Source organism: Pecten maximus, chromosome 8, assembly GCF_902652985.1.
Source record: "Pecten maximus chromosome 8, xPecMax1.1, whole genome shotgun sequence".
Taxonomy (NCBI): domain Eukaryota; kingdom Metazoa; phylum Mollusca; class Bivalvia; order Pectinida; family Pectinidae; genus Pecten; species Pecten maximus.
This window is the reverse complement of record NC_047022.1, coordinates 35,497,392-35,558,507: the sequence shown is the minus strand read 5'-3', so window position 1 is coordinate 35,558,507 and position 61,116 is coordinate 35,497,392. Positions and strand designations below refer to the sequence as shown.

Sequence of the window (61,116 nt, the reverse complement as noted above, 5' to 3'; positions counted from 1 at the left end):
ACTCGCACTGCGAATCGACAAGGATTATTTCAATATTTTCTTGTGATAGATTGGATGTTCAAAACCTCTGGCTATATTAATGACCCAGATATTCCGTAGAGTGCTGTGGTACAAGCTATCTGGATGTCATTAAGGGTTCTGCTAGAAGAATGTCAATCCCTTTAGGCTCCACTGTAACTCCAACTTAGATCTTGGGAAAACTAGATATGTTGTTTGGTGACATATCAACGTCCATACGTTGATATGTCACCAAACAACATATGATCATGCTGGATTTTTTTCAATTGTTTCAAACGACCTGAAGGGTCTGCTGCCAACTTTAGTTGTCGATTGGAAAGTTAACTACAAATTGCAATCGGAAATGGTTCTTTACAACCTTCATCCAAAAATGGTCTTCTCCGGAAAAAAATTGAGCATCTATTCTGTTGCATGAGATTAGAATTGGTGAAAAGGAGTTAAATATTTCTACTTTAAGTTCCAGCAATTCTGAGTCTGCAAAAGGAAAAGACGCTGTATATCTGGGACCAAATATCACAAGTCTAGTAAATGTCAAGCTCATAGTCAAGGTTAAGGTCAAAGTTATCACCAAGGTCATGGTCAAGGTCAAAATCGGGGTCACGGAGGAGGTCGAGGCAGAGACAAGGGTTCTGACAGAAGCAAAAGCCTAGTGGCCTCTGCGGATGGTCAACCAGGGGTCGGAAATGACAAAGGCCAGCCTGATATATTGACAAGACTTGTTGGGGAATCACCATTTTCTCCCACAGATGACCGGTTACTCCAGTTTTAGACATAAGACATTTCTCTGTTAACCCGTAGTGTATGACTGATTGCACGCGCTTACCTTTTGAATCGGAAGTACCTATGAGAGTACTTTTTGAGTGACGTCACTAATAGTTCCAGCGTTGTTATTCAATGTTAGATATGCGTATGAGAGTTTTATGCAACGACAAGATGTACTGTTGTTAACTTCAGAATAGTATCACAGTTACCCTATTTCAGTGTCTTTTTTAATAAATATTATGAATTAATTTTAGACCTATATTTTCTTGTGTAGTGACATTGGGATTCATTTTAAGGGTAGTGATGGGTATATCTTCAAATGAGAATATTTCTGTGCCGACCATATGCATTTGTTTACAAACATATCTTGACCACTGATTTGATATGCAATTATTAAGTGGTGGGAGAAAAATAATCATTCCATACCTTGGCAGAGTGACTAAGAAATTTCTACCCCCGGGGAAATTCATGAATGTCCAACCCTCGAGTGATACAAATATACGACTGATGTCGGGTATTTACAATCTAAAGGGATGGTTGAACAGTTTGACGATTTTTTTATTCATCATTTCAAAATAAATAAACCTATTCAAATGATATCAGCTATTATCCTAAACAACACGAGATAATATACGTGTAGAGGAACATCACCTTGACAGGATCTGGGTATCCCTCAAAGCGAAGAAGGAATACGGGAACGTATTAACAATGTCATTAATTCAAACACAAAAACGAACACTGTGCGCTTTTTGAATTTTTTAAATGCAGAGGAAATAAAGAGAGAATGTTACAGATATAATGGAAATGACGACTGAAAACCTAAATTTCTATTTCGGGCGATTTGTAATGGAAATCGAAAAAGAGATGGCACAGAATACCCATCACGATCCCTGTACCTGATCTCATGTGACCTGTTACATTACCTTCGAGATAACGATGTACAGGATACAAATATTTTTGATACAAATGACCACAGGTTTGCAGAATTTAGGAACATTCTCGACTCCCGAATGAAGGAAAAGGTGTGTTTGGTGACAAAACAGCAGAGAATCTCCAATCTAAATGTTTCTCTATAACTGTAAACTATAAGGCATGATGGGCCATGACGAACACAACGCACTTGAGCGTGATCATTTCATCATTGAAGAAGACTCTAAAGGGACGTTTGTCGAGTCTGTGGGAAGAGCGTCGAAGACATTCAAAGGAGGACTTGTGCAACACGAGATTGACTTAAAGAATATCCGGCACTACAGTAGCTGAGGTGATTAACATTTTTATAATATAAAAATTAGAAATATTATACTATTTGTGAACTATCTAACTTTCTCTTTACTAATTTAATTCCCAGACTATCATAATCCTCCCTAAGTATGTCCAATCCGCGGTCCGCATTCATAGAATAAGGGAAGCAACTCAAGCTCACTTTTGATCCTGTAATTCTATGGTTATGCGAGTTGGTTCGTTTCGCTGTTTTACACATGCATTTCCTTATTACAATAGTTGCATCAATTATTATCATTTAAAAATGTTAAAATGGAGTATCCGAATGTTAAAATAATGATTGTCATTGAACGCTGCATGGCCGATTTCTACAAAAGTACTTTCAGGCCCTAGTCTCTTGAAAATTCTATAGGCGAGCACTACCTGGCACACCTCCGAGGTTTGGGAATCCACCGGTATGGGTTAATAAACAGAGACATATCATGGGAATTACATGTACACGCGCGGGATTAATACCAATCATTCAGGGACACACACACATGCGCAACTCAAATATACATCGCCAGGGCTGATAAATACGAGATCATGGACAGAACTGGACATAGATCATAAAAGGCAGTGAGAAAATACGAGTCAACTGACTCATCGGTATAACGCAAAGTATTTAAAGTGTTAGATCCTCCTCAGAAAATCATATTCTTTCCTAAACGCAAATTAAACAATAAATGTAGTGCTGTATTTTAAAATCGATTAAATTAATGTCTACCTTTTATAGAAGTTTTAATTAACACAAGCATATTTACCCTAAATTAATTTAAATATCAAATTTAATGGTATGTTGATTTAGTAAATTGTGAAAGCGATATGCATCTAACAACATTAACCTACCATATATATCTAATATTTTGTTATCACAAATAGATTAGCATGTTCTTCCATCATTGTCTCCCTTGCCCACAGTCTCTTTCGCCCAGTATTATGTTACGTTTGTTCTATTTAAAAACATTTTTTGTTGTTTTTTTAACCTCAAGCTTCAAAAATGGAAAAATTAATTCCCATAAACACAGCCTATAGACAGTCAGCTCTTATGTGTTAACTACTGACAAACTACTTATCAGTTAATGACATTCAATGAATACTGACTCTTAACATTGATGTATTTAATGTATATAAAATATAACATGATGTCAACAGATGCTCCGACAGACAATACGTCAAACTAAATCATCATAACTCTTATCTCATCGTAAGAACATTATTATTTCCCATGATCGCCATCCTCAATAATGACATTGCTGCACATAATACGTGATATCGACACAGCTGGTGATCAGTAGACAGAGAAAACAAACTTTACTTCACCCTATCAGTCATAAATGTGGGAAGTGTCCCCGACTCGTTTTGGTTCATTGTATCATATAATATCACCTACGTGAATGGTGCATGTTTTGATATATTTCAGTAAATGATAATCCCAACAATTCACTGAAGACAAAAAAAAAAGATATTCAACCCCCTCTGCGGTTGAAGTGTAATACAGTCAATATTTCTGTATGTAGTGATATGTGAGCTCTAGAGCTTTCTCTCTTACCAGAAACTCGTTTGATCACGAGTGCTGGCGGAAAAAAGAGTCAAATCATTAGTTTTATTTATTGCAGCATGCCACCCTACCGTTTGTATGTTTAAGTACCTGATTAGTTAAGGATGAGATGTTACATTTTCTGTTATTAAACATTTTCCATCATTACGTGTCCTTGTCGTCTAACAAAAATGTCAGGAGTACAATCCACGTGGAACGTCCGAGCTACCAAAGCCTTCAGTCTGTCATGATCCGCCTCATGCTCCCCGACATAGAATACGTCACTGGCTTGCTCAGCTACAGAATACACAGTGTCAAGTTCGGCCGATTGCCCGACTGGAACAAACGCTACAGTGACATTATCCATATTCAGAGTCTGTCTCTCGTGTAGTATATCATTCACGTCTGTCCAACCTTCATTAGAAAACACTACTACAAACTTCCGGCTGGAATCTCGAGCCCCTGTTAAAACGGATGTTCGGACAAATGATAGAGCATCACTGACAGAAGACTTCCGGTTGGACGTATTAATGCCTATCTGACTGTGGACTAGTACACTGTCTGTGTGCTGATCGTCAGTGAGACTAAACTGTACATGTTGAAGAACGTCAAACGTTACCATTGCTATCCGAGTGTTAGAGAAATAGGCCCGGACCTGCTGTATAAAGAATTTGACAATGTCAAGTGTCCTCTGTAGCTGACCAATCTGGTGCTGAGATACATCCACTAACAATACAATGTCGGAGACCTTGTTTATGACACAGTCTGGAAAGAGAGAATGCATATTTAAACATGTTCTCAGTTAATGTCTATTCTGTACAATTCGTTTAAATGACTTTATTACGTATACGTTATTTTGTAGAATTTCGTTTAAGTGTATATTTAAAACATTGTAAATGATAGAATGCTGTACCTGTACAGCTTGTGTCTACAGTCTCCATTAGAACTACATTGAGCATGTCGTTGTTTGTGGAGGAGAAGACATACGGAGTGTCTGTAGCTATCTGAAGCAGTTCTTCTTGAGCCACCTGTCTTCCTATCCCAACACACATAACCTTAACGCCATCAGCCCTGAGTACTCGGGATTGTGCAATGGCTTCTTGCCGAAGTGTTGAGAGTCCGTCAGATAATACGAGGGTATATTGTTTTACTCCAGCAACCGAATCGCTTCGTAGAATCTAGAAATAAAATATCTCGATCGAGTACATGAACATATTATGCAATACGTAGTTTCAAGATTTACTCACCATTGTTACAAATATTTTTGTACGATTAAGCGATGCTTCAAAGGAAAATAAATTTCCATTTTGTCCAATAAGATACGTAAGGTAATAATTTAGAATTTATATCACTTTGAAGTTAAAGGCAACATTTAACATATTGCATGATATTTTCAGTTTTTCGATGAAGGCTCATTTTCATCAAAGTCCTATCCTGTCTAACATGAAGACATATATATGATTAGTGTTTAGGTTTAAACAGTGGGTGTTTATATTAGGTGAAACAATATAATCATATTTGTGTAAAATATAACAATTTCGGATTAATGATAACCCTAGGCCTGGTAGGGTTTCAACCCCAGAATTCTCTACTGAAAACCGTATTTAATGTTTAGAGGAAATTATACACCTTCATTTTGGAAGGGGTTGGGGTGCTATGAATGTTATGCACATGCGTGAACCTTTATACACATAATTTACCTCCCTTGCCTTCTTCAGAGCTATATGCAGATGAGATGGACCAGAGCTATTTGAAACATTGTCTACTGCAGCCAGCAATGTTGACTTATTCAAATGTGCGCTAAATCCAAATTCCAGATGGGCATCGAGTGAATATGTGAGCAGTGCGATTCGGAATTCACCAGCATCTATCGACAAGCCTTTCACAAATGTCGCAATAAATGCTTTGGACGCGTTAAACACTGTGTTTGCGCTACTTGATGCATCCAGTATTATAACGATATCCGCTGGCCCGGGTCTACAATCTGTAAATGCATTAAAACCAATATCATATATATTTTGTTGGCTTTGATATATCTGATCCGTAACACAGGTGTTAAACAATTTTTTAATACTGAAATTCACGAAGCAGTTTTCCTTATATATTAATCAGTCTTTATGCACCTTTCACATTTTTTTCTAAAATAAGGTCAAATATATACGTGTGAATGATGATGATGATTACAAATTTAAATTTGACAAGAAGAGTACCAATTAGAACATCAGGGCATACCTTTTGTACAGCGTGACCCCGTGTATCGTTCTGTACAAGAACAGCTGTAATCTGATCCAATTCTGTTACAGGTAGCACCGTTAGTGCAGGGAGCGCTGAGGCAGGCATCATCTGTACCGAGTTAATGCATACATGCTGTACATAATAAATAATAAATTATATTAAACATGCTTGCTAGTTATTGCCAAAATATATCAACTGTGTGATGACAGCGATGCATTTGCATATAGTAGGTTTTAAATGATATTAACCTTTTTGGATTTAATTAGTAAACGTAATAGTTATTATCATAAAATAATATATGGATGATGCAATACCCAAATCATATACTAAATAACAATCGATATAAATTACAAATACTCGTGTCCACCTTTAGAGTTTTAAACCATATCGTACGAAGTGATCAAACACACAATTACAAAATAAAAAGGCGAAATCGCATATTATCTTAATCTCAATTTGTTTTGATCTAATATCATGCTGACTTTTGTACAATCATGTGACATAATTGGAATGACTGTTACACAGTTGCTACTTTCTTATATAAATTTCAATTAAATTATAAACTTTACTCACCAGCTTAGACAGACACGATACTACCAATCTGTTTCCTTATTTACGACTGAAGCGATTCTAAGTATCATCCTTAGTGAATAGTATGTAGGGTGTATAGTACTTACCATTTTCACAGTGACCACCGTAGAACCCATGTGAACATATGCACGTGAAGGTTGCTCCAGCATTTCTGCACGTGGCGCCATTCTTACAAGGCTGGCCGAAGCAAGGACTTTCTGTTGTACAAGACATGGGACATACTTCTAGGTGTGTATCGATCAATTGAACGTGTATTGTTATTAACGAACATCTACATTTTACAATTACCGATCAATGCCAGTTATTTGGACTTATATCAACAAAATGGGGGGGGGATAGAATCAGTAAATGAAATGCATAATAATCAAAGGATACACTTACTTTGATAACATAAGTAGCTTAAGAAACTTACGATTCTGACAGGTGGTTCCTTGGTACTCATTTGTACATCTACACCTGAAGTCAGACTTTATCCTGGTACATGTCCCTCCGTTAATACAGGGCCTGGATAGACATCTATCAACTGGTCATTGCAGGTACAGAACACAATATAAAAAGGAAGCTTTTTAACAAGACAGAAATTTAAAAACTGTACAGATATTCTTGTAAAACAAAATGATATGTTTAAATATCTAATTGTCGATGCAAATATGAAAAATAAAAAACTATAAACGTGGATAGACGTTACCACAACTGGTAAAGGATTTGTATGAGTGACGTGACGGTGATTGCAATCTGTCACCTTCCTTACACAAATTACCAATGAGGCATATCAAGGTCTGAAGTGTACGGCATTACAATCCAACCGACCGGTCTTTTTTTTTTTATAGAAAGCAGAGAACATCAACGGATTAATAAAATTATTTTTTAAACTTAAACGTCGATCTATTGTGAGACGATATGAATACAATTCAGACCTAGGTAACAGTATGTTAGATACTGCATATTACGATGGCCGATATCAGCCGTCACGTTACTCGCATTTATGTGATGCGAGTAACCTGACATAGTAAAAATCACATGACGGGTTACTAGCATGTGATGCGAGTAACCTGACATAGTAAAAATCACATGACGGGTTACTACATTTTAGCATAGTGATTTTTACTATGTCAGGTTACTCGCATCACATGCTAGTAACCCGTCATGTGATTTTTACTATGTCAGGTTACTCGCATCACATAAATGCGAGTAACGTGACGGCTGATATCGGCCATCGTAGCATATGGACACTAGTTGGTGACGAATAGAACCGTCATGCAAATTGTTACATATACCAGTGGTTAAAGGGAGAGAACTCTTACAGAAACATCAACATTTTGCAACCTTATACGTCAATGGATTTTTCTGGAATCTTCTTGATAAGAGATGTATCATAATATTTTGTTTACAAATGTCTATTGACAAGTGGTTGTTGACAAGATGTGTGTGAGAGGATTCTAGAAAAAAGATTGTTGGACAATGTACTTGAAAGATTTGGCAATATAGTATAAATGATAAGAGAGACAAATTGTTCTTCAGAACTGGTTTACAATTGTCAAGGAGAGCTCTATGAATTATATTGTATTATTAATTGCCTGATACCAAGAACTGATTTACACCTGTTAAGGAGAACTGTGTACATTCTGTTGGATTATTAATTGCCTGATACCAAGAACTGATTTACACCTGTTAAGGAGAACTGTGTACATTCTGTTGGATTATTAATTGCCTGGAACTTTGAGCTGTGTGATTTATTAACATTCCTAATTCTGGAGAAACGGATAGAAAGGACTACTCAAGGACAGGTGTTATAAGATAAGTCATTAACAGTGTGGATTTAATACAACACCTTGTACACCTCTTTAATTGTAATTATCAAACATAATCAGTATTCTCCAGTTAGATCAGCAGGTCGATAATTAGACATCTTGTTAATTCAACGACAACAAATAATCCATATATCTAAACGTGATATTAAAGGACTTTGGGAGATAGTTGTTACCTGTTATGAATATCTGTACAATTTAAACAGCCTATGATCATGTGTACATCAAGTCGGTGAATAGTGAACATGTTTATTTGGTCACGTTTTGCTTATTTAAGCAATATAACACAAGAACATGTGTTTAAACCCTCTGTAAGGGAGATGGCATGGACTTTATCTACTATAATCACCTTCAAATGTTGTTATTTTTGGGGTTCCATTGATTTTAAACATGTAAGCCAATAATCTGAACAATATAGAAATATAAAGGATGACCCTGTACTTTAAGAGGAGTGTCCCTAAATAGACGAGATGATTTCATTATACCCCTAAACTTTTATCAAAGGTTAAACAAAAAGGGAAAAAAATAGATGACGATGGTAATGAGATCTTCCATGCCCCTCAACCTCGTTGCAAGGTTTGGATGAGATTTCTCGGCCAACCTGACATTTGTTTGGATGGTACTTACCATTTTCACAGCGATCACCATAGAATCCGGATAAACACGTGCATGTTCTCGTTGCCCCAACATACTGACACGTGGCTCCATTCATACAAGGCTGGCCATAACATGGACTTTCTGTTGTATTAGATAAGTGATATATTTCTATTGATATTGGCCTACATTAGCATTTATGGAGTATTCCAATTGCATGTGTTCATCGAAAATATAATACTTTTTGAATATCTTTTTGTTTAAAAGTACACTATATCATAACATAAACGAAATCGTTAAAAATTACTTTAAAAAATTGTTTCCATAAGTACACATTGTTTTGAATGCAACTTTCGGAAAGAGAAATCAATAGATGGACAATAGATGTTCACATGCGATTCTCTCACACATTCACTGAAAGGACTAAAACAGCTGAGAACTTACGATACTGACAGGTGTGTCCATGGTATTCAATTGTACATCCACACTTGAAGTCCGAGCCTAACCTTGTACATGTTCCTCCGTTAATACAAGGCCTTGATAGACACTTGTCCACTGTCAGTCAGAACGTGAACGTGGGAAATATAGTTACTAGACATATATCATATCATAACTGGAGTACATGTATGACTCCATAACAGCAGTACGTGGCTGTTCAGAACACGCAATCATAAAGAACTGGAAGCTTTAACACCATATTTAAATGACAACATTCTTGTAGGAAAATTATATTTAGAGTAATTGTATGTTATTTGTGAAAAAAAAAATGTTAAATTTACGATGCGTTACCCTTATGTATATAGGCTAACCTTGTACTTTGATAGGATTTTCTCTAAATATAACCATTAAAAAAATACCAAATCAATTCAGTATACACCAAAACCGCTTTGCAAGGTTGTGAATAGCAAAACAAATGAGAATTCTCGGCCAACCTGACATTTCGTTGGATGGTACTCACCATTTTCACAGCGATTACCATAGAATCCGGATAAACACGTGCATGTTCTCGTTGCCCCAACATACTGACACGTGGCTCCATTCATACAAGGCTGGCCATAACATGGACTTTCTGTTGTATTAGATAAGTGAAATATTTCTATTGATATTGGCCTACATTAGCATTTATGGAGTATTCCAATTGCATGTGTTCATCGAAAATATAATACTTTTTGAATATCTTTTTGTTTAAAAGTACACTATATCATAACATAAACGAAATCGTTAAAAATTACTTTAAAAAAATTGTTTTCCATAAGTACACATTGTTTTGAATGCAACTTTCGGAAAGAGAAATCAATAGATGGACAATAGATGTTCACATGCGATTCTCTCACACATTCACTGAAAGGACTAAAACAGCTGAGAACTTACGATACTGACAGGTGTGTCCATGGTATTCAATTGTACATCCACACTTGAAGTCCGAGCCTAACCTTGTACATGTTCCTCCGTTAATACAAGGCCTTGATAGACACTTGTCCACTGTCAGTCAGAACGTGAACGTGGGAAATATAGTTACTAGACATATATCATATCATAACTGGAGTACATGTATGACTCCATAACAGCAGTACGTGGCTGTTCAGAACACGCAATCATAAAGAACTGGAAGCTTTAACACCATATTTAAATGACAACATTCTTGTAGGAAAATTATATTTAGAGTAATTGTATGTTATTTGTGAAAAAAAAAATGTTAAATTGACGATGCGTTACCCTTATGTATATAGGCTAACCTTGTACTTTGATAGGATTTTCTCTAAATATAACCATTAAAAAAAGACCAAATAAATTCAGTATACACCAAAACCGCTTTGCAAGGTTGTGAATAGCAAAACAAATGAGAATTCTCGGCCAACCTGACATTTCGTTGGATGGTACTTACCATTTTCACAGCGATTACCATAGAATCCGGATAAACACGTGCATGTTCTCGTTGTCCCAACATAATGACATGTGGCTCCATTCTTACAAGGCTGGCCGTAACATGGACTATCTGTTGTATCAGACATACGAGTAATATCATTTCTTTTTTAAACACACATTAGAAAATAAGAATTACAATATGTGCAATGAATGGACGTACATCATTGATTTATAGAATATTCTTCAATCTCAATTTGTATTTTACAAGTGCTGCTTTCATTTGGAATGCGTTGCTGTAGACATATTATATATAAATGTAATAAGGAAAGCCGTAATTTTGTGCAAAGCTTAATGCTCGAAAAACGCAAAAGTAATATATTATAGAACATCCCGAGATAGTGACTTAATTTACAGACTATACATCTTTAAAGGGGCATTCTTCGTTCGAACTCTAGATGTGTGATGTACATGAATTTATAAAAGTAGCTTACATTCACATTTATGATTAACTGTGATGGAATAAATATATTTGAACAGAAAATCTGCAAAACTCTGCCGCTCTGCATACGAACTGGAATATTCAGCCACGACTCCTACACTTCATTTAGATATCACCTGACATCATCTGTGCGCCTTAAATCACACCAGTTCGGTAAAAATCACATGGCATAGCGTAGCAAGTGATGTAGGTGTATCAGTTTTGTTGTGATTATAAACCCCAATTATAGCCCGTTTTACACCAATTACTTATGTTAAGGCAGCATGCAAAGCTAGTAAATGAATCAAAAACATTTAATATATTACACACAAACATTATCTGTGTGTACCAAGTCGCATAAATATAAGCACAAAAATAAGGGCGCAAACACGTGTGGGGCCGCGGTGGCCGAGTGGTTAAGGTGTCCCGACACTTTATCACTAGCCCTCCACCTCTGGGTTGCGAGTTCGAAACCTACGTGGGGCAGTTGCCAGGTACTGACTGTAGGCCGGTGGTTTTTCTCCGGGTACTCCGGCTTTCCTCCACCTCCAAAACCTGGCACGTCCTTAAATAACCCTGGCTGTTAATAGGACGTTAAACAAAAACAAACAAACAAACAAACAAAAGCAAACACGTGTGCCATGTTTACAAACTGATGAGTAAATACACACAATACTTGTATAATCATTTATGGTGGTTCGATGACGTATTATTTTGTTAAAGCGTCTGTGATTTGTCAGCACGGTAACAATTTTAACTTCGAGCAGAACTTCATTACGAACCTGTCGGCCATCAATTTAACCGTAAAATTTTCCATAAGATGTCTTTTTTTGGCGTTCGCTATGTTGCCGTGTCCTCTTTTGCTCGCCAATTAACCCATTAGCTAATCACTAGCTCGGGGAGCCGTGGACGCCATTTTCGGTTCTGTTCGTGAACTTGTCTGCGCATGCTCGTATTAATAATCGTTGACGGCGATGAATTTTCGCACTTCGGGTCGGAGTCACATTTTCAAAATTTTTTTTTTTTTTTTAGATTTTTTATAGCATAAAGTCGTTCCAACGACGGAATGCCCCTTGACAACAATAAAAAAGAATAATAGAGCGATGTCTGCATTGATGAACGTACCATCAAAAGTAAAAAGTAAATAGTTGGAAAAACTTATCTATAATGTTGCTCAGAGGTGACAAGTAAGTGAATGTTTTCAGGAGATCAAATCGAACACGTACCACATGTACTATACCATATTGAGTACTTACGATACTGACAGGTAGTTCCGTGATATTCATTTGTACATCCACACCTGAAGTCAGACCTTATCCTGGTACATGTCCCTCCGTTAATACAGGGCCCGGACAAACACCTATCCACTGTCAGTCAGAAGGTAAAACGTGAGAAATATAGATACTGTATTTGATGAATCAAAACCGATCTATGACTCCATAACAACAGTTCTTATCTTTTTAGATAATCACAACCCGCAACCATAGAGAGATTATAGCTTAAACATGATATTTGAATGACAGTTCTGTAAGAAAACGATATTGAAAGTAATCATATATAGTATTTGCAACAAAAAATGTTTGAATTGGCGATGCATTTTAATAAAAAAAAAAAAGCAGGGGGGGGGGGGGGGGGGGGGGGGGGCTTGTATGCGTTATCGCGATTTCCGTGAAAGACTTACCTGCAGGGCAGTGCAAGGCGGGTGTCGTCCAAAAAGCAGAAGGCACTTACTACCACTAAACACCTTGTCTTTTTCTCCTTGTACTTTCGGATGTCTTTATACAATTCTATTTCCCATGAATGTAGCCATAAAGACAGAGAGATCGGATGATTTCAGTTTACACCCCAACTTCGATTCAATGTTAAAGATAGAAAAAAGATAACATTTCGGCGTTTGAACTGATCCATACCCCTCAAGCTCGCCGCAAGATTGTGTTAAGTATTCTCGGCCAATTTGACATTTGTTTGGTTGGAACTTACCATTTTCACAGAGATCACCATAGAATCCTAATAAACACGTGCATGTTTTCGTTGTCCCAACATAATTACACGTTGCCCCATTCTTACAAGGCTGACCATAACATGGACTTCCTGTTTTATCAGACAAACACACATTAAAAAATAAGAATTATAATATGTAATACAGTTCGCATCAATATAGCCGCTGATATTGATATTCCGTAGATATATGTTGCTTTGGAAATATATATATAATGTAATAAAGAGAACCATCATTTAACGCAAAACTTCATGCTCGAAAAACGTAAACGAATATACGTATACAATTAGTATGTTTACAGTTTATCAATTTGTTTATAGAAATTTCACAGTAGAGCCTTAATTTACAGTCTATACATCGACAATAACCAAACAATATAAAAAAGGATAGGGCGAAACATAGACATAGGAAATGGTAATTAAATAGTTGGAAGAACTTATTTATAAAGTTGCTCTTTAGGTGACAAGTAAGTGAATGTTTTCAGGGGATCAAATCGAACATGTACCACATGTACTATACCACATGGAGTACTTACGATACTGACAGGTAGTTCCGTGATATTCATTTGTACATCCACACCTGAAGTCAGACCTTATCCTGGTACATGTCCCTCCGTTAATACAGGGCCCGGACAAACACCTATCCACTGTCAGTCAGAAGGTAAAACGTGAGAAATATAGATACTGTATTTGATGAATCAAAACCGATTTATGACTCCATAACAACAGTTCTTATCTTTTTAGATAATCACAACCCGCAACCATAGAGAGATTATAGCTTAAACATGATATTTGAATGACAGTTCTGTAAGAAAACGATATTGAAAGTAATCATATATAGTATTTGCAACAAAAAATGTCTGAATTGGCGATGCATTTTAATAAAAGCAGAGAGAAAAGAAACATAATTATAGTCTACTTAAGGGTTCACTTGTCTCAGATGATGTGATACTCAAGGAGGGGGGAGGGGGAGGGGCTTGTCTGCGTTATCACGATTTCCGTGAAAGACTTACCTGCAGGGCAGTGCAAGGCGGGTGTCGTCCAAAAAGCAGAAGGCACTTACTACCACGAAACACCTTGTCATTTTCTCCTTGTACTTTCGGATGTTTTTATACAATTATATAGTCTTGTTGATATTCTACCGTCGCGTTATAAGTTTTGGGTTTGAATTATGGTTTGGTTATTACTTTAGTTCCATTGATGTTATCCCCAATAATATCAACAAGATATAAAAAAAAAAAACAATCCTTAAGTTGCACTGTATATAGGCTAACCTTATTTTAAGAGGATTTCCCATGAATGTAGCCATAAAGACAGAGAGATCGGATGATTTCAGTTTACACCCCAACTTCGATTCAATGTTAAAGATAGAAAAAAGATAACATTTCGGCGTTTGAACTGATCCATACCCCTCAAGCTCGCCGCAAGATTGTGTTAAGTATTCTCGGCCAATTTGACATTTGTTTGGTTGGAACTTACCATTTTCACAGAGATCACCATAGAATCCTAATAAACACGTGCATGTTTTCGTTGTCCCAACATAATTACACGTTGCCCCATTCTTACAAGGCTGACCATAACATGGACTTCCTGTTTTATCAGACAAACACACATTAAAAAATAAGAATTATAATATGTAATACAGTTCGCATCAATATAGCCGCTGATATTGATATTCCGTAGATATATGTTGCTTTGGAAATATATATATAATGTAATAAAGAGAACCATCATTTAACGCAAAACTTCATGCTCGAAAAACGTAAACGAATATACGTATACAATTAGTATGTTTACAGTTTATCAATTTGTTTATAGAAATTTCACAGTAGAGCCTTAATTTACAGTCTATACATCGACAATAACCAAACAATATAAAAAAGGATAGGGCGAAACATAGACATAGGAAATGGTAATTAAATAGTTGGAAAAGCTTATATATAATGTTGCTCAGAGGTGACAAGTAATTGAATGTTTTAAGGAGATCAAATCGAACATGTACCACATGTACTATACCATATTGAGTACTTACGATACTGACAGGTAGTTCCGTGATATTCATTTGTACATCCACACCTGAAGTCAGACCCACTCCTGGTACATGTCCCTCCGTTAATACAGGGCCCGGACAAACACATATCCACTGTCAATCAGAAGGTAAAACGTGAGAAATATAGTTACTGTATTTGATTAATCATAACCGATCTATGACTCCATAACAACAGTTCTTATCTTTTTAGATAATCACAACCCGCAACCATAGAGAGATTATAGCTTAAACATGATATTTGAATGACAGTTCTGTAAGAAAACGATATTGAAAGTAATCATATATAGTATTTGCAACAAAAAATGTCTGAATTGGCGATGCATTTTAATAAAAGCAGGGAGAAAATAAAAATTATTTATAGTCTACTTAAGGGTTCACTTGTCTCAGATGATGTGATACTCAAGGGAGGGCTTGTCTCCGTTATCACGATTTCCGTAAAAGACTTACCTGCAGGGCAATGCAAGGCGGGTGTCGTCCAAAAAAGCAGAAGGCACTTACTACCCCGAAACACCTTGTCTTTTTCTCCTTGTACTTTTCGGATGTCTTTATACCATTCTATAGTCTTGTTGATATTCTACCGTCGCGTTATACGTTTTGGGTTTGAATTATGATTTGGTTATTACTTTAGTTCCATTGATGCTATCCCCAATAATATCAACAAGATATAAAAACCAATCCTTAAGTTACACTGTATATAGGCTAACCTTATTTTAAGAGGATTTCCCATGAATGTAGCCATAAAGACAGAGAGACCGGATGCTTTCAGTTTACACCCCAACTTCGATTCAATGTTAAAGACAGAAAAAAGATAACATTTTGGCGGTTGAACTCTTCCATACCCCTCAAGCTCGCCGCAAGATTGTGTTAAGTATTCTCGGCCAATTTGACATTTGTTTGGTTGGAACTTACCATTTTCACAGAGATCACCATAGAATCCTAATAAACACGTGCATATTTTCGTTGCTCCAACATAATGACACGTTGCCCCATTCTTACAAGGCTGGCCATAACATGGACTTCCTGTTTTATCAGACAAACACACATTAGAAAATAAGAATTATAATATGTAATACAGTTCGCATCAATATAGCCGCTGATATTGATATTCCGTAGATATATGTTGCTTTGGAAATATATATATATCATGTAATACAGAGAACCATCATTTAACGCAAAACTTCATGCTCGAAAAACGTAAACGAATATACGTATACAATTAGTATGTTTACAGTTTATCAATTTGTTTATAGAAATTTCACAGTACAGCCTTAATTTACAGTATATACATCGACAATAACCAAACAATATCAAGAATGATAGGGCGAAACATGGACATAGGAAATGGTAATTAAATAGTTGGAAGAACTTATTTATAAAGTTGCTCTTTAGGTGACAAGTAAGTGAATGTTTTCAGGGCAACAAATCATACATGTTCCACATGTACTATACCATATTGAGTACTTACGATACTGACAGGTAGTTCCGTGATATTCATTTGTACATCCACACCTGAAGTCAGACCCACTCCTGGTACATGTCCCTCCGTTAATACAGGGCCCGGACAAACACCTATCCACTGTCAGTCAGAAGGTAAAACGTGAGAAATATAGATACTGTATTTGATTAATCATAACCGATCTATGACTCCATAACAACAGTTCTTATCTTTTTAGATAATCACAACCCACAACCATAGAGAGCTTATAGCTTAAACATGATATTTGAATGATAGTTCTGTAAGAAAATCATACTTTTAGAGTAATTATATGTTATTTGTGATAAACATTTGAATAAGCGATGCTTTAAATGAAAACATGAAACGAAAAGTAATGAGTTTATGTTCATTTCAGTGTATAAATTTTTATGAGCAATTTGTAAAAACATTATTTATGAATAAGTATTACAACTGCATATTGTTTAAGCAACACAGAGAAACACGTGTTGAAACCATCTGTTAGAGAGCAAAATGGAGTCATGATAGTTTCTATTATGTTTCATTTCCATGATCTTTGCATACAATGTAACCAACAGGGATATTTTACAACTAAGCCTAATGAAAAGCGTGATGATTTCAACTTCTTAATTTTTCATTTTCATGTCTAGATATCAGCATTTTAATTTAACAATATAATTGCTTAAACCTTATATTGTTAAATCAACATATGATAGTAATGGGTAAGGTTTATGGTCAACACCATGATCACAATAGTAAATATTCTATTTCCTTCTGCAATATAAAATCAGGTTTGTTTGATGCTTGTTGCTATGCTTAGTGGCTCCTTTTGTCACCACCCTTACTCTCATTTGAGATTATGATATACTACCACTATTTACGTAGATTTGCAAGGCGAATGCCACACAGGAAGCGGAAGATGCTTACTACCCTGAAACACATTGTCTTATATTCTCCTTAAATTGTGTTGATGTTCTAATGCAAAACTTTATTTTTGTTGATATCTTACAGTCGTTTAATCCGATTTGGGCTTGAATCATGCGTTTGTTTTAATGTTATTTCCAAATGATGGTATTCCGAACTATATCAACAAAATAAAAAAAATACCCACAAAGGCTGACCCTGTCTTAAAGCGGATTCTCCCTTACTATAACAAAAAAACATTTCGCCGATGATACCCTTCCATACCACTCGTTGCAAGATTTTGATGTTAATTCTCGGACAACTTGACACCTGTTTGATATTTACCATTTTCACAGTGATCACCGTAGAATCCGGATAAACACGTGCATGTTCTCGTCGCTCCAACAAAATGACATGTTGCTCCATTCTCACAGGGCTGGCCGTGACACGAACTTTCTGTTGTAGTAGATAGATACGATATTTCATTTCCAACCAAGCACTTTATGAAATAGCAATAACACGAATTGAAATTACATCAATAGTTTAAAGAATCTTACCCTCAATTTGTATTTTACAAATGCTATTCACATTTGCGATAAGGCCTCTGAATTATCTAAATATTATAGATGTTGGGAATAATGATATAAAATAGATACCTTACCATAGATATAGCATAATATAAAAAAAGTATGTTGAAGAGCTATACTTTATCTTGAGATTCAAGATTGAAAAACGAAAAAATGATATAACCGATACAATTTTTATGTTTACAGATTATCATTTTTTTTTGCAGAATATTCCAAAATCTTAATGTTTTATTCATACTCTATATTTCATTTTAATACGAGGGCTGAGTGATATGTTGTTAGTCTCATATTGAAGGATTTGAATTTTGCCGGACACATTGTATTACTTTTCAACATAATTCTCTTCAGTATATATACACTTTTGCCAGCGGTGTTTATAGGCCTCGATGCCACTTTTATAGAACTCTATGGCTATTCAGACAGTGATCCCATCCACTGCATGTATGCCGTCATCATCAGACTGAAAATGGGTGTCAGGAATAGCTGTTTTTCAGTTTTGGAAACAGATGAAAGTCTGATGGAGCGAGATCAGGAAATAAGGTGGATGCTCAATCAATTTAAAGCCACAATCATGAATCACAGCCATGACATGCAATGACAGACTTGTGAACAGGAGCATTTTCCTGATGGAATAACACATCTTTGGTGAGCTTTCCGGGGCGCTTAAGTTTAATATCTTCCCTCAACTGCCATAGAAGTGAAGCATAGTATATGGTGTTGATTTTTTGTCCCTTTTGGACTTAATATATCAACAGAATACCATCTGCATCCAAGAAAACCGAGGCGATATCCTTCCCAGCTGATGGAACTGCCTTTGCTTATTTTGGCAGGGTTGGCAGGACCTTCCTCGAAGAGGTTTAGAAGATTAGCACACAATAATATCGGGCCAAAATCTGTCTCATTTTAAGATTCTCGGTCCGAATGAAATGTACTCTTTCCTGTCAAATGTCAACTCTACTGGCTTTATATCTTGCTGTGACTCGTCTGTCAGTCATAACAATAATGGACTTTATTTACCATTTCTGGGGTTGCAACATTTCCCGGCTTTCCAGGACAGGGTCATTCTCAATTCTCTGTCGGCAGCGTTTTAATTCCGTCACCCACTTTTCACTGCAGCATATGCAGGAGCATCTTTCCCTAGTTTTGATACCATGTCATTATGGATATCCTTAGGTGTTAAACCTTTTTTATTCGAATATCGTATCACTGCTCATTCACCGATTATATCTTTTTTTGCAAAAGCCGCTTGTCTTGTTTACTTTAGAGTGATACTTCTTCGATATAACCTTACTAAATGAGACCGGTCCCTGGTCAAGAGAATAGTAGGACTTAACATCCTTGAGTAACTCCTTCAATACGAGGCTCACAATATCTCAATCATCCTTACAATATAAAGGATAATGGAGCGATACCTCGTTTATGGTTTTACTCAAATGATGACATGTAAATGAATACTATAAGGAGGTCACTTGGAATATATATCACGGCCTTCATGTAGACTATATCACTGATAACTTACGATGTTGACAAGTGGTTCCTTGGTACTCATTTGTACATCCACACCTGAAGTCAGATCCTATCCTGGTACATGTCCCTCCATTGATACAGGGGTTGGAGCGGCACCTATCCACTGGCCAATTACAGTGTCATATTTAACATACCATTTGTGTAAAATGTTTTGTATAAAAGGTCATCACCTAATATCATTCAAGTCAAAACTATGCAAAATGAAGTAAGGTCATTTAAAACTTCGCACAACTATATAGAAGTATTATGGTAATTTAAAACGCCAAATAGGTACAGTTGTCAGTAAGAAATTTTTTTAAAGGTTCTAAACCGTCGGCACCTTGTGTAAACGGTTGTGAAAAGTGTCAATGGTAAATTTCCTGATTGTACTGGATACACAATGTATGAATTACCTCTGAGGTTCTTTTTGAAATATACATTATACATTTCCATTTTCTTTATCTATTTTCTCACGTCATTAACACAAGTGTCAATGCATACTCCAGTCTGTTAGATAGATGAGAATATATCAATACCAGCAGTAATTGAACAATCCTGCTACTAATCCTAGGAAAAGACATTACCGTAATCACAGGTCGTACCGTAGTAGGCTGATGTACACAAACATGTGTAAGTAGTACCCGCTGTTTTACATGTAGCACCATTCTTACATGGCCGGGCCAGACAAGCATTTGCTGAAACACCGCAAAGCACACGATAACAAACATAGCATAAACTACTTAACTTACTTTACCCGACCCAAAATATGTCATACGAAATCATCAATTTATCTCGCCAATCATATATTTTCTGTAATTCATAAAACATATTATGTATAGCATTTTGCAGCTCAATTGTCCATCATTAGGCAATGGACTGTTCAAAGCGCCCTTCGTCCATCTGTCGGCGTCCATCGTCCGTCCGTCGTCAATCCGTTCGTCGTTCGGCATTAGCCCATCCGTAAATAATCACAGAATCGCTATTTCTTGAGAACTGTATATCTCATTGTGCCCAGTCTCTTTTTTTATCTAATCTGGAAAACAAAATAGCTGACAGGCAGCAATCTTAGATTTTGATAGTTGAAGTTTATCATTTCATGAGAGGTACTCAAAATATGTATCTCAAACTACAGGTTTAAAAACTGCTCTCGATCCCTAGTTGACATGTTCAGTACCAAGTTTCTAAATAGGTTAACAAATTTAACAGCAGGGGAACGTTTTGGGAAATTTGAACGTTTTCCGTTGTGAAACATTCCCGACCAGAGATCAAGCTGATGGTGTTAACTGTACACCTTTCTTTTTACCATTAAAACAACGCAAGTCAAAGAGCTTTCGTTTTGAAATTTAAAAAAAAATCAAATTTTGGAAATGGTTTGAAGATGTTCCCTGTGATAAATATATATCTTCCGGTCTCCGTTTCCATGGAAGAGGCAGCCATTTTAGTTGAGGTCTAACTATCATCATAGCAATGCCAGCACATCGCGTCACGTCAATATCTCTGCACTATAAAAAGATGTTACGAAACACACTCTTGCTTATATGTTTTCGTCTGAATAGCAGAGACCACGGACACAGAATATGAAGAGGTAAATATAATTAATGAGTGTAAATATTATCAACAAATAATCTAAAAATCCATTTACACACATATACATACTTTATAAATAGTGTAACCAATGTAAGTACACATGAAACAAGTCGTATCAACATACTTTAAAATAATGCAAACCTTACCTTGGTTTCTACAGGGATGTAATGCATTCCTGTATTATGGACTATTACATTTCCAAGTGTAAAATATCCTTCCAACGCAGAATAGTATACATGTTTATATCAAGCACGTGCATTTCATACGTGCGAGTATATGACATCCGTAATATCTCACTCAACTTCCGAATAGAAACCAACATGGCCACGTGAAATGCAGAGGAAAGAAATGCAAACTGCTGGATTTTAGTTGTTTTGCCTTTTATTTAACTGTCACGTTCTCAGGTAAGTGCACTTTTTATTTTCAGAAGAGGGTCGTCGGGTCACGTACGTATGTTTACGATAATCAGCTCACGTATTTGCACGTCAAGCGTTCAACGTTACAATGGAAACCGGTTTGACGGGTATCGCGCTGTTATAGGCACCAGTCCCCAGTCTTTTATCTAAGCAGACTTCCAACTAAAACAGTGACCAGAAGATATATATTTATCACAGGGAACATCTCCAAACCATTTCAAAATTAGATTTTTGTATTCATTGTGAAAGCTTTTTAACTTGCGTTGTCAGCTTTAAGCACGAGGAGGCTATAACGGAAGACTACGACGCGTTATAACGAAATATCGTTTTCTGTCGATTCGATTTTTCTCATTTGACATCCGATATATAACAGTTAATCTTCATTTTACCTAGTAGGAGAATTAGCTACAGCTAAATTGAAACTAGGAACAAAATGAAACGATTGTAACGAAAATAGTACGGAAAATACTTATGTTTTTTTTTATATTGACATTTCATCGGTATTCTCCATATGGCGATGTGTTCAATAACGTCTCTATAAAACTTAAGTGACGCATTTTAACAGTAAGGATCTAACAAACATTCCTTATGTCTTCAGATCGTTCGACTATAAAAATACAGTAGAAAATATGTTTAACTTTAATCGAAACCATTTAGAATCTATCACTTACTCCCTAAACATTTTAGGTATTTATTATTTCTTCTATTTGGTATGGGAACATTTTGGTCGAGTGGATAATTACCCCTATATAGATTGAAGACTGTACGCTGTGTATCCTTACATAAGTAAACAACTATTAAGACGTATACACTGTTTCACAGAAACGACCAAAAATAGTAGCTCACCATCACATCCAGTCCGATAGTGTGCAGGACATGGTACAGACATGTAACACGTCATACCTGTCCTACAGGGGTCGGGCCTGCAGTTTTCCTCACGTGATCGCTCGGTGTATAACTATATAAAGAACAGAATTGATGAAATAACAAATGTTGTAATACTGAACCAAGCATATAAACATATAGAACATCTTAATTCGCTGTATAAACACGATATTAGAATAATCAAAAGTACTCAACAGTCAACATAGATCTCAACCATTACAAGATGACCATTACTTACGTTAATACGTTAATGAGTAAATCGAATTCTGACAAAAAAGGTATAAAGGAATATGGCACGGCCATCTTGGAATGGTGATCTCTGATCATATCAGTGTGTGAAAAATAGCAAATCTCATTTAACAATGGTATTTCACGGATCTCTATGTACTGTTGAAAGATTTGCATTAAAATCACTATTTAGTTAAGGGGCATCTAAACAGCAAATCCAGCCAAAACAGTTGATATTTTACAAGGCTATCAATCCCTACTAGGATAAAATTTAATAGAAGTAACTTGATCAAATTTTGATATATATCATGTCAAACTGTGGGCCTTGCTGTTGACATTTAATTTGTTCAGTTGTTTGTAAATTTCAACAAAACACGAGAATAAATGTATGTTTCAGGGGGACATAATTAACTGATTTGTATCGCATTTATTGTGCAAAACAGTCATGTCGTTTTGTTCACAAGAGTCTAAAGCACAAAATAGGAGCATTGGTTTGACTAGATTTGGCTTTATGATATGTATTAACACTGATTTTATTTTGACCGTGAAATGCAAATGGCGGTTGTGAATAATATCACACAATAATGGCATATAAGAAGGTATTTCAAACGTCAAACATGCTTTTATTAGATACTATAAAGAACTCTAGACATGGCAGGAAGACTGTTTTTAGGGGAAATTGTTCATCCGTTCAGTTTGGGGTAAAATATATATATTTCTGAAAAAGGCCCAAAACTCACCAGTTTGACAATTTGTCTTAAAAAAGTCATTCTTACTATAATCAGATGTCTTAAAAGTATGATATAGGAGCATTTTTTTTTTTTTTTTTTTTTGTATTTGTTTTATTTTTCAATATTAAGCATGATAAACATAAATGACAAAAACATCTTTCACACACTCACACATTCTCAATTAAATAGAGGGTACATTTTAATAGTACATATCATCGACTTTCAATACCACTATAAAGCTTTTCACTGCAGGAAAGAGATAAAATGAAAAAAAACAAAAATACAAAAAAACAAGGGGAGAATAAGCATGTGTAGGTAAGATAAGTGGATACTAAGTACATACAAGGTATATTAAGTTCATACATAAATAAATAAGTAGATAAATACACAAATAAATAAAGCAGCAAGAAAGCAGATAGATGGTAATATGCTTGTACCTATTAGCCAAACAAACATACAAACAAGCATTTTCACACCCATACACACCCTCACACACAGACACACCCTCACACGCAGACACACCCACACTCACACACATACACACACAAAAGTGAGAGAGACAGGAGAGAGAGAGAAGAGAGAGAGAGAGATGTGGGAGGGGGAGGAGACAAGAGAGGAGGGAAGAGGTATATTTTCCTTTAAACATTTGATGATATAATAGATTTTGTAAAGAATACATAAATATATATGTATATCTATAAATGATATACAGCGTGCTAAAACTAATAATAAAAGTATGTAAATTAATCAACTTCGTAAATCTAATAAGTGAATATACACTTACTTTATCGATTAAAAGCCTGAATATTACAATATATAACAAGAGTTCCAAAATATGGCCGTTGTCGAAGGGCGTGTAATCATATATATAATACTTCATAGCTGTTCAAGGTCATTTAAAAACACTGGAAGTTTGATATTAAAGGTCTAATAGAGGTTTCCATTTATTCCATTGTTTTTTAATACTTTCTTTTTGACCCTTTATGTATTTTTGAACCTTGAAATTATCTTTAATGGTATTAATCAAAGCGTTGATATTCAGAGAACTGTTAAGACATCTAGTTTTGTATATATAGTTTTTTTATAATAATCAATATTTCATTATCAACATAGCTACATTGGTGTGAAACTATTCCAAAAAGAAAGATTCTTTATTATAAGCAAAAGGTACTAAAAGTCTATCTAACAAGTTTTCTAATCTCTGTAGGAACACTTGTACTTCTCTACATTCCCATAAGCAATGCAAAATTGACTCATTTTCTAAATTACAAAACGTACATAAAGGACTTGGTTTTAAGTTTATTTTATGGAGAAAGGTGTTTGTTACTAAAATATGGTGGATGATTCTAGTTTGAAACCATATCAATTTTGAATTTTTAGTTACTGTAAAAGGAAGTTTATATATTTTTGACCATTTTTCCTTATCAAAATTGAACTCTTGGTTCCATTTACAGGTGCCAGTAGGTGTTGATGCTGGCGCTATGATTGAATTATAAAAGTCTTTAACTCCCTTTTTATTTTTGAAAAATATTTCAAGTATAATTGGTATAATAGGCTGAGGAATTCTTTCAATCTGAAAATTGTGATTTCTAAAATACCTTTTGATAGCCAATATTAATCCATGATATTGCAGAAAATTGGTATTAATTCTAAAATTTTGCAAAAACTCCTCATAAGAAAGAAAGTTTACGTTGTCTGTATTTTTTATCAAATCATTCACTATAAAAACACCTGCCTTGAACCAATTTTGAAAAAAAAACAAAGTTATTATTAACCTGGATATTTTTGTTAAACCAAAGAGGAGACTTTAGAATATACTTTTTCATGTTCTGTTTCATATACTCTGAGTTGTTTAAAATGTCCCAAGCTTTAAATACATCTTTCCAAAAAAACTTTTGCTGTTAAATCTACACATTTGTATATATTCCGTTCCACAATTTTACAGCTTGTTTAAATCAACAGTTGACTTAAGAATTAAAGTCCATTTTCCTGATGACTGAAATAGCCTTCTTATCCAGCTAAGCTTTAGAGAATGGATAAACACATATAAGTCGACCATTTTAAGCCCACCATCTATATAATCTTGTACAATAACGTCTTTTTTAATCTTGTGACATTTTCCATTCCATAAAAAATCCAATAATAAAGAATTTAACTGTGTGATAAATGTCTCAGGTGGGTTAGGCAAAGTAATAAATAAATAGTTAAGTTGTGAAATCAATAAGGACTTAATGACATTAATTTTACCAATTGGTGTCAAACTCCGCCTTTTCCACGCACAAATAAGTGCTTTAAGCTTTACAATTTTCTTATCAAAGTTTAATTTTGGAATTTGATCTGAAAATTCTATCCTCAAAAATGTAAACGTATTTTTTCCCCACTGTAGGTTCAAGTCTGTTCGATACGTTAAATCACTGTATTTACAACTACCTAGCCATATTACTTGAGTTTTATTGGTATTAATATTTAAACCAGAGATTTTTGAAAAATTATTTAACTCAAAAACAGACTCACTAAGCGACCTCTCTGACCCGTCTAATATCAAACCAGTGTCGTCTGCATACTGTACATTCAAAGTTGGTATATTCTCAACCTCAATGCCCTTAATGTGGTTATTATTTTTAATTCTTGCAGCTAAAACTTCAGCACATAATATGAAAATATATGGAGCTATTGGATCACCTTGACGGCAGCCACGTTCAATATTTATATGTTGAGATATATTTCCACCTTGATTTATAGAGGCATATACATTATTATGAAATATTTTAATGGCTGAAATGCCCCCCTTTATGCCATATTTGTGAAATATCATCCACAGCCGCCATTTGCATTTCAAGGTCAAAACAAAATATGTGTTTATACCTACATAAAGTCAAATCCGGTCCAAAAAATGCTCCTACGCTGTGCTATAGACACTTGTGAGCATGACAGATGGGCTATTTTTCAGGTTTGGTTATTTTTGTGACTTAGAATTATTCCATGCTACAACTTACCACAAAGTAACTCTATAGAAGAAATTGTTAGCATCTACATCAAATTATTTGTGATTTTGGTATATTATATGACTATTTTTGTGCAAATTTTAAGATTTTTATTCGTGTTTGAAATACAACATCATTCTGCTATATAGATGACCCTTAAGAGTGAAAGAATAGTAAATGCATCGGAAAAATGAATTCAAGATACTTGCAATTAGGTCCAAAACTGCATGAAAACAACTTCTTTAAAATTTACATTAATGTTATATCTTATGAAATTGGAAGTCAATTATACTTTTCTAAATCAAATTTTGCATTCCTGCATGGTTACAGATGGTGCTCATTTGTTCAGGAATATTATTGACATATAAGAAGCTGTTTCCGCATTTTTGAACTCGACCGTATGGTAGATATCGAAAAATGACGTTTTAATGGTTTTCTTTTTCTTTTTCTATGAATGTTGTTTTCCATATATATCCTCCGAAAACAGTACCCTGAATGATATGTCTTATACCGACATGATCGCAGATAATCATTCTAAGATGACACTTAACTTCATTACCAATGTGTTTTAAAAAACGAAATCATCCACACTAATAGGGACCAAAGCTAACCAGATATAACACTTATCTAGTGGACTATTAGGGACCATAGTTGTTGACAAGCTATAGTGGACTATTAGGGACAACAGTTCGTTCATTGGACTGTTACAGACCCTAGTTCACCAGCTATATGAGGGGAAACAGTTCGTTCATTGGACTGCTATAGACCCCAGTTCACCAGCTATATGAGGGGCAACAGTTAGTTCATTGGACCGTTATAGACACCAGTTCACCAGCTATATGAGGGGCAACAGTTCGTTCATTTGACCGTTATAGACCCCAGTTCACAAGCTATATGAGGGGCAACAGTTAGTTCATTGGACCGTTATAGACACCAGTTCACCAGCTATATGAGGGGCAACAGTTCGTTCATTTGACCGTTATAGACCCCAGTTCACAAGCTATATGAGGGGCAACAGTTCGTTCATTGGACTGCTATAGACCCCAGTTCACCAGCTAATTGAGGGACAACAGTTCGTTCACCAGATCTAACACTCATCTTGATATTGGACTATTAGGAGACAAAGTTCACCAGCTATAATACCCATCCGGAGAGTGGGCTATTAGGGGCAACTGTTCGTTCATTGGACTGTTATAGACCACAGTTCACAAGCTGTAACACTTATAATCCTGATCGTAAAATATTAGTGACCATCACAGTTCAGCGGATATAACACTAATCCAGATAGTAAAATTTTAGTGACTACGTTTTATCAGTTATGATAGTCATCTAGATCGTGGTTTGGTGACTCACGTTCGCCAGCTATAACACTTACCGTACATTCTAATTTGTGATCCTCGCAGTATTCTTCGTTGTTCACGCATTGGTCAGCACTTCTCTTGCTGATTCTAGAACCCGTAAGGAAGGATTTCGCAGTCTCCTTTTTCATCAGATAGGAAGACAAGTGTGTTTGGTCCTGATGACATATGCAGACTTAAAGAAAAAAAAATAAAAATCCTGGTAACACTAGCCCTGGTAACGTCTAAAATAAAACCAAAATCAGTTTCTGTGTTATACTGAACATTTAACCTGCTGAATGATCCATGTGATTGCGAGAACAAAAAATAAATCAAAAATCAATTCCGAACAAAAAGTGTAATCATTATCTTTTCAAGGCATAATATGGAAAATATTGGAAACAGATGTAATAATTTCAATAAATCAATATGCAAATCTTACATTTGAAGATCAGCAGCCATGAGCACACAGCGGCAATCCTATTGATCTGCATTATGATATTCCTGAATAATTAAAACGTATACGGTTATAGTTTTATTATTGACATGTATATATTGTTCTGAGCAAGGCGACATAAGGGATCCGGAGATTATCCACTTGCAGATATAAAATATTGACGGCAATGTCCAAATAAATCAAAACAATAGACCATTAAAGGTTGCAAAACCAGAATACCTGCGCTTTTGATTTTTAGATAAATGACCTAATGGCAACATGTCAAATGAAGATCTGATATAGATAATTACATTTATACTGGTATGTGTGGGACACATTAATTACATTTATACTGGTATATGTGTGATACATTACCTATACAACATGTTATAAGTACTATATATATATATATATACGTACTATGTTATGTACCTGTCGTTGTATATAAATTGTATATATGGCGTTTTTTCAATGTTTTGGTTTTTCCTAGATAAGCATTAATTTTCACAATACCAACTTAAATGATTTATCATTAATTACCTTTCTTATCATGTTGTTTCTCCTTCCTCTCTTTTCTCTATTTGTTCGTTCTTTGACTTTTCTATCATCTGATCTATCTATACTGTTATATCCAAGATATACTTGTTCACACGCAATGTTGTATACATCCCGTGCGAGACTACCTCGTACGTGCGCGTCCGGTCGTGTCCCTATGCCTTGTATTGTATGTGTATTTGACAATGGGTAGCAGCCTAGAAAGCTATAGGGCCGCGATTGGACTTTTTTATATAAACGCATACGGTCTAGTCTGTAAAAAGACTTTTATTACTATTAGACAAATATTAACATCGCTTCTAAAAGGATGCAAGACAAATATCTATATGTACCTTCCTACATGTAAAAGTATTTTAATTATGCAAAGACTATTTCAAAGTTATCTTAGCAATAACTTATACCTATTTTTTATCATATTGTTGTTGCTTATATGTATGGATGTTGAACGAAATCCAGGTCCAATAACTAATGAGTTCTCAATCTTCCACTTAAATATTAGAAGTTTTAGAAACAAAATAGACTATATCGCAAACATAGCAAGTGATTACAATATAATATCACTGACAGAAACTCACCTTGATGATAACATACATACTCGTGATATAGAATTACAAGGTTTTAGTGAACCGTTCAGGGCTGATAGAAATTTTGCTGGAGGTGGAATCCTAGTATATGTTTCATCTCAAATAAAAGCTAATAGACGCTTGGACTTAGAAATTCCTAATAGTGAGTTAATATGGATACAACTAGATTTTCCGCATAGTAGTATATTGGTGTGCACAGTGTATAGACCTCCAAATACCATTAATGCCTTTTGGGAATTATTTCGTGCATCAGTAGAGAAAGCTCTGGATTTATCGTTAAAAATAATTATTGTAGGTGATTTAAATGTTGATATGCTCACTGTATCAAGGCAACATCCTTTATCAGATATTTTGAATGATTTTAATTTGAACAATGTTATAAATGATCCTACTCGGATAACAGTCAATAGTGAAACTCTTCTTGATCCAGTAATTATCTCAGAACAAATTAAAACTATTGAATCGTCCGTTTTACCTATAGATAGAACTATCAGTGATCATGAAGCATGTCTTGTATATATAGAAATACCGTGTAAAATCAATGTAGCTTTTAAACGTGAAATATGGTGCTATAAACAATCGGATTTTAATGAACTTAACAGGCAAATTGAAAATTTTGCTTGGGATGAAATGTTTAATGAGACTGGAAATATTGATGATGCTTGTGAAAAGTTTACCAATACATTTAAATCCATGGTTAGCACGTGCATTCCAAAAAAGTTTATTACTATTAGACCTAATGATAAGCCATGGATGACGTCTGAACTGAGAAAAAGCATTCGAGTACGAGACAGACTACATAAAAAATGCAGAAAAAGTAAGCGCGATACAGATATTAACTCTTTTAAAAGAGCTAGAAATAAAGTCAATAATATGAAAAAATATGCACGTGAATCATTTTATAATAATGTAGAAGGGCTTATTGACAGTTGTGTAATATCGGACCCCAAATCGTATTGGAGATTGTTAAGAAGGTTATTAAAAACTAGCGCCAAATCAACTGAAATTCCTTCACTGATTGATCCAGTTCATGGCAACATTGTATATGATGACTCTAAAAAGGCTGAAGTGTTAAATAATTATTTCTCATCTATCACAAATCTTGATGACAGTGATACTATAGTTCCATCTTTAGATTCTAGAACAAATTCTTCTTTGTCATCTATTCAAGTTAGCAACTCGGAAATCAAAGATGTTTTGGAAGTATTGAAATTAGGTAAAGCTCCGGGTAATGATGGCATTAGCCACCATATGTTAAGATATACTGCAAAAACAATATGCAAACCCCTTGAACTATTATTTAATATGTCTTTGTCAAAATGTATATACCCGTCCCTATGGAAACAAGCAATAGTTATGCCTTTATATAAAAAAGAAGACAAACACTTGCCTTCGAACTACAGACCTATCTCCCTTCTTTCAGCCGTAGGGAAAGTTTTTGAACGAGTCATCGTTAAGCATATTCACAATTATTTTTTGGAAAATTTATTGTTCTATTCAAGACAGTCAGGTTTTATGTCAAACCATTCGACTGTGCACCAACTTATTGAAATTTATCATAATATCTGTTTAAATCTAGAGGAAAAGAAACATACTTGCGTTATATTTTGTGACATTTCCAAGGCATTCGATAGAGTTTGGCATAAAGGTTTGATCGAAAAGTTAAAATCTTATGGTGTTACAGGACAGTTTTTGAAATGGATAATTAACTACCTTCATTCCAGGCAACAACAAGTGTTTATAGGTGGATCGTTTTCTAATAGTCAGGTTCTTAAACCAGGCGTACCACAGGGTTCAGTATTAGGCCCACTTTTATTTTTAATATATATAAATGACATATCAGAAAATCTAATCAGTGTATCAAGGCTTTTTGCTGACGATACATCTTTGATTTTTGGCTCTAGTTCATGTAATGAAATTAAACAAGTCATGAACCACGACCTAAATTGTATAAATGAATAGTCTAAGAAATGGTTAGTTACTTTCAATTCAAATAAGACAGACGTACTATTTATTTCAAATATTTTAAAAAATCACAATTTAGAACTTATGTTAGGTGATGACGTTTTAAAATTTTCAGATAAACATAAGCACCTTGGAATCACATTTAGTGCTGATGCGAAATGGAGTGATCATGTTGAAATTATTTGCAAAAGTGCTTCAAAAAGAATAAATGCTCTAAGACAAATCAAATTTTTGGTAAATAGGAACATTCTTGGCAAAATTTATAAATGTTTTATCTTGCCTTTAATGGAATATGCTTGTGAACTTTGGAGTGGATTAACCAAAGCAAACATCGAATCACTAGAGAAACTTCAATTAGAAGCTGCCAGGGTGGTAACAGGTCTACCAGTATACGCTAGTAAACATTCTCTATATTCTGAAACAGGATGGGAAACATTAGAAACAAGACGAAAACGGAGAAATTTAACATTATTTTATAAAATGCATAACAAGATAACTCCTTCATATTTATATACATTACTTCCAAGATTAGTAGGTGACAGAACTCCATATCCTCTAAGAAACAATAATAACTACACAATGCTAAATTATAATCTTACCAACACTAGATCATCATTTATACCAGCAACCACAGAAATATGGAATAACCTTCCTGAGAATACCAGAAACCAGACAACAGTTAAAAGTTTTAAAGGTGCTATAACACCTCGTGAAAATAATCTAAATAATACCCCAGATTTCTTTAGTTACGGGACTCGACGCCTTAACATCATATTAACAAAACTTAGACACAATTGCAGCCAGTTAAATTATGACCTATATCGTGTTAATCTTGTAGAATCTCCATCATGTGCTTGTGGTTACCCTTGTGAAAACTCTTTTCATTATTTTTTTCAATGTCCAAATTACACGAATATTAGACGTATAATGTTTAATCAACTCTTACATCATCAGCCTATTCGCTTGCATTTATTGTTGTGTGGAAACGTAGACCTGACGACCGTTGAAAATGAATTCATTTTTCGAACAGTTCAAAATTTTATTCAATTTAGTGACCGTTTCTAATTCATGCATTCGTGTGAACATCTATATCTCTATGTTTATTCTAACTTTAACCTATGTCTTACTTAGAATATGTAATTTGATAATGTTTATATTGTAATATGTTCATATGATGATATGTTAATTCACCAGTATAATTAATTTCGAATGCGTGGTACACGGACAAGAAACCTAGGAAGGAAAAGCTTGATATAAGAGAATGTTCCATGGATTGTGTTTACTACGAACAATTGATAAGTGACCTGTTTTGAATGTGTAGCTAGATAGTGCCACGTATTATTATTTATTATTACTCTGGCCTAACAATTAATAATTTGTGCACATTATTCATGAACATTTCACTTAGTAAATTTATAAAAAATATCAATTTTCATCTTCTCATCCTGATTTCTTTACAACTGTCCCTTTTCCTTCCAACTATTTGCTATCTTTCTATATCAATCAATGTAATCATTTTGTGTCGTTATCACACTTTCTGTAACATATATTTGTGGAGAGGGCTTTTTCTAAGTTGTAATAACTTGTGCCCGATCCTTTTGTTTATAACAATAAAATATTTTCAAATCAAATCAGATAATTACATAATTGGAGAAGTAGACATTAACGAATCATGTAAATTTAACCAAAGAGGTCTGGCTAGCAATTCTAGAGGTCGATATTGTTGCGTATTTCTCAAAATAGCGCTGTTAAACAGAACAGGCCGGTGAAGTTCTGATGAATAAACTAAAACTAACAGTGGTGTAGCCAGACTGAATTAGAAATGCACGCATAAATAGATGGTGATAGACTGAATCCGAAGTGCACGCATAAATAGATGGTGATTTGTTGCATAACCAGATTACCTGCGCTTTTGATTTTTGGACTGAATCCGAAGTGCACGCTTGAATGAATAAATATGTGTTGCATAACCAGATTACCTGCGCTTTTGAATTTTAGACTGAATCCGAAGTGCACGCATAAATAAAGCATGGCAAGCGGTGATCGCGCGAGTATGACGTGTCAAGGGAGGAGGGGTACTTTCTGGAATGGAAAAGATTGATTTAAAACATCGTATCTTTGAAAGCGAAACACATCATTAAAGGTATGATTCATGAACAAACAATATATTTTGACTGCTAAGTTACCTTTACTATTTGCATGACTGCATAAATGATACTTTAGCAATTGGCATTTTTGATTTAATAAAGATAGTAATTATTTTAGCATAAGGTTTTTTTCCATGAATATGTAAGCTGTTATGTACGTTGAACTTGTGGAAAGCTGTCAATGTTTACACGGCTTCACCGCTTTCTTAATTGAAAAAGATGTTTATATCAACAATACCTGTTGTTCAAGTGTTAACGTTTATGTCAGGTCTCAAATAAGAATTTTTATTTTTTATTTGTTTGTGTTAATGTGTCTAGATGTGATTGTTAGTAATTTACTTGTGTCTTGTTAAAGGGATAGATTCCCTCAAAAATGCTACAATTTACTAAGTGTACTGTCGTTATTACTACATTGCAAATTTTCTATTTCTAGTAATACGCATCTAACGAACATCTGTTTGTTAGGATGCAGTACGTATATTGGACCATACCGTCGTTATTACATACCAGACCATATAGAACACCAAATATATGTCACTATATATATAACTGATAATTTAAAAGAAAGACGTTACATTTTATCGTTAACTTCAACAATACATATGTTCAATATATACGTGCATCCCGACCAACAATGCACATAGAAAGTAAAACATATGATGATATAAGTTAACGCACCGTGGATACTGGATGCCAATGACTTACAGACAATATATATTCATACGCGATACCTAGCCGACCAATGAAAACGAATATCATCATTCTTATTCTTAAACTGCTAGAGAAACTATAATCAACGGTAACAAACATATAGACCAGAACAATCCTATTTTAGTACATTTGTAACTCAATTAATGTGCTAAGTTACAACTGCACTAATTCTGTCTTCGAATTTTGTGTTTCTTTTCACATACATAGCATGCATGTATTGTGTGAGCGTACGGGGAATCCCATCAATGCTATATTTGTTTTACAAAAGCACGCGATAAGTTTAGCAAGCCAAAATATGACAGACTATAGCTTATCATATTCATTTTCGTAATTGACTTTTTGTTTAAAGCATTTACATCTGTCCGCAAAAAACCCTGATCAACGTATACGAGTAAACGACGATGTTAGCCCCTAAAATCTACCACATTATTTGTAGCATATAAACCTAAAACAATTGATTTAAACAATAAATACGTCTATTTAGTCACGGAACAAAAAAACTGGCATTCTAGTTTAATTTATGGTCTATACAACAAACAGTCTGCAATAAAAAAAAATCGTAACTCTAAAAGTCAATACAAATATATAAGGCATCGAAATAAGATAGAAATACAACAGTAATGTGTGTAGTTCGTCTTTTATGTTATGCTAGAACATGTATTTAGGTATATAGTATATTTAGTACAACTATATGAAAATCAATGTAATGACTTCCATATATATACTTACTTACCCGGCAGCTCTTGTGATACGCTAGACTGTTTTTGTAGGTTTACTTTGAGTGGGTCATATCAATAGGAAGCCGTTATAGATAATAGCTATTTAACCAGAAGAATCGTACAAGCTCTGTGCTGACTATATTGAAAGTATTGGCATCTTTATATCCATCGATTAAAATCGTAATTCGTAAAAACATAGACATATATTCGTGCGACGGAGTTCATTAAGAATACACATATACGGATTATAAATGGAGCTTGCTATCCAAATTGTTGTGTAAATGTATGTAACGTAGGCTGTAACATTGGCAGTGGTATTTCTTTGAGGCGAAGCTTGCGTTTATGTGTGGTATGTAGGATTGTCTTTCATTATCGGGCTTTAAGTGAGCTAGCTTGATAACCTCGAAATGTGGAAATACCGGTTTATACAAGGAAGTGATAAGGCGAGTGATTGCAAGTGACATGATCCAGGGTTCGAAAAGAAAACATGTTGTTCGGCCACAGACGATTCTTTTCCAATGTAAAAATGAGTGGATACATACGGACTACACAACTGCAATCACATTTATGTCATTTGTTTTAGTGAACCATTTATTTTTGATATATTATAAAATATCATTTGTAAAGTAACAAGTTTTCAGTGTTTTATTCCCAAACATAGCTGGGGTCCTGTAGTCACTATGTAATATCACTCTCGAAATGATGCGACTTGCTGTAAACAAGTTTACTGCTGTGCGCATTAGTGGGAGTGAGCGTTAAGATATAAAACTAATATATCGTATGTCAAATGTACGCTGTAACATTTATATAATTCTATTTTGCTAATACATAGAGGATATCTAACAGTGTCTTCAGTAATACCAAATATATTTCACGAGTGGGGCTAATATTTTGATATTTTTCACGAGTGCGCAGTACGAGTGAAAAATATCAAAATATTAGCCACAAGAGTGAAATATATTTGGTTTTACTGAAGACACTGTTAGATATTCTGTTTATTACATTTTTTATCAACGAAAACCCTACCCGTATGCTAACTAGGACTACAGCGATAATTTGTAAACACAAAATGCGCACGAGTGAAAAATATCAAAATATTAGCCACACGAGTGAAATATATTTGGTTTTACTGAAGACACTGTAAGATGTTCTGTTTATTACATTTTTTATCAACGAAAACCCTATCCCGTATGCTAACTAGGACTACAGCGATAATTTGTAAACACAAAATGCGCACGAGTGAAAAATATCAAAATATTAGCCACACGAGTGAAATATATTTGGTTTTAGTGAAGACACTGTAAGATGTCCTACATCACCAATTACTGTTATAACACCGTTAACATTTCCATGTTAAACGTATGGTTAATTTATTTCTATCTATAAAGCAGTCCAATCGTTACTAAATTGAATAGAAACTACAATGTGTATTGGAGCCCTTTTTTGTAAGGGTACTGGTATATTAAATCATCCACAGGTTCCTGACATGATTAATTTCACTTCCACCGCATAGTATAGTCGAATTCCAATTTTCGTAAAATGCTTTATTCTACAAGGATATTTATGAATAACATTATATGTATCGTGTACTGCAATATTTGCATTGTTATCTATGGATAATGAAATATACATGAAAGTGTACATCTCTTTATATTTTTACTAAAATACTTCGATATAACTAAAGTACATTGGTCACCAAAGGCCAGGACCTTTGTTTTAGTTATTACAATTATATATAACGACCGTGCAATAGTCTTGCGCAATTCGAAAGTCAGGACCTTACACACATATCTGTAAATGTGTGTTCTTTTTTGTTGTAATATGAAGGGTGATTATGTGCATAGCAGTTTGTTTTGTTAATATACGATATGTATGTGTATTTACACATTTCTGTGTACATCTGTTTTGTTCCGTTTGTGTGTGAAGGTGTTTGCAAGCTGAAAAATATACGGTTATTCTTCTATTTTCCTGTTTAAGATCATTGTCACTTTTTATCTTTCAATACAGGTTTTATGAACAACAGAAAGATTTTTTTAATATTATATCGAAACACATTAAGATGACATCTGCAACTGTAGGGGATCGGGTCAAAAAGAGAAAAGGGCTCATCTCTTTAATTTTGGTTTTTAAAGTCATTCTTAACATGATATTTCCTATCTTCAGGACACCCATTTTATAGAAGATCAAGATAAGAAAGTATAGAACAATGGGAATACAAATGCTATTTTGGCTTATATAGAAGTAACTCGAGAGGATTTTGTATTCTTTTTGATAATAACTTGTAATTTGTAAGTTATAGTAATGAAGTGAAACAATCACAATAATATGTAGTAGTACTGGATATTCGCATGGAGAAAAATAGCTTCAAATTAATCAATATTTATGGTCCAAGTAGAGATGACCTAGAATCTAACGAATAGGTATATGAACAAATTAATATTTGCAATAAGGCTAGTTGTAACATATGTAGGAGCCTCAATTTAGTTTTAGATTAGACCCTGATATTGATGCCAATGATTATTTACATATAAATAAACGAAATGCTCAAATAATGGAAGAAAGTAATTTGATAGATTCATTTAGATATTTTATCCCAATTACTAGCGATATACATAGAGAGAAACAATCCTATTAAACAAGCTTGATTAGACTTCTTCCTCACCACAGAAAGCATATTGAACATTATCGATAAGACTAAAGTAAATGTTGGTTACATATCAGGATATTCCGATATGCCATTATAACTTCAATTAAATAAATTTGTAAAAGGCAAAGGCAAAAAGAAATTCTACATTATAGTCTACTATATGTTTCAGGAACCATGTTAATGAAGATCGGGGGATGACGATATCACATTCATCATTTAACGAAAGGAAATGGATAATAGAGTTAGTATCTGATATAGAAAAATACTCGAAAAAAAGCATCGGTATCTAATTTGGAAATTTACGAAGAGAAAAAGAATGAGTCAGAAAACCTTAAGATGAAGGGTAATATAATCCGATCTTAGGTTAAATATCTAGGAGAGAAACATTTGAAATATTTGTATTGTAATTTAGAAAACAGCAATTAGATAAATAAAGTTATTACTAAAATGGAGAAAAATATTTGTGAAGTAATAACTGGTAAGAAAGTTGTTTTTTTTTTTTTTTTTTTTTTACAAATATCTTTATGTTGATCACTCAGATTATGTTGAAGGTGTAGGTTTGAATCATCTCCTAAGTGTGATTGATTATGTTAAACGAAGTGATAAAACTAGATGTGTAATTCATTATCAGAACATGAACTTTTCTATGCTTAAAAACATGAAAAGTTTCAAGTCTCCAGGATATCATAAAATCTCTAAATTTTGGTTACATAAATGGAGAATAATATATTTCGCAAAAAGAGGGTATCATTATACAAAAGGGAGATAAAGCTAGACTTGTTGTTTAATTGAGACACACTACTTTGTTAAATTTTATATACAAATGTAGTATTATTTCTGTTAAGGTTTTATAAGTGGAAGATGTTTTGGTCAAAGCACTAGACTTACCCGGGATGATTGATAGCCTCGTATTGAAGGAGGTACTCAAGGACGTTCTTTTTAAGTCCTACTATTCTCTGACTTTCTGAACAGCCAGGAAAAGTAGTTCTATAAAAGTTAAATTGAGGCCCTTAAACACCGCTGGCAAAAGTGTGTAGATACTTAAGGGGATTATGTTGTGTAAAATAATACAATATGTCCAGCAAAATTCAATAATTAAATAACACACCAGTACTTTTAATTCTAATGGACTTTGAAAAAGCCTTTCATTCATATTCATTGAAATTTCTAATAATAAGGAAAATTGACTTTTTAACTTTTTAGTTTTAGAGAAAGCGCCAAAAGATGGGGGGGGGGGGGGGGGGGGGGGGGGGGGGGACTTTGTAAAAAGATACATTTTGTACTGTGACTCAAAACTCTATTCTGTTAGATTGCTTTAACAAACACTAGACCTTGTTTCTCATTATCTATTTGTGATTGTCGAAGAAGTATTACCTATTCTTATTAAAAATAATAAAAGATTAATGGTATTTAAAGGTCATGAACTCTCACATTAACAGATTACACATAAATAATTTCAGATTGATCGAAAATATCATGCAATGTCACTTTAAATGTAAAGGGGCCGCGTGGTCGAGTGGTTAAGGTGTCCCGACACTTTTTTCACTAGCCTTCCACCTCTAGGTCGCGAGTTCGAAAACCACGTTGGTCAGTTTCCTGGTACTAACCGTAGGCCGGAGATTTTTCTCCAGGTACTCCGGCTTTCCTCCACCCCCAGCGCCTGTCACGTCCTTAAATGACCCTCGCTGTTAATAGGACGTCAACCAAAATAAACCAAAATTAAATTGTTTTGGGAAAATATATGGTTTAAAACGTCAATGATGATAATCCTAAAGCTATTGGGATAGGAGGGAAACAATTACGTGCAGATGTGTACCATCACCAATGGAAACTAAATGGGGGTAGACAAAATTCAATTTACTCGGTCTCTATTTCACACTTAACTCAGACGTTGTCACGGATAATTCTAACACCTCTTGTAGGTTGGTGTTATTGAAATCAATTATTTTACCAAAACGTAACCATTTGTTTATATCTATTCCAATTCCTGACCAGGCTTTTATACAACGATTGAATAGTATTTTCTTTAAATTCATTTGGCAATCACCAGTTGACAAAATCAAAAAAGTACCATTGCATAGTATTATGTCAATTGAGGCCTTAATAAAAAAAAATATGAAAAATGTTTTCGGTCTAAAGTCTACCCGGTTGCGAAGACCACTTAGGAACAGTCACAAAAGCTGCATGAATAATTTTGAGGCTGAACTTTTTCCTGCAGCAACTATATCAAACCTGGTCCGTTTATATTAAAGACATAGAACTGATTATGATTTTTGGAAAAATATTTTTGAGGCATGAATTACAATTTCAGAAGCAGCACAAGTACAAATTTCTCAGGAATTCTTAAGTCTTCCGATTTAGTATAACCCAATTATCTGTATTGTGAACAATTTTTTAGTAGAAACTGGTTTGACAAAAGTATTAGATATGTATGTAATTCAAAATTGCTTAGCGCATAGAAAGCTTTATTACTTACCCTAATCTAGCCCAAAGATGTCATTGGTGCAAAGTATTGATTTTTGGCTTTGATGTGTGTCACCCCAATGACTTGATGAACGATAGAGGACATAACAGACCACCATGTAACCTCCGAACCGTAATGCACACACGTGCCTTTCCTAATATATAACCCGTAGCACGTATACAAGTAATGCCAACATGTGTAGGCAACGTCCTTAATTGACCATCGCTGTTAATTATAATGAGGACGTTAAGTACGATATATTTCATGACCGATATTGACTTAACAAATCTTGCAACAATATACCCCATATACCACAATTTCATTGTTTCTTCAAGTAAATAGCTTTTACGTCCATGATTTGAAATAATATATATTAAAGTGCTTTTTCCTATTTCCCAAATCGCAGCTGATGGCTACTTTTAACACCTAATACAGTATCGTTTTCACAGTGAGAGATGGGTGCGGGATGTGAAGTCTTTAGGAGAGACATTAAAATCAAGAAATCTTCTAGAAGCATTAGACTTCCACAGCAGAATTGCTTCATGGTGTTTCAAATGTAGATGGCAGTAACTTTACTGATAATCAAGAGAGTGACATGTATGCGAAGTGTTTCAAGAATTATCATAAACGGAAGCCGCAACCTGAATATCAAAACGTTGGTGTTGTTGATGATGATGATAACAGGCGGAACATCCGATTATTATCCATAGAAAATTATATTATGGCCATTTATTTCACGCCAAATGTATACTATGAGTGAAAAGTTTTAATCAAAATTCGACCATTTTGCCACGCGCAAAACACGTCCTCATCTTTCATCTCAAACTGTGATATCATTTGTCCTAACGTATTTGTTCACATCATCTTATAGGAAAGATCTTAACCCTAACGTTGAACTTCGCTCTGTTGAAAACGAAATGTTGGCTACCATCCTGACCAGAGGAAATCATCAATGATCTTTTAGAAATATTACATATGCTATTAATTTAGGTGTTGTTCTTTATCCTTTATTTCTCATCTCTGGATGGTGCAGATTTTATAGTCTGGACAGGCTGGACAAGAACACAGTTTCTAGAAATTCTTTCACATTGTTCGTCCTCTATTGACACAGGTATTTACAATCTAAACAACGAGGACGCGCTGTTGTTTGTAAAGTGAAAACAAGCATATCCTGGAAACAATGTTGAACTCTTTTTAACATGCAAGTTTCAAGTAGATCAAAAACATTTTATTCCATTGAAAAAACCCATAAGACATAACTATTGTTCCATTGTTCCTTGGACGAGAATTGTTATCATAGAAACCATTCTTGAGCACAATACAGTGTTCTCCGAAGCATTTGTGGCAAGCTAGCGACTGACATACTTGAGGGTAAATATATCTTTATTCCAGAGGTCTGATCCCAAGCTCCAGAGAATCTCCTATTGTGGTCAGAAGAAGCGGGATTGTTTGAAAATCGTGAGCATAGCCCTGCCTAATATTTACATTCTGAATGTAATATGATCTTTTCCTGAAAGCGATAATGACGCGAAGATTACAAAAGCCATTATGTCTTTCTTGGCTGGAGTTCACCAAATGCCATACATATTCAGATTAACATAAAAAATTCCCAAAGTCATGAAAAGTAAAGAATCGCCCTGGCAACATAAACATACAGTTATAAATATTATATATAATGTATGCGCGTGCAGACTCATATTCATGCACTCACTCTTTGGAACTTTTCTCGGAAATAGCAAACAAGGCACAGATTAATGTACAATGTAGATACTAAACATTAACCTGGTCAAAACCAACTCAAAACCATAAGATATATACTCATTTGACTGTACTACGTCGATTTAAAGCCTATTAGGTCACAAAAAGTTTCATTCGCACAATTCCATCAATCATGAAGCTGTTATATGACCTGTTTTCCCTTGTGATCTTTATCACATATTTCACTCATATAAACTAGGTCTGATTCCCTGTACACATTATTGACAGTCTAGTACATCTGATACTGCAATGTATGGTGCTCATCCAAACAATGAACTTGACCACATCTGTAACATTTATCCATGTTTAACCATGACTGCTGTAGAGTTATTTAGTTCCTGTATTAAACTGCAATGCATACAGTTCGTTCCGATTCAATGGAAAACGCGATTATTCATTTTCTGTCTGCAGGGGCAATATATTTGAAACGAAAAATCTTGACGCTACATCATTTAGCCGATTTGCCCTTCTAGGACCCATCATGCAAGGTTGAAATATTGAGAAATGTTTTTCTGATTAGAGAAAGAACCGTCATATCTCCTTAATTACAACAAAACATTATTAAGTTATGGAGTTGATGCATCCCTGACCCTAACGTATATTATGTACATAATTGGTTCTTTATAAATATATATTGTGGCAGTAAGTGCGTATTTCAATAAAATTTGTTTAAACCTTTCAGACTGTTTGTATATTACCAAAGTGGTTATATAAGTATTAGTTATTTTGTGCCTTTTTGATTATTTCATTACTGGTATCTTTACCACTATCTTTTTAAATACACGTATTTTAAAACTGTTTGACAAGTTAATATGTCCACTTGAGTATTTTCCACCTGTATTGTATTGTCAACTGATTGAGTGTTCGTACGTGTATGTTTTACTGTCATTCATGCCCTGGATATTATAAGTACCTGATGTACATTGTACTTGTAATACGTTATCCGTATCAACGTCTCATGACTACAAAATTTCAAGTGCAACAGTATCATAGTTAAACATTGTAATAAGAATCATAAATCATGTAAAGTTACACACTGTCAATAACCTTTACGGAATTAAATATTAATATTATTCTGTTAAAGAGAGCGAAATTATCGTTCCTTGATCAGACTATTAGGGGTATGGTTCGCCATTACCATTTATAATGAGACTGAGAATCAATAGTATTTCATGAATTCACAATGTATCCAGTTGTGCTATATTACGTGTATCCTTATTCTAAGTTTTTACAGCATGTTACGTATATAAACTGACTGTCTAACAAGGGCCCAATGGGCCCGAATCGCTCACCTGCAATGCAGTGGTCTTTTCATATATTGATCCTGCAGTTATTTGAAAGCATGCTACAGACCTGATATAATCTCTCTCGGCACTTTGGCTATTCAGAAGTCATTTAAAGATTTAAGCATACTTGACCGACGTGACATTGAATGTGAGTCAGGGTCATTCATTTGAACAAACTTAGTAGCCCTTCACCACAGCATGCTACAGACCCAATATCAACTCCCTGGGACTTTTGGTTATTGAGAAGAAGTCGTTTAAAGATTTCAGCATATTTGACCCCTGTGACCTTGAATGCAGACCAATGTCATTCATTTGAACAAAATTGGTAGCCCTTCACCCCAGCATGCTACAACCCAAGTTTCAACAACTGCCTGGGACTATTGGTTATAGAGAAGAAGTCGTTTAAAGATTTTAGCCTTTTTGACCCCTGTGACCTTGAATGAAGGTCAACTTTATTCATTTGAACAAACTTGGTAGCCCTTTGCCCAGCATTCTACAGACCCAATATTAGGTCTCTAGGCCTTTTGGTTATTGAGAAGAACGGACGGCCGGACAACGGACGGACGGACGACGGACGTCGCGCCACGGCATAACCTCACTTGCCCTTCGGGTAGGTGAGCTAATAAAATTGCATGGGTGCATGCTCATGAATGTCATTATTCATTACATATACAGACATAACGAAATAGCTTTTATGAACTAGTAGAGTAAGCCGTCGAACACCATGACAACCCGTGTAAAGATGACTAATTTTTTAGGATAATATAATTACACGTACGTAATGGATATATTCTGTATGTGATATATACATTGTGTAATTACGTATTGTTTACACTGAGCACAAATCACCTAAAGTGAAACAGGCCAAGTAATGTAATAAACGTTTTTTGATCATATCTACAGCATTTAATTAACGTTCAATAGAAACTTCTCCACAGAAGCTTACCCTAATCGTTCTACATAACCGGGACAGCCTGCCACTTTACAGCATGATAAGTCTAATGATGTTGATCTCTGATGTTAATTTCACATAGGACGATAACCAAAAGAATGTTTTGCCAAAAGTTAGTGTTTACATTTACATATCACAAGCCTCCAATATCTTATTATGTCACATTTCAGCATTTCGGTATTTGTTTTAGTTTCTGTTGTATTTTATTTTATTTTTCATCTGCCGGTGCACAATAATTTTTCTGTAATTTTTCGCTTTCATTTTGAGTAACCAACACAAGAAGTAAGTCGTTATCTACAATATTTTATTAAGCTACAACACTGGAGTTGATGTCAGTATTAGATTTATCTAGTTCAAACCTTTGTGTAATGGATGCATACAAGTAGTAACAGCGATGCTAACTATTGGTACCAACAATCGGACCAAAGGCTATTACAAATGTAAAATATATTCCAGTTTCCAAAATATATATTAATATATATGAGCAAGGGTACTTAATTTCGCACAGTACGTAAATTCGCACACCTGACGATTTGTTACGTTTTTTCTCCATGTGGTCGAGGACTGTGCTGTTTTGTTTATATGTTGACTAATGCCAAACTTTTGTGGAACTTTTGCCGTTTTAAATACCTCTTTTTAGATTAAGTTCGTTTTGATAACAAAATTTAACTGATACGACTCTCTTCCGTTAAAATGGATACCTGATGATTAAATATTTTATTTAAAATAATCCCAGTTGTTGATTGGGATGTGAATATGCAAATATTTAAGGAAAATATCATTTGGTCAGATCATAATCAAAACTGAATACAAACCCATTAAAGCATACCTAATAACAGCGTTGACTTGCAGACAACACGTCATTTTCGCCGCCTTGTTTACATTACCTCTGTAGGGAGCGGTCATTATTCAAAGAAACAATGACGGTAAATTGACACTTTCCAATTTTACATTATTTTCATTTTAAAGATTATTTTAATCATGGCATTGGGCTTAATCTTGGCTGAAAACTATTTTTACCAACAAAATCTAAGAAGTTTGATGGGTGTGCGAAATTACGTTCCCGATCGTCTTCAAACCCAGCCATAAACACAAGTTAACAACAGCTCCCATGCGCAGTGATACGTGTGCGCACATCAGGTTACACACCTGTATGTTTCGAAGCATTTGTACATCTAACAATGTAAGGTATTCTTTCTCGATTTGAAATTAATTTGATGAAAATGTATTAAGATACATACCGAAAGTGTGCGAAATTACGTACCCCCACTCTAAGCATCTTTAATTTGTAATACGTTTATATTTTTTGTCGCCGTGAGGAATAAAGTCATCATAAATGTGATTTTCTGAAACGATTTAAGCGGAAGTGTGACACATCTTCCCGGGGAGTCAGACCAGCTGCCATCTCTGAGAGAATTTCCCCTACCACTGGAGCAAGCTTGAAACCGTGACCTGAAGTAGACGTATAAAAAGGTGAGAATGAGTCGCTACAGGTATTCTTTGAAATATCGCTGTTATAGTAAATATGGTTTGATACTTTTGTATCTGCTGTGAAAAGTAAAGTTATGTTTTGTGCTTTGTAGACACTCAGGGTTAGTCAGACAGCAGTGCTTTGTGTGAAAACAAGCACTGTCTATTGCTACGTGACAATAATCATGTTATTGGTCCACCTAGGATGGCGGTCCATTATGATTTACCAGAGAATCCAGCACCTATCATGATGTTATTTCACGTAGGATGGCGTTCCATTATGATTTACCAGATAATCCAGCACCTATCATGATGTTATTTCACGTAGGATGGTGGTCCAATATGATTTACCAGATAATCCAGCACCTATCATGATGTTATTTCACGTAGGATGGCGGTCCAATATGATTTACCAGATAATCCAGCACCTATCATGATGTTATTTCACGTAGGATGGTGGTCCAATATGATTTACCAGAGAATCCAGCACCTATCATGATGTTATTTCACGTAGAAAGACGGTCAAATATGACTTACCAGATAATCCAGCACCTAGCATGATGCTATTCCACGTAGGATAGCGTTCCATTATTATTTACCAGAGAATCCAGCTCCTGTCACGATGTTGCTCCACTTAGGATGACTGTCAGATTTGACTTACTAGATATTACAGCTCCTATCATAATGTTGATCCACTTTCGATGACGGTACAGTATGACTTACCTGATCATCCAGCTCCTATTATGATGTTGATCCACTTTCGATGACGGTACAGTATGACTTACCTGATCATCCAGCTCCTATTATGATGTTGATCCACTTTCGATGACGGTACAGTATGACTTACCTGATCATCCAGCTCCTATTATGATGTTGATCCACTTTCGATGACGGTACAGTATGACTTACCTGATCATCCAGCTCCTATTATGATGTTGATCCACTTTCGATGACGGTACAGTATGACTTACCTGAGATTCCAGCACCTATCATGATGTTATTCCACGTAGGATGACGGTACAATATGACTTACCTGAAAATTCAGCTCCTATTATGATGTTATTCCACGTAGGATGACGGTACAGTATGACTTACCTGAGCATCCAGCATCTATTATGATGTTATTCCACGTAGGATGACGGTACAATATGACTTACCTGAGAATCCAGCTCCTATTATGATGTTGCTCCACGAAGGATGACGATCCAGTATAAAGTCCTCGTCGGGTGTATTCTGGGTCAAAGGAAACCAACCGTTCATGAGGTATATAAACATTGGTAGGTTTAAGTTCCCTACCGAAGTGGCTTTACAAGAACACTGCAGAGCACCTGGTTAGTTTATTACAATTATATTTATATGTATTAATTTATTTTTTTATGCAGTATCATGCTAGTATTAATGAAAGAAACATTGAAATCATTTGTAATACCGCTTAATCAAATTCAAGTGGAGACAAGATGTAGGGCTTCTTACGAATATGTGGCAACTAGACGCTAGATCCGGGTTCTAACCCAGGTATCCCATTTTGTAATATTATCGTGATAAAAAGGCTTTTACATAAAAGGTAAGGCTTTAACCAAGGGATGATTATGAATTACTGCCGTATTATACAAGGCTTTGCTGTAACAGGATAAGGTTCTAACCGAGGGATGTGTTCATTACGTGATCTTACCGTGATTATACACGGCTCTGTTATAACAGGGTAGGGTTCTATCTCAGGGATGTGTTTTATTACGTGTTCTTACCGTGATTATACAAGGCTCTGTTATAACAGGGTAGGGTTCTAACTCAGGGATGTGTTTTATTACGTGTTCTTACCGTGATTATACACGGCTCTGTTATAACAGGGTAGGGTTCTAACTCAGGGATGTGTTTTATTACGTGTTCTTACCGTGATTATACACGGCTCTGTTATAACAGGGTAGGGTTTTAACTCAGGGATGTGTTTTATTACGTGTTCTTACCGTGATTATACAAGGCTCTGTTATAACAGGGTAGGGTTCTAACTCAGGGATGTGTTTTATTACGTGTTCTTACCGTGATTATACACGGCTCTGTTATAACAGGGTAGGGTTCTAACTCAGGGGTGTGTTTTATTACGTTTTCTTACCGTGATTATACACGGCTCTGTTATAACAGGGGAGGGTTCTAACTCAGGGATGTGTTCCATTATGTATTTCCGCAAAACTTCTTCTACCCAGTGATCATCAACCGTGTCGCGATAGTCCGGATCCACGGGTGGGCCGTAGTGAAGGCTGACCTGTTACAAATTCACATTATATTATAAACATATCAAATAGATAGTATAAGGAACATATAGTGTGCATATTCATAAATGACGCCATTTTACTTATTACTGAATGGATGGTTGAACATTTGACGACTATTTGTTCATCATTTCAAAATGAATATACGTATTCGAATTCCATCCGTGAGGTAAAATCGATACACCAGCTTCATCATTACCTTAACAAGATCTGGGTATTCCTCACATGGAGTTCCATATACAAGATATTTGCCAATGGCATTTTCCTGGGAAAACACTGGGAACTGTCGCGCGTTAAAGGTACCAGGCTTCTTTTCTTTCCAGTAGCACAGCTTACATTTTTGTACCTGGAATCGTAATGTAAATGACGATACATCCATATGATGTCCCTGGCATTAAAAAAGAGATCTGGAAGGACGAAACAGCTTATGATATTCCTAGCATCACAAACGAGATCTAGAAGGACAATAGAGCTGTACGATGTCCCTAGCATCAATAATGAGATCATTGATGACGAGACAGCTAAACGATGTTTCTAGCATGATCAATAACGAGATCTGGAAGGACGGTTCAGCTTTAGGATATCCCTTGCATTACTTATGAGATCAAGAATGACGAGACAACTATATGATGTGACTGGGATCACTAACGAAATTTAGCGGGAGGAGACAGCTCTATGATGTCCCTAGGCATCACTTACGAGGTAAAGAAGGTCGAGACAGATATACGATATCCCCAGCAACAATAAGGACATCTAGAGGGACTCGACAGGTGGTTGATGTCACTGGCATCACTAACGAGCTCAATAAGGACGACACAGCTGAATCACTTATGAGCTCTGGAAGGACAAACAGCTGTATGCATCAATGACGAGTCCTAGAATCACGAGAAAACTATATAGTGTCACTAGCATCAATAACGAGAGCTAGAAAGACGGAGCAGCTGTGTGATGTCCCTGGCATCACTAAGGAGGTCTAGAAGGATGAGATAGCTGTATGAAGTTCCTAGTATCAAAACCGAGATCTAGAAAGACGGACAGCTATATGATGACCCACGCATCAATAACGAGATCCAGAACGACAGAACAGATGTTTGATGTCACTTATATCAATGACGAGTCCTAGAAGGATGAGACAGCCGTATAATGTCCCTTACATCAATTACGAGTCCTAAAAGGACAAACAGCTGAATAGTGTCCTAACATCACTGATGAGTCCTAATAGGACAAAGCTGTGGTGTGTCCCTAACATCAATGGCGATTCCTAGAATGTCGATACAGTTGTTTGAAGTGCTATTGATCTGTATGATATTTTACACAGTGAACACTACCTGTAGCGGGAGTGGTTGTCCCAGATTGGTGAGTACTTTATTGGCCCACGGTCCCGTACACATAACAACAGACTTGGCCTGGTAAAGTGCCGTCTCAGTCCTCACTAGAATCACCTCTCCTGGAATAACTTCCATCATTTTCTCTCCGTCATGGAGCAGCCCCCCTAATTGCCGATACTGGCTCTGTATTTATACAAAACAATTATCCTTTTAATTTGATATACATGCATATTAACATTATTACAAGCTACTTCATTGTGCTTTGTATTTTAAAACGGTTATTTTATTGATCCATCATCTTTTATTTATTTCGGGATTCATTTCTCGTATCATTAATACTTTAAGTCCTTAACATCACTTATGAGTCCTAGAAAGACGATTCTCCCTAGCATCAATGATGAGCCATAGAAAGACGAAACAGATAAATGGTACCATCTAGTTCATTCCATACTCTAAATATTTTTGATAGTTGCTAATATATGTGTGTCTTTTGTGCAATTCCATATTAGTGAATCAAAGTATATATCAAACTCATTTATAACATATCAAGTGTTCAAAGGGTCCTATTCTACAGTTTCCACATCGTTTTCATCAAGTCATGTGTCAATGCTATCGCAACAACCTCAAACAAACTAAATAATATACATGTACTTAGAAACCAGATTATTTTAAAGAAATATTTTGAGATGAAATATTACAGGGATTAAACTTTATCTTTGAATATTTGCTATTAAACTTCACGCAAAGTGTTTTTTTTCAAAATACTGGAAATATATCTATTTAAAGACTAATTTTCAATTAGATATGTCAAATTATAAAAAAAAAAACTTCAAGAAGGCTGATAACCAACCACATCTCGAACTTAATCGACAATGATGCATACCAAAATACACTATTTTACTGTTTACCCTTAGCATCGTTTATGTGTCCCAAAAAATCCAGGTGTATGATGCTACTTTATTGAACTATTCAGCATATATGGTATCTATAACTACATCAACATTTTGAACTATATGAACTTCGGTATCTCCTCAAGAAGACATCGTCTGTTTTAATTGATACTACTAAATAACGTGTAACAAAAACACGACTTTCTTTTAGCGAGATATATACTTTACATACGACTCGTGTACTTACTATAATACATTGCAATAGATAACAATCGACGGGATTCGCATCCTAATCATGAGTTCCAATAATGTTTTATGTTTTAGTTGATAACGAACTCAAGATTTATGATATTTGATACTTGTTTTTATATTGGCGAGGGGTACATTGTATATATAAGTCAATAAGCCGATGATACCCCTACCTGTACAGCGGTTAGAGCCCTACCGGAATACAACAATCCTGCACTGTAGTCAATCACGGCGCCACCTATTCCTGGTGGATATGACAACATTGGATAGATATCCTGGAGTTCTTCGTCGTTCAACCTTCGGAATGGCATTTTGTTTCTATCCAGGCATTCTGTCGTTTCATCAATGAATTTGGCCCCCTTTTGTCCGATACTCAGCAAACTTGTTTTCCTAAAAATAGATGTAGATAACGTTATTCATAATATTCATTTGTTTCGAAAGCGAAACTACGTAAGGAGATGACGTTTCTCTTGAAAATGAAGAGGTTTACATATACGATCATTATCCATCGTATGACCAGTTCCGATCCATTGCAGAAACATTCTTATTTTTTTCTAACTAAATTAGCTTTTATTCGGTACTGAATCGACTCGTGGTAAATATACTATACTTTAATACGTCACGTCATTCAAATCTATTATGAAGGTTTTATAAGGAATATGGAAAACAGAATCACACTTATAAATCTGTTACCAGGTATAGTATTATTCTTGATTATATGATACAATTTGACGACCATTTGATAGTTGCATAAAATATGCCTAAACATATCATTGTTATTAGAATGTATCTAGACACGTGTTTGTCATTCTAAATCATCCATACATGTTTTGGTCATTAGAATAAAGATCTACAAACGTTAATGTCAATAGAATATATTTAGACATGTTATTAGCATTAAAACTATCTAGACAAACTATCGCCATTAGCATATATCTAGACATGTTATTATCATTAAAATGTATCTAGACACGTTATTGTCAATGTATTTAGTCTTGTTTTTATTATTAGAATGTATCTAGACAAAATATTGTCATTAGAATATATCTAGAAATGCTATTGTCATTAAAATTTATAATCTAGAATCTAAATAGTCATGTTGCCTATATAATGTATGAAGACTTATTGTTATTAGAATGTATCTAGACTTGCTTTTGTCATAAGAATGTTTCTAGACATGTTGCATATAGAATATATCTAGACATTTTATTATCATTAGAATGTATCTAGACACGTTATTGTTAATGTATTTAGTCTTGCTTTTATTATTAGAATATATCTGGACAAAATATTGCCATTTGAATATATCTAGAAATTATATTGTCATTAGAATCTATCTAGTTATGTTGCCCATAGAATGTATGAAGACTTATTGTTATTAGAATGTATCTAGACTTGCTTTTGTCATTAGAATGTTTCTAGACATGTTGTATATAGAATGCATCTAGACTTGTTATTATTATTAGAATGTTTCTAGACGTGTTGCCTATAAAATGTATCAAGACTTGTTGTCTATAGAATGTATCTAGACTTGCTATTGTCATTAGAATCTATCTAGACAGGTTGTCTATATAATATATCTAGACATGTTATTGTCAATAGAATATATCTTGACGATGTGTCGATCGTATACACTGTAATTCATAAAGATTACAATAGCAATGTAAATTGTGTATTAAATCTGAGTCAGTATGAAATTTAAAACATGTATCTGTATAGACTTATGCGGATATATACTACTTATTTCCATGAATCTACTTTTCATAACATAGGTCTACTTCAATATGTTTACAATAGTGTATGTCTGTAGTCGCGGGGTTTGTTACCCCACGTTTTAGAGGAAGAAGATATGGGATAGATTTGTCAGACTAATGCAAACCTATCATAGTCAGTTTCTTACGTACCACAGGTCATGCAGGTAAATTCGATTGAAAGAGTATAATTCTTTCAACAGCATCGATCGCTCCATATGTTTATAGCCTATCGCGCGTTAGGGAAGGATCCCGGAGTCAACGAATCAATTTATATGTTTATTATCATTTATTCATCAGCACAATATGGCAAGGATACTATCTTTTTGTCAAGATTTTTAGCACTTGAACCACATATATTCAAGGAGATATTCGCTATGACTTATTTATGATATCCGACAAATCACGCTTCGATGGCTAGTGATCAAAGATAAGGTCACGGACCGGCGCACTGGTTGATCACATGCCGCAGCTATCTAGCTCTCTGACACTAAGTAGTTTTATTTTCTAAAATAGACCCCAAGCTGACAAATAATCCTATGAATGATATATCAGAACCTATGTATATATCATCTTTTTAATCAAAACCGTTCCGAACTTTTTAACATAATGTGTAATCTATTCTTCAATTTATATCAACCGCGACACCGTATTCACGCACTTCGTTTCGATTGACAATTGTTCGCATTTAGATATCGTGCGCACATCAAACAACGTGCAATTTTTGATGTCACAACTGTGTGTGGACACGCTTTTATCTTTAGAATATATCTACACATGTTATTGTAATTACAAAGTATCTATACGCGTAACATGTAAGTATAGAGACGAGTAAGTATAAATGGTTTGTTATAATACTTATTATTTTGTAACATATACTGGTTGTTTATGTGTGTGCAGAAGTAGAGAGGGGTAAGTATAAATGGTTTGTGAAGTAGAGAGGGGTAAGTATAACTGGTTTCTCCTACTGGTTGTATATGTTTGTGCAGAAGTAGAGTGGAGTAAGTATAAATGGTTTGTTATACTGGTTGTATATGTTTGTGCAGAAGTAGATTGGGGTAAGTATAAATGGTTTGTTATACTGGTTGTATATGTTTGTGCAGAAGTAGAGAGGGGTAAGTATAAATGGTTTGTTACACTGGTTGTATATGTTTGTGCAGAAGTAGAGAGGGGTAAGTATAAATGGTTTGTTATACTGGTTGTATATGTTTGTGGAGAAATAGAGACGGATAAGTATAAATATTTTATTTGGTGGTTGTTTATGTTTCTTGAGACGTAAAGATGGTAAAGTATCAATATTTTGTTATGATAGTTATTCATGTTTCTTGAGGAGTAGAGGCGGACAATTATAAAGTTTTGTTATGGTAGGTGTTCACGTTTGTGAAGAAGTAGAAATAGATAAGCATATTAGTGTTATTATTGCAATTAAAATCTTTCTAGGCATTTTATTGTCATAAGAATGTATATAGACACGTTATTGTCATTAGAATGTATCTAGACATTTTATTGTCAATAGAATGTATCTAGACTTGTTATTATCGTTTTAACGTATATAAACATACCATTGCCAATAGGACGAGACTCGACATACTATTGTCATTAGAATATAAAGCGACATATTCATATATAAACACATTTTGGAGACACATCTGTCCAGAGTTATCGTTACTGCTAAACCCACACTAATCTTATTAACTTTCGCAAGAACGTAACAGGATCAATATTCCTATCACATAAGTGTAGCATGAGCGATAACACTGGGTCGAGATTGAAAGGAGGCTGCAACGTAAACGCAAAATATACCGAAAATCCCTTTGAAACGAATTTATTTTAAACTACTACTAATGACTACGATAAATATTTTCCTGCCCTCTCCTTGCACTGACCATTCGTCTTTGACACGTTGATATAAAAAATGCATCCTCTTGCGAAAATGTATAGGTAAAATCCTGGTAACGTTAAGTTTTGAAAATGAAAGCCAAGATCGTGACAGTCACCAGTCATCATCCAATACGAATTCTATGGGAATGAGATAACAATGACCTAATTATTGAGACAATTTAATGTCCCCAAAGACTATGGTAATTTTCCCACACCCACCAACGCGTGCACATTCGCTCGAGTTTCTTTTTGTAATGACTACAGACTACATATTCATCAATCATTCTACTTAAAGACGGTTTCTGTGTTCAATTTATTGTACAAAAAGACAAGATATCGGCATCTTTCACGAGATATTAATATCAATATCATGTCACTGTCGTAAATACATCAGATATCATATTTTTACCAACGATTCTGGAAACATAGGGAATGTAACATATCTTTATCTGAAATCATGTCTGAAAAGATGTGAATGGAGTAATAATGAATTCCGATGGCGACAATGAGATCTGGCTCTAAAGATCTGAATTAAATTAAATACCTGATGTATTTTTCTTAGTGGCAATGAAGTTAAGCGTATATATGTTCCTTTCGTGAAAACTGGCTCGATTGATCTGAATTATATACCCGATATAGTTTTCCTCAGCGGCAATAGACCACAGAAGTCGTAATATTTACTTTCTCTTCATCTCACCCCTTTGGCAATCAATTTAGAGTCATTGTATGTATAAAGGTATTTTCCTCTTCATCGCACCCCTTTGGCAATCAATTTAGAGTTATCGTATGTATAAAGATATATTTTTTCATGAGTGAGGGTTTTCTTGAAGATGATTTTACCTGAATAAATTTAGCAAAAAGCAGTACTGTAACGCTTACATTATTAATTTAACTGTGTGTCATATGTTTGGTGACGTACGATATTTAACGAAGACCCAAAGGGACCACATTACAGAAAGAATAATCCTGTCTCAATTTGGTACGTGAATTACCTTATGGCGTGGTTTAGAGACCGAACTCATTTTACGCTACAATATAATACATACCAGCTACTAAATGAATGTAATTTATTTGCTTACTGATTTAATTGTGAAAATATTATTTGGCAACATTAAATTGCATTTGTGTACATGATTGTGGAGAATTAGAGACGGGTAAGTATAAATATTGTTTAATGTTTGTTTATGTTTCTGAAGAAGTACAGACGATTTAGTATAAATAGTTTGTTACAATGTTTGTTTATGTTTGTGGAGAATTAGAGACGATGAATTATAAACGTTTTGTTATATTATTTTTTGTTTATGTTCCTGGAGAAGTAGCGACCGGTAATTATAAATGGTTTCTTGTAATGGTTGTTTAAGATTTTTTTCAATCTTGGATAGAACTTTGTAAGCTTGCATACTGTTGGAAAATATCCACTGGCTTAATTAGTGAGTCTGAATACAGAATGTTATCTATTTATTTTTTAAGATATCTTCATAAGAATATTCTCAAAGTGAAACTGTTCTTTCAATGTTTCGTGAAACGCAATGCTTAATAGTTTGATTGTATGTGTCCCGAATTTGTTGAAATTGTAACGGTATAAAGTTGAGTAAATATATATATATAGAATTATAGGGGACGGACCTTTGGTGCTAATGATCTAAACCTAGACAGACAGACAGACAGACAGACAGACAGACTTCGGGTTGCTAGAAAATAATACAAATACTGTTGCTCAATGATATTCAGGACACAAATACAGGTAGGATGTAGAAGACACAGGTTATTTACACATATTGTCAGACGTGCTGCGGGGTGATACCTGAAAAGTTTTTGACCGGATTTGATACCTGAAAAGTTTTTGACCGGATTTGTCCTCAAGTTCCCCCCACATTCGGAACGCCTTGGTCATCATTTTTGTGTAATATTCCTGGGCTCCATATGCATTGCGAATAGTCCTCGACTGTCCATGAGAACTCCCCCGACTGTGTGGCAATGGGAACTATAAAATATGTTTTAACGGGAGAGTTATACAGAATATAAAGTAAGGAAACTAGAACATACATTTTTTCTGTATTATGTTTCTGTCGATTTAAGATTCACAAGACATTCTTAAAGTAAAACACATATATATTTCAAATCATTAAGCAATAAAGAAATCAAACCAGCGATAATGTGGATATAATCTTTTAATCTAAACTCTAAATTTAAATTAAAATCCAAATATCCTGTCCAGGTCGTGTTGGGTATGCAGAAGGTCGTAATAGAGAAACGTTATGCCTCCTAACCATAGACAGAACGAAAAGAGGACACTAATCATATGTGATTACCTGTTCAAGAAGAAGCGTTGATTTGCCCATCTTACGGGCATGGTAGGCGGTGAACGATCCCATTATTCCCGGCACCCACCACTATGACATCGTACACAAACGCATCCGCCATGATAGTTAATGTAATGGCCTCTTCTGATTACTGTCAGAATTTCGTGCCGAGTCCGCTTTCTACTAGTGGTATTAACACATTTCACAATATGAATCCAAACAGATGTATTCAGTGGGTTACACTCTAATAATTTCATAGATAGTTCAATTTGCCGAGTCATGCAGAAAGGTCATCCCTGTTCACTGCATGTTTCCAACCTTTCACAATAGTTTGGCAATAAATCACTTATAACCACACTCCATTGCCCACACTTTCCCCTTTCATGTCCAATCATGGTTACATGTATATTAAAGGTTGTGTGCGCAGTGGACTGTGGAAACAAATGTTGGATGGAAGGGGAAATAATCAATAAGTAGTCAATTAAGTGGAAAGGTTGGCAAAATCCATTGTTGACAAAAAACAAAAACAAAAACAAAATCAGGTTTTGTACTGATGAAGTCAATACAGATGAAATGATTGACTGCAATGACAAATTTCAAGAGAAGAATAATAATAAGATAACCTTAAACATGATAATATCCTAATTTTCTCCCAGTTTCTCCAATATTTGATGCGTCGCAGCTCTTGCATCTAATTTTATATACTAATTTTATTGTTTCTTCTTTGTGCGTTTTATGCTTGGATCTTTGTACATCCCAGGGATAAAACACCTTCAGAAGAACAAGAGAATGCGTATAAAAGAAAATTTTTGATTCCATGCAGGGAACATCAGAAATATGTTGAACCCCAAGTAGGCAGTAAATTCAACGGATCAAACCTTAAACAATCACGGACCAAGATCAACAAATCAGCCATCACAGAACACGCCGCACAAAAAAAACAAACACACAAAAACAACAACGGAGGACTGGGGAAATTAAAAAATGACTGAAAGAAAGGGCAACATTTTCAGGCGGAAAGAAAAAGAAGTTATCTTGAAACGCCACAGCGGGCACGTTCTAAATAGGGATGAGGGGGCCCATAAACTTTCGCAGATTCATGAACAGGTATTAAACAAAGCGTAGCCGAATAGACAATCCATCTACAGTCAATTCGGCCGCTCACTAGAGTAGCCGAGTCGTATTCTTTGGAAGTGATGCCATTTTGCTTGTACACTATCACTACAAGCTGCGCTTACTTGTTAACTAGTATTACCATCTCGCACACACTTACCACCTTAGTGTATACACGCTATACTGGTAATCAATTAAATAAAGCTAATAATCAGGATAACACAGAGGAAGTTATAAGTGACCCAGGCCCCAAGACAGGTGAGCTGAACTGCCCATTCACAATCACAGAATACAACAATGCACTTCAAAACAAGAAAAACACATCTCCATGGGATGACAACATTTCATACACCATCCTCAAACACTATACAAACAACATAACAGAAATAATACTTAAACTCATCAACCACATATGGCAACAGGGAACTATACATGAAGCGTGGGAAAAAGCCGTAGTTATACCTATACTAAAACCAGGTAAAAATCCGCAGGAACCTGCATCATATAGGTCCATAGCATTAACTTCTCAGTTCTCACCTCTGTAAAGTAATGGAAACTGTGGTAAATAACAGGCTAGTACATTCACTCGAAAGCTCAGGTATCATAAACGAGGAACAGAGCGGGTTCCGTAAAGGTAGATCTACGCTAGACCCCCTTTTTAGACTCACCTCAGATATTAAAAAAGGTTTGAACCTAAAACAAAGTACACTAGCTGTCTTTTTAGATCTAGAAAAAGCATATGATCTTATTTGGCATGATGGTCTTTTAGTATCCCTTAAAATTCATGGTATAACTGGTAACATATTTAAAATCGTAAGCAGCTTCCTGAAAAACCGTAAGATCCAGGTTAGAATTCATGACACGTTATCAATATGAACTAGAGAACTGTGTAGCACAGGGTGGCGTAATATCCCCTACTCTTTTTAAGATCTACATTAATACTCTGTCACAAACGCTTCACAGTAACACCAGGTTAGCGCAATTTGCAGATGACGGATGTATTTGGAATACAGGCAAAACATTAGATATTTAACCAAACATACCCAAACAACGTTGACAGCAATTAATGAGTGGGCTAATAAGTGGGGTTTTAAACCATCTAAACAGAAAACCATAGCAATGTAATTCCCTAAAAGTAAGTCTAATCTAAAATTTGAAAAACAAGTTAGGTATTTAGGCATGATAATAGATCATAACTAACTTGGAGTAAACATATTCAATATGTTAAGGAGATATGCCAAAAGGCAATAAACACCACGAGATATATTTCAGGATGTAAATTTGGCGCCAATAAAACTACCCAATTAATGCTATATAAAGCGTATAGTCTAGGCTAGGCTAGATTGTGGGTGCCAGGTATATAATACAGCTAGCGACACAGTACTAAAACATCTAGATGTAATTCAATATTCAGCCTTAAGAGTAGCACTAAGGGCAATTAAAAACACCAACATTAATAGTTTATTAGCAGAGGCAGGTGAACCCGCCTTAACTCTCAGGCAAGAAAATCTTACATTAAAATACTGGGCTAGGACACAAAGTCATGGTGATAAATTTCTTCTAAATAAAGAAATAAAAGCTAGTGAACATCCCGTCAATAACACCAGGGCTCCATATCCATCATGGTTTAGATAACGTTAAAATATCCCGCAAACAAGATTTCCAAGTTCCGTGGTTAAAAACAGTCCCTAATGTATCGCTAGATGATAGATAAACAAAACGACCCGATAGGCGATAAAAACCTAGCATTAGAAACCTAAAATACAAAAACTTTACTAAATTCTATACTGACGGCTCTAAACATCCGGATAGTAACCGTGTAGGTTTAGGAGTAATTAACAACACATATAAAGTTAAAAAGTCATTACGGTTAAGCGATAGAGCATCGGTTTGTACAGCTGAGCTTATGGCCATTCAAATCGCTTTGATAGGTGTAAAGAAAAATCACACCAAATTTGATAGAGTAGTAATTCTTTCGGATTCCCTTATTAACTAGCTCCTTACAATCTCTAATAACTGGTAACAGCAGTAGGCCTAAACTACTTAATGCAATCCACTACATGCTATCAGAGATCGATCAGTTAGGCATAGATCTTAAATTTGAATGGATCCCATCGCATGTAGATATACCAGGCAATGAGGTAGCATATCAGTTAGCTAAAGAAGCCCTAGGGTCAAATGTCATCCATCTTATTGGACTTGAGTGTCACAGAGGTCGTTAGTATAATCGATAATATAACCAAATCGATATGGCAGGAAAGTTGGTCGAAATTAACTAATAACTGGTTCAAAAACATCGAGGATAATGTTAAAATCAAAACTCAGTTATATAGTTATAATAAAACAGAGGATACTGTAATAACTAGACTTAGATTAGGATACACCAAACTTGGTCATAACATCAATAGAATCAAGAAAGTAGTCAGTCCCTATTGTATAAACTGTGGCGAACCAGAAACAATAGAACACATCCAGGGTGTGTTCAAGTCATCTTCTTGGTAAGGATATCAGTCCTGACATTGAGCCGGTTTTGACAGGGAGGGATAAACTTGTTGATCACTTAGCCACCAAGTCACCAGCTGTTATCAACGATTTACTTAAAATCATACAGAACATGTCCAATAACTTGTCACCGCTTGTATTAAACTTCGACAAGATGGATGATGAAGATTGCCAAGCTTGGACAGGCTGGGATTGTAATCAATTCAATCAAATACGCGATGCATGTTCCGAACATATTACTGGTACAAAAGCATTGTCATCTAAGAATGCCCTTCTGCTGTTTTGGGTTAAACTCAAAACAGACATAACTTTCACTCAGTTGGCTTCTCTTTTCCGCATTCACAAATCGAGCGTCAGCAGAATTTTCCAGATCGTTACAGATGCTCTAAATCAAGCCGTAGTTCCCACACATCTTGGTCCGGATCACGTGTCTAGGGCGCAAGCGTTGGATCACAATACAGTTTTCACAAAAACATTCTTCGGCAACAAAGTCACTGTAATACTGGATGGTACATATATATATATCGGCAAAAGTGAAGAACATGAGTTTCAGCGGAAAAGTTACTGCGGTCAAAAAAACGCAACTACGTGAAGTTTATGAGTATTGTGTTCCCTAACGGTTACGTTCTAGACACTGTCGGCCCATTTCTTGGTAGTGATAATGACGCCAAAATCACTGACAAGATACTTACCTCATTACAAAGTCTGTCAGGTATCCTAGAGGAAGATGATCAGGTAATTGAAGACAGGGGTTTCCGAGACATTTTGAGCAAACTATCAGACGAGGGATACGAGACTCACATGCCGACATTTCTCAAACCTGGACAGAGTCAACATGATGGTATAGAGGCAAACACAGACAGGCGTATCACTAAAACAAGATGGGTGGTCGAAAGTTATCACTCTCGTTTCAAGCAATTCAGACTTTTTAAAACTGAACTCATATCAAACTACTTCATTAAAAATCTCGAAAATCTTCTGAAAAGTGTCACAGCATGTCTGAATTGGTTACGTGGACCCATATATCAGCCTTCATCAACAAAAGTAGCTGAAGATGAAAAAGTTGCTCTGGAGATGAAGTCACTTCTAAACAAGTCCAACATCCTAGCAGAGCGTGTTGAGAAAGAGCCAGACCTATCACGGAGAGCCAAATCCCAATGGCAGAAGCTAGAGGCAGCCCAGCTCGAGTTCCCACGTCTTGACCAAGAATATCTAGAAACTCTGGCATGTGGGACGTACATTATACCAGGTGAAGTTGGCCCCCGGATACATATCGGAACATTTGACAGCAGATGGAGATTATGAAGTCATGGCATACCAA

The 61,116-nt window shown here is 35.1% G+C and overlaps 1 protein-coding gene and 1 pseudogene across 8 annotated transcripts; both read right to left on the bottom strand.

Annotated features, from left to right (window-relative positions):
* Nucleotides 1–3,144: 3,144 nt before the first annotated feature.
* On the bottom strand, nucleotides 3,145–28,411 carry LOC117333335 (neurogenic locus notch homolog protein 1-like). 8 transcript variants are annotated; one of them, XM_033892583.1, is made up of 24 exons: nucleotides 28,260–28,390; nucleotides 27,856–28,013; nucleotides 22,499–22,610; nucleotides 20,234–20,344; nucleotides 19,663–19,773; nucleotides 17,902–18,012; nucleotides 16,666–16,776; nucleotides 16,110–16,220; nucleotides 15,183–15,293; nucleotides 14,630–14,740; nucleotides 13,687–13,797; nucleotides 13,133–13,243; nucleotides 12,409–12,519; nucleotides 10,694–10,804; nucleotides 10,180–10,290; nucleotides 9,767–9,877; nucleotides 9,253–9,363; nucleotides 8,842–8,952; nucleotides 6,819–6,929; nucleotides 6,493–6,603; nucleotides 5,813–5,923; nucleotides 5,281–5,564; nucleotides 4,494–4,758; nucleotides 3,145–4,345 (listed from the first exon to the last, which is right to left on the bottom strand). In XM_033892583.1, the coding sequence occupies exons 1-24, from the start codon at nucleotides 28,309–28,311 to the stop codon at nucleotides 3,729–3,731; spliced, it is 3,486 nt and encodes a 1,161-aa protein (XP_033748474.1). In that variant the 5' UTR covers nucleotides 28,312–28,390; the 3' UTR covers nucleotides 3,145–3,728. The 8 variants fall into 8 exon arrangements, with proteins under 8 accessions (XP_033748474.1, XP_033748476.1, XP_033748475.1 ...); XM_033892585.1 differs by lacking the exon at nucleotides 13,133–13,243; XM_033892584.1 differs by lacking the exon at nucleotides 14,630–14,740.
* Nucleotides 28,412–44,342: 15,931 nt separating this feature from the next.
* Nucleotides 44,343–56,301, bottom strand: LOC117333334 (annotated as a pseudogene).
* Nucleotides 56,302–61,116: the final 4,815 nt, after the last annotated feature.

Excerpts from the sequence above, each read along its gene's own strand:
- LOC117333335 (XM_033892583.1), bottom strand. The coding sequence starts at position 28,311 with ATGCAGATCAATAGGATTGCCGCTGTGTGCTCATGGCTGCTGATCTTC. Across the intron at positions 28,014-28,259 it reads ATGGCTGCTGATCTTCAAAT|TCTGCATATGTCATCAGGAC; the intron begins GTAAGATTTGCA and ends TTTTTCTTTAAG. Across the intron at positions 20,345-22,498 it reads CTATCGGACTGGATGTGATG|CAAATGCTTGTCTGGCCCGG; the intron begins GTGAGCTACTAT and ends GCGGTGTTTCAG.